The sequence below is a fragment of the Amphibalanus amphitrite genome, unplaced genomic scaffold (genome assembly GCF_019059575.1).
Source record: "Amphibalanus amphitrite isolate SeventyFive unplaced genomic scaffold, NRLGWU_Aamphi_draft 001449F_arrow, whole genome shotgun sequence".
NCBI lineage: Eukaryota > Metazoa > Arthropoda > Thecostraca > Balanomorpha > Balanidae > Amphibalanus > Amphibalanus amphitrite.
This window is the reverse complement of record NW_024882942.1, coordinates 5,957-78,045: the sequence shown is the minus strand read 5'-3', so window position 1 is coordinate 78,045 and position 72,089 is coordinate 5,957. Positions and strand designations below refer to the sequence as shown.

Sequence of the window (72,089 nt, the reverse complement as noted above, 5' to 3'; positions counted from 1 at the left end):
AATTACCAACAATCAAGAGCACCTTGTGATCTCAGTAACTCCGCAGATCCATCTTCTGTTTTCCATTTTCAGTTTTAAATTGAAATATAAGTTCCATCTGGGAGACACATGTTGCATCATTATGTTTAAACAATTATTATGCTTGAACTTTTGATTTTTCATGTTAACTTCACTTCAAAAGTTGATTCAATTTGATATAATTTGTATAATGCTACGATCACGGCGCACCAAATCACAGATAACTTGAAAATAACCAAGCAAAAGCCACACTCTTCAGCAAACTATGAGAGCTATCTGATCCATGCTGCGTTAAAATAATTGAAAATCGCCAAAATCAGTCAAAATATGACAATTAAATTAATATAAACCTCACAAAACTCTGATTTGTGAGGCAATGCGCAACAGAAATGCGAGGGAATATGGTAGTAATCTGGTAGCAATTATGAAGTATTTCCCCTGTCGCTGATGAAAAAACACTTGAAACAAATTTTTCAACGCAGAGGAAATCCTTCATTATGAGTTGGAGGGACCATTTGATTGGCCCATTTTAGATAAATATAGGCCGAATGTTTCGATTTCAACCCCATTTATCGTAATGAGACGAGTCCATTGGCTTAGTGGTACGTCTTTTGAACACATGTAGGCCTTAGATTTCTCCTTAGCCCGCCTGAAACACACCATGCTTTGCATGCATTTCTATGGGTGAAGGAAAATGCATGCGCCGTGATGACGTCACGGTAAAGGAATTCTGAAGCTCGTGAACGGGGGCTGGTGAGAGGTACACTACTCAAAAGTGCTGCTGCTTCATGCTTGCAGTTTGATTGCAGTGATCAACTTTTCAAGACTTTGGTATACACAACATGGCGGAAACCGTTAGACATTCTGGCGTTCTGGCCCATATACGGCCAAGGCGAGTGCCTCCCCCTGGGCCCAAGTCATCCTCTTGAAGCCATTTGGAAAAAAGATGACTTTGGTTTAAAAAGATGACAAAATCATTCTTTGTGGGTGACAGTATCGTCATATTTTCAAATTTCGATTGAACATAAATAGGAAATAGGCCGAGGAATCAGGATACAGCTCATTTACTTGTTATACATAACCCTGTTGAAAGATATTAAAACTAGGTACCGCTGTTGAAGTCTAAATGTCTCAGTGGTAGGGTAGACCGGGGCAAGTCGCCCCGCCGAGGTAAAACGCCTCACCGATGTTTCTCGGAACTGGGAAGGTTCTGGAGAAACATCATCTCTTCTATAAAACGTGCACTATATGATCATTATATGAGCAGACTGGAAAGAAATTGTTATGGCTCTTTAGGGAGATATAGCCAAAAATGTGTTTTTGGAGTGATTTTTATGTTTTGTTGTCAGCTTATGCATCATGGCGTTCTTTTATGGTCCACATCAGGTTAACGACTTTTATGTATTTTGAACAACTTTATCTAACGCTTATAATGCCGGGTTGGTTCGTGTTAAATTATGCCTTGCTGGAGTGCAAGGCGTTGTTCTCTGACCGAACTACGTGATGGGGTAAAACGCCCCAGTAGGTCGCGGGGCAAAACGCCCCAAGGGGCGTTTTACCTCATGTGTTGTTCGGACTACCCACTACCTAATGTTCGGTAGCTGGCTAATAGTAAGTTTCTATGCATTTATATGTACTTTTCTCAGCAATCGGATGGCAAAGGAAGTATTTTGTTAACATTTCCATTGCAATAATTTATTATTTTGCCTTATGAGGCAGGTGAAAAACCTGCTCATACAATAGTGTCGTAGCTGAACACCTGATAGGATGGAAGGAGCTAACTTCAGTGCCGTGCTTCCCAAGGTCTAACAGACCTCTCATATAAGATTTAGGTCAACTAGCATGTTAAATCTTTAATCTAGAGTATGGGGCTTCTTGCCCCAGGCCGTGGGGCGTTTTGCCCTGGGGTTGGGGCAAAATGCCCCATTTGCAGTTGCTTCACAAATCACTTGCTAGCTAGGAGTCCGATCATAAGTGAATGAATTTTAGGGGTGGAATTTAAAGTTAAATGTCCAAAGAACGCATTGAGCACAAATTTGGCCTTCCAGGTGATGTGGGACAAAAGTTATGTAGCAAAATAAATTATCTGGGGCGTCTTGCCCCAGGCAAGACTTACTTTTAACTACAATGAGACATCCTTACCTCAGAGGCATTAGAATGGCATTTCCGCTTTTAAATCTTTGTCTTAATAAATAAGATTGTGTTCGTTGCCCACCTGTTCAGTGCAAAATAAAAATTGTTGATGTTAGCAGTCATCATAATACACACCGAACATATTGGGTCCGGGGTCTTCTTATATCTTCTTGTGCTTTGTTTCATTGACTGTACGCATTGCGGAATGGGGCTATAGCGGGAAGATGTGAAACGTTCTCAAAATATAGGATCTGTTTTGTTATTGACTTGTTAACTTAATTCCGCACCATGAGGTCGTCACAATGATGATTGGACAGCGCACCTACAGCAATCAGATGCTGCAGTGAAGCTCATCGTCTCCGTCAGGCTGCATCTTAAGCCTCTACGACATGCTGGTAGGATATGCAACACAACATACACATACATGCATGTATTTGATTTTGGTTCAACACACCGCTGAGAAAGGAACTGCAGTGCCTATAACTAATACGAAATGTGCTGTACGAGAAGATAAGGCAGTGTGCAGTGCACTGTGCAATGTGCTAGGTTAGAAGGGATCGTTATCGCTAAGACCACATTCCACCCGGGTTAGAAACTGAAAGCATTGGCTATATTCTTTATAGTGATGTCATTTTCCAAAAAATGTCTGACTGATACCGACCGAAACCAAAATTTTGGGAAAATTTCCGACCGAATACCGACCGATAACATCCCAAGCCAAAATTTGACCGAAATTTGACCGAAATTCTATTTGCTATTACTCTACCCAAAATTAAAATATTTGGTAAATTCTGATGGAAAATAATGGGAAATGGCATTTCAGTTCAAGTTTAGTCAATTCTTAGCCACTGCAAAATACATTTTGTGGTAGAAATTACATTGCTAAGGGTAGGAACACATGAACCTCTGTATTTCACAGATTTCAATTTGGTTAATTAGAATTGTCAAGAATCTACTGTGGTATATGTGAGGAAGAATACTCATTCATGTTGCAAAAGCACGATCAATTAGTGAGTCTAATGGTTGGTAATAGGTATGTTCATGACAAAATTCCCTAAGAGAAAAGGCAGAATCAAAACACCACAAAACACATCAACACTGCTTGGAAACTGGCCTTGAGTCTTGAGATGTGGTCTGAGATACTCTACAAAGAATTTGACACTGTAAATCCAGCTGAAAAGGCAGGTATTAGATAGCTCTGAGCCTGAATTTCTTCCCAAAAATGAAATGAAAATTCATTAAACTGGCACTTTGTCTTATCTTTACAAGAAAACACAATATGTAGACAAAGTTAGTACAAAGTTGCGCAAAATAATAGAAGAACCAAGGATTGACTTTTAATATCCTCTCAGTCTCTTCCCTGGCCCTGTTTCACCGGTGATAGCAGCACGCCGATTTTACGACTTGTCAAATTGGGTTTCCATGGAGACATCAACAGGCCCATTGCTCCAACACTACCACAAGTGTGACGTCAGCTCGCGCAATTTGATAGCAGCGTGGTAGCAGCAGCCCGTGAAACACCGCCGAAAGGATGTAAGATGATGACGTAATATTTAATTTATCTATATGCCCTTTTGGGTGAATTATTGAAGGGAAATTAATTTTCTTGTAGTGAATTACACTCACAATGTTGATTTCATTAGAATTCAATATCGTGTTGGATCATTTACATCAATAAAATCATTCACGAGGCAGCATGTAACAATCCAAAACCTTTTTTGCAGCAGCTTAATCAGCTGGTTTAAAGTCTCTGTTATGGCGCATCTGTTTCGAAATCCTTTGTAAGCTGTGTTTGGAGATGATGTGGAAGATTCCAGAAAGCGGACATGGGCGAATCTAATTTTTATCAAGATTCTTATGTTTTTATGTTGTGGTCATCTAGATTTCAAACATTTGGTTGGTAGCTGCAATGTTTAAGGAGAATGTGGAATAGTAGAACATCTGTGAAATGTAAATGTGCTCACTGTTAAGTGCTAGGTAAGTGCTAACTGTCCAGCCTTCAGAAACACATTTCAGTAATTCAAGTTATTTTTGTCCTTGCATTTTTGATGACTGTATAATGACTTTTGTAGGCAATACTTCTTTGATTACAGGTGATATTTTAACAGTAAGACTGGAATTGAGTTTCAAAATTGTGTGTACTTGTGGGGCCAACTGAGTCAAAATCAGCCTGCTTGTCGTTGTGGTTGGACAATGGGTGGCTGCTGCCTGCTGGGTGGGATGACTACTGAAGTTGCCAAAATGTGGCATCTCTTGTAGCCTTTGGGGGAAATTTTGCAACTCTTTATCATTAACATCCCAATAAATTTCATTTTAACTAGGGAAAAATGGAATACTTTCTCTTTTTGAAAATGGTTTCACTGGCAGGGTGACCGAAAGTGTCCGATTTTTGGGAGGCCTGACCGACCGATTACCGAATCGGTCAGCATATCTTTTCGGTAACCGAAATTTTCGGTAACCGATTGACACCACTAAATTTCTTTATAATAATTTATCATTTACTGAATGTATGGCTTTGAAATGAATTATTGAGCGCCCTTACTCATCTTGTCATCCCGATATCATAACATCAAAGACAACATAAACACATCACTGCAATCGTGTCCACTCCGACGCCCCAGAGTCACAACACGCCGAGCCTATCTCGGCAGTATCGTCTCAGCTCAGCTGTGCTCTCTGCACGACTAATCCACAAACGCGTGTAACATATCAGACTCGCATCTCTCTGTCAGAGTGGCAGAACGGCTCCACGCAGCGGTGACGAGCCGCCATCGACCGGCATCCAATAAACTAAAACGTCTCGTCTGGGCCGGACCGCCGCCGCGGGCCACTCACGCCGGGCCGCCGCGCCGGCCGGGTCGCGGTCGCTCCCGGGCCGAGACGGGGGAGGGGGGGGGGGGGCGGGTCACGTGTTGTCTGGATGTTACGCCGTCTGGCAAAAGTGCTGTCTGGAGCGGTCGGATCGCCGTGGCGATGGCGCTCGGTGACGGGATGCCAGACGATGAGAATGTTTGCAACTTTTCGCAATGTGATTAGTTGTTTTGTTGACTTTGGTGGAGAAGAAATGGCCGTGATGGAACGCTGGTGCTGTCTTGAACAAATTTTGTTCCCGAATATTCAGTTGTTCATTTCGTCGTCCTTTTTACTTCTTATTTAACAGCACTTAAATTTGTTGTATGTGGAGAAGTCGTTCGCATTACCTATAGTTAATTGCATTGATATCAAAGTGAAACACACATATTGTATAATGTATATTGCAAGCGTGCGACGGCCTGTAGTTACCGAGATATTGCAATTGTTACAAAACTGACACCTCCTCGTTTTGCACGTGGCACGTGCATAAGGCGTCACCCACATGCATCGGGAGTAGTCCAATACTTGGTAGAAGGAATGAAGCTACCCTACAAAAATTACCGCATGTAAATCGGTCAAGTGGCTGCTGAGATATAAGCCTCGCAAAAGCGTTACAGGCCGGGTCGGGCCGGGTCGCGGGCCGCTCATACTGATATTTTTTCCGTTTGGGAAAGACTCCGCTCGCTTCGCTCGTTCCGTAATTAAGTGAGTACGTTGCATGAAGAGTAGATTTGTAGGATATGGAACAAATTATAATATATACATGCAGCGTTCGAAATTTCTATCATCGAGTTATACCTACTGGAAACAAAAATAATTGGTTGGATAGTGGATACCCGAATTTACGAGTATATCATTTTCAGGTGACCGTCAGACGGAGCGAGTTGAAATAACGCCTATTAGCAATAAAAATGTACCGCCTCCCATAGAAAAATTGTGTGAAAAGCTTATTGATTGAGAGTGTTGTTCCAAGTCTCTTATAGTCCTCACTCAAGATGCATAAGCAAAGCATATGGATGAATAATACCTAATCAGCCAAATGTTTTCAATGCACTGGTTAGCGGCGTTCGGTATGTGAGGAGCCGAAATCAAAGCTGCCAAACTTAGTACCTACATTTTGTCAGTTGATGCAGATGCCTCGTGGACATTTTGTTCGGAGCGGAAGCTGAGGCTGTGAAAAAATGTTCCACATCCCTGATCATATAATGGACATATGCTGTCGTTTAAGGTATTGTGAGCTATTATTATAAGGTATATTTTTAGAACAACATCGTGACTTTGGAGGGATAGTATGAATTTTGAACGGCATTATCAGAAGCCCGACATGCGACATGATGTTGTGAGGGACCACAGTGAGGGACGCTTAGGATCGTGAAGGACCACGAAGCAAGACCATGAACCTTGTTGACTGTTGAGTTTCGTTTCTGGTGTGGTCACGCTATTGTTGCTGTCATTCCCTGGCAACCATGCCGATTCATAGCCTGGCAGCTAAGTATGTTTCCAAGTCTTCTGCTGTGTGTCAAAACTTATGAGCAACTCGTCTGTATTGAAATACACTAATAGACACCTTCGGAGAATGCTGGGATCTTTCTCACGGATGCTTAGTAGGGAACTCCACAGTTTTCCGAACACTTCTTCACGATGGAGCACCTTTTGACAGTGTTGATCCTCCGACCTCTACTTTGCTCTGAGAACTCCTAAAAAAACTAGTTAGGCGCGGCTGGATTTCCCCGCAGCGCTGACTCAGTTCCACTGTGTCCTCCAGCTTGTCCTCGTTTGGGTCTGGTGCGTTTGTCATATGTTACTGTCCTGATGAGAGCGCGGCGTTCTGTAACTCGGAGCCTGCCCGGTGACTGCGATGCCAGCGGTGGCGCAAACGGTGAGGTTGGGTCGGAGTGTGGCAGTTAGAGATGTCATCGGATACCAACTTTTTGGTATACCGATACCAAACCGATACCAACTTGGTATTTGGTATTTAAATCCCAATATTCTTAGTATTTTGTTGTTATTATGAATCCTCACTAATACATAAGAGGCTGAGAAATTGGTAAAAAGTTGGTATTTCCCTCATGTTTCCAAGTTGGTTCGGTTTTGGTATTTCCCCATGGTTTTGGTTGGTATTTGGTTTGGTATCGTTATTCCGATTTTCCGTAATTGACATCACTAGTGGTAGTGTGGTCGAGCGGTGTTTCCGTGTTGCTAACCAAGTGGCAATGTTTTGGTGTGATGGTAATTTTTTGATGAATTATAGAAATGTTTTACACTGTTGGCTGTTGTATTGTGTTTTGGTACTGTATGATGGGGTGTGTGTGCGTGTGTGCTTAATATTGTCCAGTGCTGAAAAAAATCACTAATTCGGTGTTCGATGTTAAAACATTGTCGTTAACGTGATAGTTTTATAGCATGCTTTATGACGCAGCAGGCGCGAAATTGACCTGAGGTCTGTGTATTGTATTGTATTGTGTTGTATTGAACAATCATGAGCTGTGTATCCAGCGTGGATCTGTAGCATGTTGTATCCCATTTTTTTGTGTAGCATTGGGGCACGTTACTGTCAGCCATATCGTCGTTTATCGCTCATTGTCATTTCTGTCAGGCTCAGATCTGTCCTTCGTCTCTCACTGTCAGCCCTGCTGTTCGTCTCTCATCGTCAGCTCTGTCTCGTTTGCCTCCTACTGTCAGCTATGTCGTCTGTCGGACTGTCACTGTCGGTTATCTCTCACTGTCACTGTCATTCGTCTCACACTGTCAGCTATGTCTCATTGTCTCACACTGTCAGCTATGTCTCGTCCGTCTCCCAGGCTGTCAGCCCTGCCGTCCGTCTCTCAGACCGTCAGCCCTGCCGTCCGTCTCTCAGACCGTCAGCCCTGCCGTCTGTCTCTCACTGTCAGTTGTCTCGTCCGTCCGTCTCTCAGACCGTCAGCGCTGCCGTCCGTCTCTCACTGTCAGTTGTCTCGTCCGTCTCTCACTGTCAATTCTGTCGTCTGTCTCTCACTGTCAGCCCCGCCGTCCGTCTCTCACTGTCAGTTGTCTTGTCCGTCTCTCAGGCCGTCAGCCCTGCCGTCTGTCTCTCACTGTCAACTCAGTCGTCCGTCTCTCACTGTCAGTTGTCTCGTCCGTCTCTCACTGTCAATTCTGTCGTCTGTCTCTCACTGTCAGCTCAGTCGTCCGTCTCTCACTGTCAGTTGTCCCGTCCGTCTCTCACTGTCAGCTCAGTCGTCCGTCTCTCACTGTCAGTTGTCTCGTCCGTCTCTCAGCCCGTCAGCGCTGCCGTCCGTCTCTCAGACCGTCAGCCCTGCCGTCTGTCTCTCACTGTCAGTTGTCTCGTCCGTCCGTCTCTCAGACCGTCAGCGCTGCCGTCCGTCTCTCACTGTCAGTTGTCTCGTCCGTCTCTCACTGTCAATTCTGTCGTCTGTCTCTCACTGTCAGCCCCGCCGTCCGTCTCTCACTGTCAGTTGTCTCGTCCGTCTCTCACTGTCAATTCTGTCGTCTGTCTCTCACTGTCAGCTCAGTCGTCCGTCTCTCACTGTCAGTTGTCCCGTCCGTCTCTCACTGTCAGCTCAGTCGTCCGTCTCTCACTGTCAGTTGTCTCGTCCGTCTCTCAGCCCGTCAGCGCTGCCGGGTCGTCTGAGCAGCTGTCGGCGGCCGGGACGAGCCGCTCGCCGTACTACCCCCCATAGATCGGCGGTGACGCGGCCGGCCGGCCGGCTGGTGCGGACAGTTATTCAGCCAGGAGGGCCGTCGGGTGGCCCGGGCGCTGCAGCCACCCCGGGCCCGGGCCACTGCTGACCGACACTCACTGCAGCTGGGCACGTGCCGCCCGGGCCGGCCGCCGACCCGCCCGCCCCCGGCGGCACTGACCTCTGAGGACCGCGGTACTGATTTTTAGGAGCCTCGGCACTGACCTCTGAGGACCGCGGTACTGATTTTTGAGGAGCCTCGGCACTGACCTCTGAGGACAATGGTGCTTATTTTTAGGAGCCCTGGCACTGACCTATGAGGACCCTCTGTATTGACATCTGATGGTCCTCGGTATTGACTTCTGCAAGAATATTCGATGTGTATCACTGAGTTCACTTGGTATAGACCTCTGAATCCCCTGGTAGTTGGTACCGATTTTTGGGATTGTTATGACCTTTGAGGGCCATGTCACTGACCTCTGAGAACTCTCTGCAGTTTGCACTGCCCCAAACCCTCTGCACTGACCTCTGATGACGTCCGGTATTGACCTCCCGCGGCCCTCGATGTTGATAGTCTTAGGATCCTCTGATCTGACTTCGGAGGACCCTCGGTATTGACATGTGGGACATCCCAACATATTCTTGTGACGATACTGGTACTTATTCCACGGCAATAACGGCATTTTCTTTAAAAAAAGAAACTTGACACTGATCTTTCAGGACCAACAACACTAGCCTATGAGAAGCGCTCGCAGTGAAGACCCTCGGGATGATATCTAAAGACCCCTTGACCCTGGAACTGACATCTGAACTTTACTTGCACTAACTTATGTTTTCTTATGTTGTCACTTGTCAGGGCGCTACTGAGCTACCAACGCAAGAAGTTTTGTCAGGCTTTCTGCTTCTCTGTTAGTGTTTGATGTCTTTACCATCACCTGCACCAACAAATTGCAAATAAATTATACCTTCAGGCTTATTGAAAATCGGCCTCACATTTCAAAACATGCCCTCAAACTGATTTCATGGTTTAGTTTCCTGCTTTGCAGCGACTGAATTTCAGAGACTCTGCCCGGGACCGGCCAGCTCCGACCTCTGGCTTTGTGGCCCGACCACAAGGCTGTGTCGCTCGGTGTCAGGAAGCGTCCCTGGCACCGACCGCAGTAGCCACCCCGGGTGCACTCGCCCGCCGCCAGCCGTTCTAACGCGTGGTGCAAAGTTGTCCACCGCAGGACGCAGCGAGTCGCCTCGGTTCGAGCCCGGACACGCGTGAGTGCATGCCGTATAGTTCTGTGTCTTTGCGGGCGGGCTGGCCTCCCCGGGGCTGGCCGCTGCAGTGCAGTGGAGAGTTAGTCCTCTCAGCGCACACGAGTAGGACTGGCCCACCCGGCGCAAATGAATCTGGGCCTGGCCCACCCGGCGCACACGATTCTGTACCGGGCTCATCCAGCGCACACGAGTCTGGACCACCCAGCGAACACCGACTTTGGCATAACCCACCATGGCATCTGTGGTTGGCCCACTCCGGCATCTGGGCGTATGGTATACCGTGAGCCACAAAAAAATGGCGTGCGCTACCCATTTGATCTTTTGAATAATCATTTCTGCATTATATTAAAATCAGCATGGGCATCGATAATGGCGTTAGTATGACGCATAGACAGTTGGTATTGTTCATTCCAGTCTGTATATTCCAGAATCCACCAGGTATTTTTACTGGGAATAAGTAACAAGGACTCATAATGCTCTCAGCTGCGGGCCGGGAAAGAATATCCATACTTCAAGAGTGTGACTTATTACGCTTGGAATGAGATTTGATCTCAACTGATACCCACTTATCTAGCTGGAACACCGACATAAGCAGATCAACGCTTTCCGAAGGAAAAAGCCTGCACATGAAGTGGGCTGGTGGTAAGCAAAATGGAAATTGTGTCGCCACAAAAGAAGTAAAGTCATGCAAAACAGTATCCGGCACCGATACCTTCAATTATTCTTGTAACAAAGATTGGATTAGGTCAGAGGTAGCGAGCGATAGCACTTCAAGGCAATATCGCATCGTTTATTTCCGTCAAAGCTCGTTACATGAAGGACTTTTGAGTTTACATAAGCCTTTTACTCGACGGAACATAAGGCACCTATTTCTGCTTTCAAATTTAATCAAATAGGCGCCAATGCTCTGTCGTTAAAAGGGAATATTGAGGTAGGAAAAGGTGCCTCGATGCTTCGCTTTATTACAAAAGGGTAGTGCAAGTTGTTCCTAGCCTGTCTTATTTGCGTTTTACTTCGAATATTTTAATATTTCTTATTTGGTTTGATATAATTGTGCCTATGTGTTTCCATTTATGTGTTGACTGTTGACAGTTTTTCACAAATTTGGAGACGTGACATCTTTTCCCAACAACAATGAAACCAAGCTCGGGAACAATGCTCTTTTTATCGAAGTGAATGTTTGAGTAATCTTATGCATATAACAAAGAATATCTGAATTGTACTGCCATTGCCTTATCTAAATGTCATCGACAAAATCTTCTTCAAGTTCACCGTTCTTGTGTAGGGAGTTTTCACTTTCTGGGAAGCTGCGACCAACTGCCTGGTCGGTACCCGAGTTCTTGACCCCGACTCCAGTGAAGGTCATCGTACTTGTGCCGTCGCTAAAGGACCGTGCAGCTGACAGACATTGCCGACTGGAGAGGGCCACGGTGACCTCACGAGCCGCCTCAGGCCCCTGCAGTTGACGACGGTAAACAAAAAACGCTCACGTGAATCCCATGTCTCGTGACATATCTATGATACTCGGCAAGTCGAATTCGTTAGACTGGTATCGTGCTTTTATGTAACGGAGTGGACTCAATATAATTATGATGTTGAAAGATGCCAAAATATCGAATGCTAATTCATTGGGTCTTTTCTTTGTATTGGCGATTTGACGATGTCCATAAAACATTTATAACAGTAGGTATACACTATAGTTTGTTTTCATTGGGATACCTTCAATGCTGAAATATTTTCATTAAAAAAAAATCCTTGCTTCATTTTAAGTTTATTCTCTGGCGACGGTGGGTGAGAGGGTATAATATTGCATAAGTTTGAAAAGCAAGCATACAAATATGCATAAATGTTCCAACCCCATTCCTACACCACCATGCTGAGCCCGACAGTGACCTCATGTGATTTATTTCGTGTAATATTGGCTATGTTCCTTCCCACCACAGCACACAATACACAGTGCAATGAAAATCGATCGATGCAGTATAAATAAAGTACTAGGCACTCACGCTCACAATACCTATGTCGGTCCACCGCAGATACATAGGTAAACACAACATTCGTCCATCCCTCAGCCACTTATTTGACCTCTGAGTCACCGCGCTGTCAACGCTCGCAGGCTTGAGGTAGTGTTCGCCGGTCCGTCACACGGCTCTGGGAATCGGAGCCTCTTTCCTTCTTATCGCCTGAGTTGGTTTCCAGTGGTTGGTGCGCGTTCGAGGGCTGTCGCTGCCACACACGCCACATCTTGTGGGGCGACTGCCCCGCTCGAGTGGGGAAGGCCGGGCTTTCGGCACCAGTGGGCAAGTAGCTGCTGATTTGTGATCTGATGGAAGGAAGTTAATGTTCGTTTCTGTGAACGTGCTCAAGTGGAAATGCGTGCCATTTATTTTATTCAGGGTTTTTCACAAAATGTTGTACAACTCTTGCTAGAGTATGCTTACAATTAGAAAATTATAGTTTTCAACCATTTATGAGGATATCTATTTACCTAGAAGATGTTGATTGTATTTGGTATCACCTTCGTACTCAAATAGTTTACCTTATTGTACGCTGGTGAACATCTTTTGACACGCATATGTAATATCAGGAATAAGTCGCTGCCACGCATTTGAAATATGCCGCTACACTTTTCTTGTTTACTTCACTACAGAAGCTTCGGTTGCTATACGTTTCTTTGAGGTCTGTGTAAATTGCTCGGCATGGTGCGTATCTAGCTATCTACCCACCGTATGCTACGCCGACCGCGCCGGTCAATTAGTATTGTTTGCTTTGCGCAGGAGCGTAGGACTACCTATACGTCATCACTGGCTTTGACGTCACTGAGAATCTTTCACTGGCGTCAGCTGTCAAACATGCGGTAAAGGTGAACCTGTGGAAATCAGCTACGTCACTGTTGTACTCTGACTTCTGACGTCATACCCACGTTCAAACAACTCTTGTCAGAGCGTTGCTGCAAAGTACAAGCCTTGGACTACGTCGCGTCGATGCTTGCCGATATGTGATAGTACACTTTCGCCAATATCTCTGCGAAGTATATCTAGTATCTACAGAGCATTGAGGGCTAGATGTTACAAATCCAGCGCAGCCTGAATACTGTGCCGGCCACATGGCTGCGCTGCGGTGCAGCCTACAGAGTAAGGCGTCGGTACCGCCGGCGTTGCAGTCTCCTGCGGTTCTCCCCGTGTGCTACGGGCTGAGTTTGACACGAGAGGCTTTAGGCACCACTTGCGGCAGTATCTCCTGAGAGAGCGAAATGGTTGTGGGTAGAGTAAGTAGATTTTGTGAGTCTGTGGCCCGTCAATACTGCCTATAAGCCTATACCATTCTTATTTTATCAAGATGACGAGTGGCAATGAAAACCCATGCTTTATGGATTTGTCGTAAATAAAGAATCTGACTCCGAATCTGAATGTGTTTTGTGTAGATCATGAGTATCGGCTTTGCTTTTCATGAGTTTCGTTTGTTGTTACCAACAGGTATGCATTGATTGATGAAAAATCTTCGAATTTTAATCATTGTAAATGGGGCACAGCATTGATCCGTTCAATTGTTGAAAACCTTGGAATGTGTATAGTGGGAATGCTTGTTACGACGCAGAACATCGCTTACTTGGACTTAATACAAAGGCATATATGCGCATGTATTTACAGACATTATTCATACATTATTTGACCAAGTCAACGCCACATCTGCGCAACAGGATATGCTGAACAGTGAACACATCTAGCTTCTTCGACAGAACTATGCCTTATTTAAACAAACAAAAACCAGGATACGATGATGAATATAAATAAAAACGAATCGGGTCAAAGCGCTCCCACAACTCTGGCCACGTCTGCGGTATCATTCGGTCGTTATCCGGCTGTAGTGGGTGCCGTCAGGGGGCTCATTAATCACAGCGCGGCTGTCGGCGGCCCACGCGCGCTCCGCAGACGTTCGGCGAGACCGAGCGCCGATTCCCGGTATATCGTCCGGATTTCGGCTCTGGATGATCGGGGTAGGCTGCAGCGGCGGTGATGATTGCAGACAGGTCTTGGGTGAGAACAAGAGCTTTCCTCAAAATGCGATAGGTGTGGCGGCATGTAGCCTCCATTAAGTAGCAGATGTGTAGTTTCGGTAAACGGTGTGGAGAGCCATCCGTGGTCCATAAAAATGAGTTATATTTCTGGGTCTTCTGGGTTTATTTAAGATTTTGATTCCAACCGCATGCTTTTTGTAAACGTATTGTAGCTTATACCTACTAGTAATTTCTCTGTACAACAGCGTCCTTTATGGACGAAATATTTTGTTCCATGCGTGCAGAGACTCCAAATACGTATACTAAACACAGCACAACAGACAACTTGCTGAGTGTTTTTCATTCTATCTCCCCACTCATATTCCGATCGCGCGCGCGTGTTGTGATGTTTAATGTCTAAAAAAGGGGACACGGTTGTCGCTGGTCTTCTGTAACGCTACCTTCCTGAGCACGAGGTCGGCGGGAGCGCCAGACAGGGTGGCCGCCGCGAACACCACGCATTCCGCGGCGCTCATACAGAACTGGAAACAAGGTAGGTGCACCTGCAGGATCCAGTTGGCCGCCGCGCTGTTGACGGAGGAATGTTCGCGGCCGAGAACATTTCCGGCCTTTGTTTGGAGAGTATTGGGATAAGCATGAGTCGCCAGACATGGCTCTGTAGAGCGCTAATTTAACCGTTGGGTAGCAAAAAGTGTGCACTTGTACTTACACACAAATAAACACGCGAACATACAGGTATTTGGTTCTAGCCGAATCAGCTAACGCCTGGAGTTCATTCTGTACTCACTGTAGGCATACGTTTTTGTAGTTATCACCAACATGTGACTATAAAATAGAGCGACGAGCGGAAATGATTTTGATAATGAGTAATGACGTCAGTGCAAATCACTCCAAATAAATACCCTCGTCCCTCGTCTAAAAATTTTAACGCAGTCACATTTCGCTGCAGGGCTGCATGAAGCCGCCTTTCTTTGTTGATATTTGCTAATGACTTGATCACGACATAATTTTTTTGTCATTTCTAATTCCAAATTTATTACTAAATACTAAGCAATATTACTCATTTGCTAACAAGCATTGATTTCCACTTTGTTTCCTCCTTTCCTCTCTTTTCGCACTAATGTTATGCTACCTTCGCTTCGGTGTACCCATTACCCATACCCGACCTGTCCCTCTCGTTCCACGTTGGGGTACCCACGTTGGATCCCTATCACCAGACCTCCCGACGCTCGCCTCTCTGACGTCTGACGCGGATGACGTCTTCCCCTCTCTGCCCCCCCCCCCTCTGCCGGGCGCTTTGTCACACCAGCGGTGGCTGATGGCTCGACGGGGCCGACATCACATTTCTTCAGATAAATTATCTTGTAATTTGGATTTATTGGCGAGCGGGCCGTTCCCTGTGACCGTCTGCGAGTCCCAGAAGCTCCGAGCGACCGGGCCCGGGTCGGACTCGGAGACAGCACATCACTCTGTCATCGACAAGGAGGTCAATAGGCGATATAGGCCACCGGCATGTGGCCAGACTCGGTCAAGTATCCAGTATTCAGCATGCATCCTGTTGGCACTTAAGCGATGTGGTTTCATACTTGTAACTGCTATTTGGATCTTTAGTTTCATACGTATTAGGCACTGTCGTTTATCTTATTTTGATGTATTCTCGTCATTCCTATCGAACGATAACTGGTTGGTTTTTGATGATATACAATAGCAGTGTAGCTGTGTTGCCTATACAGTCTTGGTACTCCAGTAGATAATTTGTCAGCAAACTGTGTTCAATTTCCTTCACTTTATAAATCCGATTATTTTTGGCGTCTTTTGACAATTGCTGCAGTTGTGTGGTGAACAACAAATGCACACAGCAGGCGTCCACGAAAACGTATCTTACCTGAGTACTTGATGATAAGATAACACAGCTTTTGTTCAAGCCACATACCTCAAATATTAATAACGCATCTAACCAATAACCATCACTATACCAGCAGTACTCTCCCGCCCTGTTCTCAAACACAAAACTACAACAACCCGCCTGCTGGCAGCCGACTCCCATCTCCGCGCAGGGTCCGTGCCTGGCTGGGTGTGTGGGCGGACCTACCCCGCTACTATTGTGGCGCGGGGGCGGCCTGATCGGTGTTCATGGCCCCGAGCACCCGGTGACCCCTGGTGACCTGCGTGCCCTGGGACGACGGTCGATCGGGGGCCTCACGAGTCAGCTGACGCCCCTCTCGGCTCCAGGCGCCGAGTCACAGGCCTATCGGGAGAGCAACAAATTGTTGACGCCATCTCTTTCCTTGGAGCCGAGCGGCGCTCTTCGCCTGGGTCCGGGGCTCGCATCGGTCCCGACAGACTGACAGACCGACACACCGACAGACAGACAGACAGACAGACAGACAGACAGACAGACAGACAGACAGACAGACAGACAGACGGAGCCGGCAGGCCTGCAGCCGGGTCTGAGGCCGGGTCGCTAGGCCTGCTCGAGGCGACAGCAGACGTCAGCTCGGCAGCGTAGACAGAGCGACAGCTCCGCGTGATGTCGCCGAATACAATCAGTGTGCTCGGCGGGGACTGCAACGGCGCTCACCGCAGCCTGTGTAAATGTTAGGGCTCGCCAGTTAACCCTCGCATGTGTGCGGCGTTTGCCAGCTTCTAATGTGTAGGGGGGGGGGGGGTCGGTTGGACCCCCCCCCCTTGCCGTTTGGCCCCTGATCGAGCTAGAGCTTCGCGGAAAAAACGAGCGTGTTGCCCGTGACGAGAGGAAGCCGATGATACCCAATTTTAAGGTCCTAGGTCATTGGTTGACCTTCCAGGTCAGGTCAATGACCCAAAGTCGGGAAAATCGGGACCTGTTAGAAAGTCGTAAAGTGTGGCTGCTAAGGGGTTTTTCGGGGTGCTGATCACGAATATCGTGTTAGTTTTGATCACAGATGATGTCTTGAAGCATTTAGACCAGGTCGGGTCAGGTCAGGTCAGGTCAACCAGTAGGCGTCGTGACGGGTATTCGTAGTACGTGTCAACCGCCTCTGACAGCTTCGTAACATGTTACGAAGTCACCAAAACTACTTCGTAAATGTTCAAATGATTGCTAAATTCGAATTCAGCTCAAAAAACTAGCCTAGAAACATGTAAAACTCGAAAAAGTGACCCGAGGTCACCCGAGGTCACCAAAGGTCAATGACCTGACCTGACCTTCAGGTGACCTTGACACACACGGGAGTAACATCAAATCACATGTTTGAACGTTTGAAACCACGAAAAGCTTGCAAACAAGCGGCTAGTGCGAGCCGACATACGCGAAATCGCGATTCCGGCCAAACATGGTCTCGGAAAAGAGGTCACAGGTCAAAGGTCATTTGGGTCAGGGTCATGAAATTTTCAGGGTAGGTGTAAAATTGATCAATGCGAGGGTACTGAAAGTTTCGTTGCGATCGGCCGCTTTTTACGCGAGTTATTCGCGAAAAACCATGGGGGGGTCCATCCGACCCCCCCCCCCCCTACACATGCGAGGGTTAACGTGCAGTGTAATATTTGATCGCATGTGCGTTGGTTAGCATTTTTGCTGTTATGAAATAATTATCAATGCCTGTTACTTGTACATATGGAAAGATCAGCAGCAGGAAAGAAGGGCATCTACTCTGAACAATTATTCACTCATTCCTCAAGTTTTTTTTTTTTTGCCTTCCAAAGTGTTAACCACAAACTACTTCTTCACAAACTCAAAAATTCATATCAAATTTCAGGCAAAGCTTTTGCATGGTTTGAGTCGTACCTTTCGGAAAGAGCAGCGCGTTGTTGTGAAGGGCAAGTGTTCGCAGTGCGCGTCGGCACCGTCAGGCACCCCGGAGGGCGGACTAATTTCCCCGTTACTGTTCGCCTGCTTCATTAACGACTTACCTGACTGCGTGAAAACTGATTGTGTGCTATTCGCCGACGATGTCAAGCTGTATGGCAAGGTAGACTGTCCTGCTGATGCGAACTTCTTACAGCGGCAGTTGGACAGTTTGCATAGTTGGTCTACACTATGGAGACTCACACTAAACCCGGCCAAGTGTAAAGTGTTAACGTTAACACTTCGGCATGCTCCAACTGTCGGTGTGTACACTGTGGGAGGCGAGCAGTTGGAGAGAGTTGGTGTGATGCGAGACCTGGGTGTGTACCTTGATGAGAAGCTAACATTTGGTGAACATGTAGATGTTACTGTTCGTAAGGCTAACAGGGCGCTAGGCGTGCTCATGCGATCATTCCAAACTGGCAAGCGTGGCAGGTCACTCCGTGAGTGCAATGTAAAGGCTGTGCTGGCTTCATACTGCGCAAATGTTCGTTCCATTCTCGAGTTCGCAGGCGTGGTGTGGGGAGGGGCGGCAGAGACGCACATGAAACGCACTGAGCGCGTTCAGCATAAGTTTTTGATGTGGCTGAGCGGTAGATGTCGAGACACAGACGTGTCCCTTGAGTACGACGCCCTGATGAAGCGCTTCCACATGGCCCCTCTCGCAGCGCGGCGTGAACAGCATGACATCATGTTCATCCGCAACATTCACCGTCATGCTGTGGACTCGTCATACCTGTTGGAACAGTTTCCGCTGGCAGTGCCTCCTCGCCCGCTCCGGAATAGGACGCTGTTCCATGTGCCGTATGCTCGGGTCAACACGGTCAGAAATAGTCCATTCTGTCGCTTGCCGAAGCTTTGTAACGCGTTTCTCGACCGAAACCGGGCCATTGACATATGGAACCACAGCGCTCTGAACTTCAAAAAGCATGTGATCACCTATGTGCGCGAGAAGTAGACCAGCAGAGGTGTGTTTGTGTCGATATTGTGTCTGTTTTGCATTGTTATTCACCTTGCTGCGTTTGTGTGTTTTTATTCTGATGACTTTGTCTATAAATGGGTCATCTTACCCGTGGATGATATGCTAAATAAACTAAACTAAACTAAACTAAACTTTTTGGGAGGGGGCTGATTCGCTAGACAGTGAATATCTGCTCTATTTTACTAAGCACTCAGCCACAACATCGAGAGGTTTGACACACTGTAAATACAATAAATTAGCATGGATACAGGTAGTAGCTGGTGGCGTGTTTCTCTTTTCCTGGCATGTCGATAAAAACTTGGCTTGCTTCATAGAGCTCAGATGATGTTCCAGCCGGGTAAAGACTGGTATCATTTAATGTAACTATGCACCTGTGCAACGTGAAAGCTGGTACCAAATGATGAAACGTGTTTTTAATCTTTTTTGTAATGTAACTTGATTATTCTGGAGTGAGGTGGGTTTTATTTGTTTCCTTGGTAACAGGAAAAATGAATTATAAACTTATTTGTTCTAACTATCGAAGCTCGCTCGTTCACTGAAAGCAAGCATCTAACTATCCGGCTGGCGAAACCTGATGAAGTTACCAATGAAAAGACCCCTTTGGGGTAAATAAACTAAATTGTCGGTATGTTCTATTAGCCATAATAATCACCCCTGTTGAAGGTATGAAGTTGTATGCCCCATCTCCTTCCCCACACGGTATGAGAACTAACAAAACAAAAAATGATGCCCCTCGGATCGTACTTTTCTGTTACTTTTTAAAACGCAGACGGTTTAGAAAGGTTTATTAAAGTTTTTTTCTACCTATGGTCTTTCCAATTATAACCTACATCATTCAGCCTTTTGAGAACAGATACATGAACAAGACTGAACATCAAAGACTTTCTTTGTTTCGGATAGCTCGTTTCATTTTTACAAAATTTTGAACGTTTATAGTTATTTCAAAGGGTTTGAAGTTTTCCTTTAATTTTGTTTGGCTAGCTCGCACGTCATGATTCAGTTGGTATTTTTAAGTATGATAGGGACTTCTTGAGCCTTCATCCCTGGAACAAGTGAAAATTTGATTGCTTCACTGAGAATGTTCGGTTGAGCTTGCTGATAGAAGTGCACCAACAGGAATTATTGGCTCACAAAGAACATTGTGGCGTTCAAAATTATTCGAATTCCATAACATTATTTTTTTTCATTCCGAATCTTGTTACGACAGAGCAATCCTAGAATTGTTAGGATTTTGCTATATAATAAACTTACTGTCTTGGAAAGTTGTAAATAATCAAAGACAACACCTAAGCCGTTGATTGCTTTGGTGTAAATGCTTCTGATTAGGTATGCCTCGAAAATAATGACTAATGCGCAGATCACGGAATCAGACAACAGCTTATGAGATGCGCTAGTGATATTGGGAATGTTTATTGATTTTTGAACTATATCTACATCTACATACATGTTTCTATGAACATAGGCTACATATAAGTTGATAATCATCAATTATCGATAAGCGATGAGCTATGAGCTAAGCTATTAGTTGATAATCAACATTAATAGTAAGGATAAACGCCTGAATCAGCAAATACACTATACATAGATTTCGTCGCCATCTTCATGTAACATCACACTTCGCGTTTCCAACAGCTAATTGCTTACCTGTGCTACTCACCACTCTTTGAACATACCGCCGCGCTCGATCTGCCGCGGCGCTGTTTGAAACCACGCGACGGCCACATGTCTCGGTCCTCAACCCTCGCTGGCCCGCCACCTGAGCACCCCTCTAATCCGGACTGGAATCCTCATTGAGTCCGCGGGCCCAGCTGCGACCTTCCCCTCTGTGAGCCGGTGATTCTATTGGCTGTTCTGGCCGAGCTATTGTGACCGGCCGGCGGCGCGGCGGCCAGTGTGTCCCGGTCGGCGGGGCGGGCGGCCGCGCGCGCGCACCGCTGCCGAGCAGGCCGGCCTATATAACGAGCGCGGCTGCCGGCGACGGCGACGTCCACAATCGCATCGGCCGGCTGACAACGTCATGACTCCGGCGGTTCTGCTCACCCTGACTGTGCTGCCGCTCACAGGTCAGTGCCGGGTCACCGGGGGTCAGTGACGGGTCAACATGGGGTCAGTGATGGGTCATCAAGGGTCAGTGATGGGTCAACATGGGTCAGTGACGGGTCAATATGGGTCAGTGACGGGTTAATATGGGTCAGTGACGGGTCATCATGGGCCAGTGATGGGTCAACATGGGCCAGTGACGGGTTACCGGGGTCAGTGTCGGTCACCAGTTAGGTGTTTGCTAACGCAGGTGAAAAGTAACCGACCACTTCGATTGCGAAATGTCAAAGAATGGAGGTAGAGATAACGGCATATCGAATTGATCAGTCAATTAAAGCAGGAGAAAGGTCAGCGTTGACTTTCGGGAGCAGGATAATTCACTGTGATAAAAAGAGCAACTTCTCGTATGAATCGCGGAAACTGTTTCCTATTCCGACAGTCCTGATAAGTGATATGGATAGGTATCAAAGCGAGTAAAGAAGTTCGGAATCTATCGCAATCTTTCACACAGGGTCCAGCAGTTTACTTTTATCAGCTTAAGTTTATTGGCGTACTTGTCAATTTAGATAAAAAACTCAGTGTCATCAATTGAAATTGGTAGTTTCATTAAGAATTAGTTATCGAAAGTAATAGATAGCGAGAAGCTATTGTACGTGAGTGAATCTGCATTGCTTGCACATTAGCAGGTCGAAGGATCATTAGTGAATGATAAGTGGCCGAGACATTCCGCAGACTCTTGAGTCGTTATTCCGTGGATTAAGGATTTTGCAAGGTGCCGGTTTTTATTTCAATAAGTCCTCCAGCTATGCCGCCGGAAGTGATAAATGCTGGCATCTTCGTTTCTCAGTGGTTTCAAGGCACGGTTCAATGAAAGTAGAGTTCGCCAATGTGGGAGCACCCAACTCTCCTCTGCTTTATAGAGCCCTGTTAGGCTCAGCTAGTAGGTTACAGCTAGTAGGTTACTAGACTGGGCTTAATGATGGGAATGTAGGTACATGACTTACAGCATACCTATCCAGTCTGCAATCAATTACGCAGCTTTCAGTCATCTTTTCTTTTTAAAATGTGAGACGATATAAAGCTTGTTCTGTGATTTCTGTTGTTTTGCAACTTAGCATTGTATTCAGAAACATTTAAAGATAAAATTTTCGCATCATCAATGCTTAAAAAAGAGTAAAAAATGATATCATTCACACATTTTTTGTTTCCCAATAATAGTTTTGTCCAACATTATTATATAGCTTATAAGGGACCACAGCATTTCCCTAACAATAGCCACTTTTTCTTGCTACTGTTACCAATAGATTACAGTGAGCCATTTGTTGCGTTACAACAACAACTACAGTGCAATGTTTTCCCAATAATGTTAAAATTCGAATTCAGCATGTGGTGCATCGTAAACGCCACAGCTTTTTTATTGTTTTCTCATCGTTTCGCATAATTATAACTTCTTTGATACACTAAATTACTCGGCCCTGGTAACGACTTGACTTGACACGTCATGTTCTTATCTCGCGCTTTCGTGACCTCGTGACTACTAGGGAGCAGACCCCCGACCCCTTTTCTGCAGACCTCACGTGACCGAATGACCTCCAAGGGAGGCGCCCCTCCCCCTCCCTAACCCGAGCAATCGATTCAACCCATTGGCGACTGGGTGCCTTCTGACGACCAATCGCTACATCTCTCCGGTGGGGAGCTGGTGGGGTCGACTCGGTCGGTCCTAGAGGGATCGGGCAGCTCGCTCCCAGCGCCCGAAACATGAACAAATGGTTCCCGTTCTCCTAGCCTGTCGGGCATACTAATCAATCATGCTTTCCGTATAGTTCACAACCGGTCAACGGGTTCAAGTGAAACGCGGTACGGCGATTGGGTATTGTGTCGTTCTTGTGACCCACTCGCTCGGTTACGTTATTTATTTTTGAAGAGTACCCTCGATGCCTATCTCGATCTATCCCAAGCTGAGCACGTGTCGCGGGCACGGGCGGGGCACGGCGTTCCGCACCTGTTTTCACGCCCTATTACGGCCATATCAAGCCCGTTATCATCACGCCCCCATTGATTAATGGTGCTGCAGGATCTCATCAGAGCCACGCCCACGAGCACGGCCGGTCGGGCCGCCGCCGCCGTAGCAGCCGCTCCTCGCGGCACGGGCACGGTGCGCACCCTCCTCCCTCCGCGCCGTCCGCTCCCCTGCTCTGTCTCTGTCTCTGTATCTGTCTCTTTCTCTCTCTCTCTCTCTCTCTCTCTCTCTCTCTCTCTCTCTCTCTCTCTCTCTCTCTCTCTCTCTCTCTCTCCTCATCTTTCTCTCTCCCCTCTCCCTCTCTCTCACTCACTCACTCACTCACTCACTCACTCACTCTTCCCTCATCTCTTTCTCTTCTCTATCCCTCCTCTCTCCTCTTTTTCCTCTCTCCCCCTCTCTCCGATCTCCCTTTCTCCACACCCTGTCATCCAAGTCACTTTGCCCTGCCACTTTCCGATTTCCTATACCGGATGAGTGCTACGTGCCTTTCCTACAATTCAGGTCAAGGGCGGCCTAATTTCCCCTAGTCCTGAGTCACCCACATCTGGGACGAAGTTCGGCTTTTATTATAGGGTAGGACGACATGTCCAGTCCCGAATCTCGACGCTACGCTATCATGAATTCAACGTGGCAGGCCGGTGTTGAATTAGACCGTCGAGATCTCTGCGTCGGTTGTAGCTTGTTTTCTTGCCCTAGTATCGGGCAGCAGTCGTCTGTGAAGACACGTGGTGCAAACACAATCTATTTGCGCTCAACGAGAGACGGCGCTCGCGGGGTGGCGATGCGCTCGCGGCCCGATATAGCCCCAGGACAGGTCGCTCGACAGGCCCGAGACCCATGTGTCTGTCGTCACTTCCGTGTGCAGGGAGACTGGCGTGCTGCGAACCGCATCGGGCTACCTACAGAGCAGCGTATAGGCGGTAAATAGACCGAGGCAAGGGCTTTTGACCTGAGAAAATACTGCACCTCCACTGTTCAACTAAGTAGATATGTTTTGTTATCTATTTGCACGCACAGGCATGGACGTGAATGTTCAGTGCTGATTGTCATGATGAGGTGTATTTTATAAATATTGTCAGGGCTTCTAAATTATAATGCTGTCTGATAAGCTAGATGGAGTTTTCATATTTTACGAAAGCTTTTGATCATCTTAAGAATTATATATTCAAATGTCAAAACCACTGCGCTGCTAAATCACTCTTCTGATAAACGATCCTATAACCAGTTTCCGCTTTCAACTAAAAAGGACTAATTAGTTGACATATTTGGGCTACTTCTTGATTTTATCTGGGTGGCTGTTTGAGTTATGAGACTGAGACATGCATTCTCCTGGCATTATGCTCGACAGCCAGTTTCGCCCCCGCACATTGCAGTGTTCCACCCACGCCAAGTGCATCGTCATGAAGGCTAAATCGCTGCTCGTCTAGACGTCTTAACAACGAATCAATGAAGCCATTTTATTCTGAATGGACCGCCGGATGCCTGTCGAACAAGTCTCAAGTCTGTTTGCTTTATGCGCAGTCAAGGGCGGTGATTCTCTTTGGCTGAAAAATTCCGCAAAGAGCTTTTGACTACGGCTCAGGCCTCGGGCAACTTTGAAACCGGCGGCTCCTGAGTGGCCTGGGGCGATATGAACAGTGCTGGGCGGGTTTCGGTACCCACCCGGGAGATGTCGGCACCGGTCATTGGGGGTCGTGACGTCACTGGCCGCTCGGCGCTGCCAACTGGGCCTGAGGGATGGCCCGCGATGACGTCACCCGATGGCTCTCGGCCGGCGCGGACGGCCGTCTGGGCGGCGGCACGAGACAGGGGCGGGGCTGTCCGGGGGAGGGGGAGGGGGCCACCCGGGCCACCACCGCCGCCGGCCCGACCGACCCAGCCCCGATCGGACCGGCTCCGGGCTCCGGGAGACGAGCCCGCGTCCGGGAGATCGCTGTCGCTGCCGAAAAAGATTCACTGGCCGCCGGCTCTATAATAACTATCTGAAACATGAGATAAGATAGAAAATGACATACCTCGTGCAGGGATGCTATTAATAGGTTCAGTTGGCTGATTGGATCGCACATAAATGTAACCACATAAACTCAGTCATATATCATTTAAGGTTCTGAATGTGCGATAGCATTTTATTGTCGCGTGGGCCTAATAATGGGATGACATCACGCACGGGATAATTGACAGTCATTACAACCGTACGCTGGAGTATTGGTATGCCTCGATCGTCGGACTGTAGTTTCAGGCCCAGCTGGCGAGTCACATTGGCGAACTACGTTGGGCGAACTAGGGGCGCCAGTCAGTCTGGGCAAGCCTACTGTGACAACTCAAATGTCGTAAAATAACGTATGTTGTTTCGCGCTCTTCAGGAGCGTTTGAATTCAGATTCTTGTTACTGGACACAAGCGTGACATTGCGAGTCTCATTCGGCGCATGGAGTTGGCCCTGTGCACTTTATTCCAGTGGTTCACCCAAAATCAGATGAAAATTAACTCTAGCAAAACTCAACTTATCGTTTTTGGCACACGTCATATGCTCCAGGGTCTTCCCAAGATTTCCATTAAAGTAAATGGTGTGACTGTGCAGGAGGTTGAGCGAGTAAAGAATTTGGGGCTGGTTATGGACCGACACTTATCTTTTGAACCGCATGTCAGCCAACTGGTTGCAAAGTGCACCGGGCTACTTATAGCTTTGAGCCATGCGAGGCATCGTTTACCTGAAGGTGTGCTACCAGTGATCGTGAGTGGTTATTTCTCTGATTCGATACTGCATTGTTGTATACGGAAACTCAACTACACACTCAGTGACGCGCATTCAGAAACTGTTAAACTTTTGCGCAAGAGTGGTGTCAGGGCGGAAAAAGCGGGAACATGTGCGTGATGTGTTGAGCGAGTTGAACTGGTTGCCTGCCGAGGACCTCGTGATGTATCGTACACTGTGTCTGCTGAAAGCCATCCTCACCTACGAACAACCGGCTGACTTGGCGAGTCACTTTCGAACGGCGATGAGTGTGAGGCAGAGATCGACCAGGCAGGACGACCATCTTGTTTTACCACGCATCAGAACAGAGTCAGGGAGGAGAATGTTCATCTACCGGGGGGCCCGAGCATATAATGCCCTACCACCCTCCGTACGGGACGGACGCACCGCGGCTTTCAAAAACGCTTTGCGGATACACATGGGTCAGGCGCGGCAGATGCAGGTGTGAGCGTGCTCGTGTGTACTTACTGTGGTACCTTTTAGCATTCTTTCATTGGGTTAGTTGCCTTTTGCATTGTTTTATGTCGTATTAGTGTCGTGTGTGTATGCCTTTTATCCCACAACTGACGTAAGCACATGAAAAGCCGGTGTATGTTTACCTGGATGAGCTTGAAATACATTCTGAATTCTGAATTCTGAATCACATTTTAAAGTGATTCGTGTATCCTATATGAAGGTATGCATTATGCAGGCACGAATGCGCCGAATCGTGTTAATAAGCTGTCTGACTGCCTAATGTGAAATAAATACCTATAACATTTGGTAGAAAGCTCACAACTTATTCGTATAATATTTGTCGAGCATCCTGTGAATTCGTTACGAAATCTACAACGATTTGCTCTCCTTGCACAAAAGCACCTTGTCTTCTTGAGCAGTGGTGAGTCACCTCATGCCTTCAGCTTCCCTCGACTCAGATCACTCTCTTCTTGACTCTATCCCTCGAGTCAAAAGGTCGCGAGTCAAAAGGTCACCAGACTCCACTCTCAACAGCTCGGTGCAGATTAGCTTCCAGTGGGGGCGCTATCCACCGGCTCTAGCGGAGCTCTGCACGGCGGCGGCGGGGGCGGCGGCGCGGCACATGGCTTGTTCGGCGAACGGGCCCATAATCCAGAGAAACTGTTTACCTGACATTAGCGCGCCGCTAACTGGAAAGGCGGCCTGATGGTTGTGCACACAGCCGGCCGGCGCGTCAGTGTATACGGCGGCCACTTAGTTGACGGCCGAACGCGGATGTTTATGCTAATGAAAACGGCGTGGTCTAAGCAGTGTCTGTGACGGAATGCTGCGGTGCCCACGCTCCGTTTGCGTCCCTTGTGTTACTCTCGCTTTCGATCCATGTTTCATGAGAGATCTAGAGGATTACATATATGCTGTGCAGTATGCTCATTGCTAAAAAGAAGTGACAACTTGTTGAATGACATCACACTAAGCGCTTATCGTACTATGATATGATCATTGCTATTTTTATACAAAAGGAAGAAATTGGTTTTCCAGACAAAATGTTCATTTTAATTGCATCAACCAGAGAATAAGAGACAAAAAATCTGATTTCGTAAACTGCTTTTTTCATTTGCCTGGTGCATCATCTTTGGCTGACTACAGTGATTACGATGGCGACCAAGCGCTGTGGCAAGCTATAGCTCCGATACACAGCCTGACTAGAGTGAAGGAAATTTCCAGTTCGCCGTGGGTGTGTTTCCACTGTCGCCGTGCCAGTACCCGATAGAAAGACGAACACCGCCGCAGCGGTCTTCTCGGAGCGACGAACTCGGCGCGCGATAAATTGGCGCAGATCCGGCGCGGCTCCGCGTGGCATATCCGGCGCACACGGGCCGCAGTGTGGCGTGCGTGACGCCCTACTGGGAAGGGCGGCACACTTGGCGGCGGTTTTGTGTGATGCAACGATTTGCAGATGAGCTATTTTCACAAGTTGCATTCGACAGTTTGGCTGATTGGCTGTGCCCATATTAATGACACCACAGTCGTCACGTTATGCCAATAGTATTGCGTCAGCCAAGAAAGTGGGCCATGTCTGATGCTAGCGACTTCACAATCAGCAGTGGGCTCTTCTAATTGTGTTCTTTTTAATTGCTGAAAAAAGCAATAAAATGCTTCTTGCCATGCTTGAATTGCATTTATCTTTTGGGTCATGCAGACTGCATGTAAGTACGGCCTGTAGAATAAAATCAAGGCACATGACAACATTTAGCTATTTTTTGGAAAGGGAAGCTATTTTTTGGAAAAGCTGCTTAAAAGCAGCTTTCCTTTTACAGGTTGGTCACAGATGCCTATTGGTGAAGGAGCTTGCATACGTGACGAAACGGTTGGTGTACAGCTTCGATGTCAAACTTCATTGAATTTCGCGTGGGTTCTACAGAAGTATCTCAGTATGTGTAGTATCTGCATCACAGTCACTCTATAGTACTCTATCTATAGTATAAGGCGTGGCCAGACGGCGGGGTCTCACCCCCAGACAGGACGGCGCCGCCGTATCGGGGCCTCTCTGCAGAGATGATGGATGACCGACCGCGTGACAAGGTATAATGGGACGGCTAATTCGCCTCGTCATTGTTTGGCCGGGGCTATAAGCGGACGGCTTTGCCGTGAGGCGTGGCTTAAGTCGGCGGGTCCGTCTTTACAGCGGTATGGCCACTGGCTAGCCAAGACAGGGACCAGAGACGCCACTAGCTGAAACGCTGCTTTAGACAGCAAAACAATGTTAGGGGAACCCAGACCAAGTGCATCTTTTGGATCTCTACCCAGGAAAATAAACTGCTTGTGAATAATTAATGGCCATAAATTAGTCGCTGAGGCATTGTTTTGTGCAGGTGATATGGCGGTCGGGGCACCTTTTTACTACCTTTTTTTTTGCATTTTTCAAAAGCTCAAAATGATATAAAGGTTTTTATCTTCATAATTTCTTGATTAGGCACTAGGCTATCATGGGAGATTGCATCTTGGCAAATCGAATGTGTTTTCATCAAAAGTCTTTGTATCTCGAGATGTATAATGTTTCAGCTCAAAGTCTGTCTTCAACTTCTTCTATTTATCTGTTTTCTATTCCCTTTCCTCGCTCCTCATCTCTTCTTCCTAATTTCTATTTTCATTAGTTCATGTGTTCCCTCCCACCGCGTGTTTCTGCACTTCCTCTCCTGCTCTGGCTTCCGGTTGGGGTTGTGTTCGATTCGGCCGGGGCGAGTACACCAATCAGTCAGCGCCCGGCTGCGGACGGCTGGCGGGCGTTTTTCGCGCCAGGCTCGCGACGCTCATCCGTTTCCGCCCACGTCGTCGTTTTGCGCCATGTTCACCACTCCTCCCACGCCCGTCTGACGGTCCGACCCCCCCCCCCCCCTGCCGCCGCCCCCGCCACCCTCGCCCGCCACTCCCGCCCCAGATATCCACCCTAGCAGACGGATACGTAAGCGATGAGAGCAGTCGCTATTGTACGGAGATGGAGAGGGAGTGGCAAGAGGAGGGTGTGGTTACGTTATCTCATGGTTAGAGATGGAAGGAGCCGCTGCCCTGCTCACAGGAGCAGAGGATTCCTCCAGAGGAGACTCTAGCTGGGGTTGGGGAAGGGGTGGATCTCAGCTGGAATGGTCGAGTGTGGGCGCGTGTTTGTTGAGCGCTGAGAGACTTCCAAGAGGTGGCAGTGAGTAACGGCTCGTTACCTAGTCGGCATCCGCCAATAGCCTGTTGAAGAGTGCAGTTTTGGAGACTTGGAATGGGCTGAAACGGATTTATTTTGTTTGGTGAAGCACTTTAAATTACAGAAATGGTCTGTGCGCACATTGGAAACAAAACTTGTCAGGCAGAATCACTATCTTGTGAGCATATTTATTGGTATATCAGGTTCTTGGAAAATAAACAGCAAATAACTGTAACTCCAGGCTGGGTTCCATCTTATTGGCACCTTGCGAAGGGGTAGGTGTTTAAACAACCCGATTGACGGCTTTTGGTACTCTTTTTCGACTTAACTTTCGCACAAACACATGGCGACTAATCACCTGATGACAAGTCAACAGGTCATGCCAGGCGACGCTACTTTTCGAAATGAGACTGGCGCAATAATTTACGTTATAAATATAACGTATTTATTTACGCGCAATAATTTACGCAATAAATTTACGTTACTCAGGTTGAATTCATGACACGTTTTTGTAAATGTACGGGATTCTCGTCAAAACCAAGCGAATAACATCGAAAATTATCTGCCCAAATCACATTGGACTTTTCGAATCTCGTCTGCCCCCTGTCGCTACGTGGACGACAGGGGGCACTTGAATTGTACTTGAAGGCTACCCAGACTTCAAGTAGGCAAACACGAGGCGGACCTCACTGGAGTATGTTTGAAGAAAAGACCTCGTTCTCGTGGTGTGAATCCGGGGCCGCCTGGCAGTGACGGGTTGACTCCAGCCTGGGTGGGGGTCGGTGACGACACAGGACGTCTCGACCGGCACTGGCTCTTTCCAGGATGAAAGTTTGGCCCAGCAACAGTGCAACACTCTCCGCCACCAAGGCGGGCCTCTGGAAACCAACGGGATCCGATATCCCGCAGAGAATCCCCGTGGACTTGGAGCTGGCCCGAAAATACGAACAGAAGTTCAGAGATCACGACCTATGCTTCTGCTTTCTTGAGCTGGGTATTATGTGGTTTTCACCCATGGTGGTGCTAAGAGATCCGTTGGGGTGACCGACAGGTATTCTGACAAGTTCAGACCTCCACCTCAACGCCACTTATCACCTCCGAGGTCTCGCAGAACGCCTCTGAAGGGCCGACCAGACGGGCTGGTTCCAGAAGGTCAGACGGGCCGGGTGCCCCCCCCCCCCCCTCCCCCTCAGCTGGGCCACCGAATCTGCGGCCGGGGTGGTGGTCTGCAGACGCCCCTCCCGGCCCGGCCCGGGCGCCCTCCGACCCGGCGGCTGCAGCTCGACTCGTCTGCCACATGACAACGCATCGTGGCCGGGAGCTGTGGCAGCTCAGCCTCTCCGCCGACAGCCAGACACCCGTCGTCGCCCGCTGCAGGCCGGCCCGGACCGCGCCGCCGAGTCGTCGCCAATTTGCCAGATTACTGGCGCGGCCGCCTGATGCAACTGGCAGCCGGGACTGCAGGCGTAAACAGATACAATGGCCGAAAGATATCCGCACGGCCGCTCAGAATGCATACAGCTGAGCAATGCAAGTCCGTTTTGAAGAACGATTGCTGTGATAAATTAGAAATATTCACCGTTTGTTTCCAGGAAGAGACTGTTTGAAGATATCTGAAACAAATGACTCGGTCCGAATTTGCTGGAAGAAAATGACAACGTCATGAGAAGTTATTGGGCCTTTGCATTAAGTAGACACTCTAATTTACACAGCAATCGAATTTTTATTTAAGTAATATAAGTGTGTTTTGTGGAATGAAGGAAGTCGCTCAGAGCGAATTGGATGAAAGTTCGCTGGTTGAGTATTGATTATCCAGCGATATAGTTTCGGAACCAGTATTTAAAGTAAAAAGTATGCTTTATCGTTTAACATAAGAACAAAATAGCTGCATTTCATCCTACCTTATAAAACATTTTGTGAGAAAAGAAGGATGAGATGAATTTCTAGTAAATACATTTTCCTCATCGTAAAACGTTAAAAACGCCTCACACCGCTATTTAAATATTTGACTTTTGATTTGCGTGTATGGAAGAGCTTGATTGCTCGTCTAGTGCCCTTAGTCACAATTTTTATCACGATCGTCTACAGATTGAATCGGACGATCAACAATCCCGCAAAACACGCGAACACTGTGAGCACAGTTTCCCAGCCTGTGTTTGTGTGTGGACGCATCAGTCTCGCCTCGATCACGCCCGTCGGCGCGTCGTTGCCGTCACTGACGCCCGTTCGACGTTATCAATGGCGCGGTATCTGTCGATTGTGTCTCGGACGGGGTCAGACTGGCGGTCTAGCTCCGACTGACTCATCGTTCCACTAGGTCCGCACTGACCCCGGGGATAGAGGGAATCGTTGAACTCGGCAGAGCTGGTGGCGTCATACAGAGATTATGTTATGATAGTTTGTGATGGGGGCCCTAGCGTGTATTATTTGGGTTATCGTTGCATTGGTATGTGCGGTCAATGTCTGGCAGAATAATTGCAAGTCTTCAGAAAGTATATTCCTTTCGCAAACTTGGGCCTATCCCAAGCTATTCCTCACTAACCCACGACTCTATGTGTCCAGACCACGCCTCTGGTGCACACCCAGTCGGCCGCCGCGCCGTCCGCCGCGCCGGGTCAGGTCAGTGACCCGGCGACCCGGCGGCAGCGGCCCGCCCTCTCCGGCCGCCGGGTGCAGGCCGTGGCCCGCCGGCTGGCCCGGGCCGAGACAAACCCAATCGATCCTGTCGCCGCCGCCGCCGCCGCCGCCGCCGCCGCCGCCGCTAGTGCTACAGTCCTCTCGCTCCATAGTGTTTGTCAACATTGCCGATAGCCTTACATGACGTCATGTGTGACGTCATAGGCGTGTGGTGACGTCATAGGCTAGCAATGACGTCACCGGATGTCGGAAGAAGATGATAGAGGATGTGGGTAAATGATCAGCCAGGCGCCATCAAATAACCGGCGATACTCAATCGGCGGGCAAATAGCGGGCTGTATCAACACGCTGTTTTTCGAGGAAATGACAAGCGTTAATAGAAAAAGAAGTGTTTGCTCCGATTGCATTTGTCCCTCAGTGTGGCTATCCAGTGCTCTAGAAGTTATATATCTGTTACAGGCAAAGTGAAAACTCGGGCATTTTGCAAAATGTCTAGGCAATTTGCAAAATGCCTGACCGGCTGGGCATTTTGCAAAATGCCCAGGCAATTTGCAAAATGCCTGACCGGCCAGGCATTTTGCAAAATGCCTAGGCAGTTTGCAAACTGCCTGGCCCACCAGGCATTTTGCAAACTGCCTGAAATTATTTTCTCAGGCAGTTTGCAAAATGCCTGACATCGAACTCACACCAGCGACGATGCGTAAGCATTATTGTAAGCGCCGCTTACAGGGGTTAATCACAAGCGATACGCACCAAGTGGGAGGACACACAGTGAGACATTCTCCGGGTAGCGCTGCCGAGTTCAGGGTCACTGAGCCCCAGGCAGCGGCCCGACTACCGCGCCGGCTGCCGGGCGCCCGGCGCGGTTTTATCGGTAAACACGCGTTAACCCTATTCCTGGCGGGCTCCGCCGGGACAAGAAACTGGCGGGGGGGGGGGGGCGATTCCCCCCCTGAGATCTCGAGAACGAAGCAAGATAGCGACAAACGGTAAACGGCATCGGATACGCACGGTCAAGATCTACAATTTTTACTAAAGTCATTTTCAGGTCAGGTCAAAGATGACGTCACAGGGGTCGAAAAAGTCAAAATGGCGGCGCTAGATATGGAGAGAGTTTTTCCCGAATAACTTTCGAATTAGTCAAGATAGGAACAAACTAAGGGCATCATCGTGATTCTCTCGTCAATCCGCATCGAATGATATATATGTTGACCTCGCAAGGTCAAGGTCAAAGGTTGACCTCAGGTCACGTGACCTCGAGGTCATCATGTATATCATTCGATGCGTCTTGACGAGCTGAACACAATGAGACCATCCACGCGTCTGTATCTTGTTCCTGTACGGAGTTATTGGCCAAAAACCTTTGGTGACCTTTGATGACGTCACATGACCTCACAGCTGCCCAACAGCAAAACAGACCTCAAGGTAGTAAAGGTTGATCGTATATGAAGTCATGTATGGTATATGGGGCCATTCCGACCCGTTTTAGTGGTAAAAACAGGGAGTTGATTTTCCCCCATTGACTTATAATGGGGAGGTCGCGAAACTGACCTGACCTTAGGTCACCGATATCAAAATTCCGAGATATACAAATTGCACATACTGGTACCCTAACTAAAGCCTGAAGAGAAGAAATTGATCGGTCAAAAACTCTAGCTCTGGCGTGATTGCAAACTTTTCTGAGGTAGGGTCACCAAACCGCCTCTGGTGACCTGACCTGAGGTCAGATCAACTCAAAATTTTCAGACATGTTGCGTTGAAGCCTTTTAGGAAAAGTCAGAAAATTTGAGCTTCCTAGCTCAACGCGTTTGGGAGAAATAACCAAAAAACCTCAGGGGGGGCTCCTGAGGCCCCCCCCCCCGCCAGGAATAGGGTTAAACATGGTAATGTTTCTAAGAGCCTTGCTGACTCTGGAAATACTTTGGGTAGATCTGATCAGAAAAGAATGTTCTTTCGATGTATGGTAGTTTGATTGGCGGGCCACACGCCTACATTATCAATGCATTGTGACTGTGTAAAGATGAACATGTCCGTTGAATGTAAAACTTGTTATTTCTAAGCGTCTTTTTATTAGAAAGGTGTGCACGTGGGTCGTGGATGACCAAAAACCTGCTTTTCTGGAAAAGCCACACATGTTCTTTTAGTCTATGGAATGTATCTCATCGCATTCCAATGCATTGTTTATAAATGCTGTTTTTCCTGAAATGTACCAAAAATGGCTGATTTCTCAAGATATAGACTATTTCTTTCCACGTGACACGTGTTAACAAAAATGCTTATTGGATACGATGTCTCTGTTCTATCGATCGAGCTGGCAAGTGGCAACCCCGTGTCACTGCGGCCCTCTGTTGCCGTGATGTAAGTAAGCACGGGAAGCGAAGAATGTCGGGTCAATATTCGGCCGGTCGCCGCGTTTTTCCGCGCCCATGTTTTTTTTTTTCTGTGCCCTGCTCCGCGCCCCATCACAGCATTCGTACACACGCACGGCTACAACTCCGTATACGAAAAGTATAGGGAGACGTTGGCTCAATCTACACAGTCCATTCAGTAGTGGCTCCATCTCGACGGAAGTGGCCGAAGACGTGGATATATTCGTAAATATTGAATGTGCTTGGGGCTCAGGCACATGGGAACGACGTGGTCAACGCCTGTGGTAAACAAAAACGGTAAAATAAATCAATCACAACTCAGGCATTTTGCAAAATGCCTGACCCGCCAGGCATTTTGTAAACTGCCTAGGCAGTTTGCAAAATGCCTGGTGGGTCAGGCAGTTTGCAAATTGCCTAGGCATTTCGCAAAATGCCTGGCCGGTCAGGCATTTTGCAAATTGCCTGGGCATTTTGCAAAATGCCTAGCCGGTCAGGCATTTTGCAAATTGCCTAGGCATTTTGCAAAATGCCCGAGTTTTCACTTTGCCTGTAACATATCCCTTCTATGGATCTATCAGCATGTCTTTTTTGCTACAATTCAGCCTCCGGTGAACGCTGAAGGAATATGGTCAGGATGAGTGATTAGTTAGCATGCTTCTCACTAGATGGCACTAGTGATATACGCCTGAGAGTATGCTGTGCCGCACGGCACGAGCCAGCCGTGGGCGGCACTGCCGGTCCGCGCCACAGTGCAGTGGGGCTAAAGAGGTGGAATTGCGTGCTATATTTTCACATATAGACCAAATCCATCAATAATGGCATCAACACCAGACGAAGAGCGCCTCTCCCTCTCGGAGGGCGGTGTGGCCAGCTCGGCGCGCGACATCGGTACACGGCCCTGACGGCCGGTGGCCGGCTGTCGGGGCGGCGGTGGGCTGGACATCCGGACCGTGATCCCGGCGCCCATTGTGGCTCCAGTTCACAGTCAAGTGACCACGGTGCCGGCGCTGTCGAGCAGTATATAGTTAGCAGCACTAAGCCGCGCCGCCGTCTCGCCGGAAACCGCACCGCGGTGGAGATAGATCGCCGGTCTTAGCGGTCCGCATGGTGTCTGGCCGAGCAGCCACTCGCCGACGGTCGACATACGGCCCGACATATCCCCTGTCTGGATAGGGTCACTCTGTTCGCAGAACTGGCTCGGCATTGTTGATGGCTTGATGAGAGATAGTCGTGGCTTTATTTGTTGTATGCCTTGATACCGGCTTAGCCAAAGCACACCAGAGAAAAGGAAGATTACTGCGCCATCTACTCGGTGTTTCTTCATCTGTGATCAGTAACAACTTTGTGCGGCCCATGTCTGACGCAACGCCCGTTTTTTTTTTTGCGTTTCAGTGAGCGGTATGCCGACCAACGACAGGACATGTCGATTTGGTAACACCACTTACCAAACGGGAGACACCTGGTACCCACGGGTCTCGGATAACGGAAGCAATGAACGCACCTGCCTAGTCTGCAAATGTCACCAGGTGAGGACGCAAAAATACCCTCTACGTCGATAGGATTAGGCAGTACTCAACGGCGGTTCGAGTGGAAATGTTGTTATCCTGCCACGTTGTATAAAATGTCCAACATGCAGTCAACTACACTCATAGGCCTATTCTTACCGATATAATACACGGAAACAATACAATTGAGATTGAAACAATAAAAAGTTTTAACTTCAGAGAGGAGGTAAATATGACCTTTCTGGTCTTTCTCGTTTTCCTGGCCTCCACTGCAGAGTGACCACTGAACTGTGATCTTTGCTTGTTCACCGTCTTTACATATACATAGTCTCTGCCGTTAGTTAATTGCTCCCCACGGCTGTTCAGTGGTCTGCGGACTCTGTTTAGTAGTCTGCTGCGTCGCTGTTCAGTTGGCTACAGCACCCCGCACGGACACCCATGCTCTGGCCATTTCCGGTGAAGTGGAGTCGCCACCCCCGCGTCCACGCGCCGCTACTGTCAAATTAGGCTGCGGCTAACTCGATTTGGACGACATCTGTCGCGGACCAGCGTTTCGGAGAGTCGGGTCTCTCGGGTCAGCTCGCTAGGGAGAGGCTGGACACTCCATGAATGGCTCTACAGGCCATTGATTCCAACATGAAAGCTGAGAGAGCCTGTGATGGTATGCTATCTGAAAAATTTTGGGACGATCTCGCTCTCTCTCCGGAGCAGAGTGAGAGTGTAATAGGCATTAGCGCGCTGACCATACTCAATAGTTGTCTGCGGCTAATAGAGCTATACACAACGCAGCAGGCCACGCGACGCTGACAGTTGCCAGATGCAGAACTGTGCTTAATTGTGGCCAGACAGTGAGACCGAATTATGAACTTTTCAGTATGTATTAGCTGCTCTTACGAGGGAATATTATGTTGTGATTACGGCATTATTCTATGAAGTAGGTAATAAACAGGAAGCCAAAAGTTCATTTCTCTTTGCTCAGTGTCTGACTAAGTAGAACTTGTGCGTACGGATGGACCACGGAAGTCTGTCGGAAAACTTGTCAACTGCCCTCCCTCTGCCCTCCCCTTCTCGGCCCAACTAGGTCCCCCGATGCATGACATTGCCAAATTGTCAGAGCTGTAAACTTTGGCCGATCTGGCATGTGATAATGTAACAGATACCATAAAACAAATGTTATAATAACATAACGCAGAAGGCCGGAGCGGGAAGTGGAAAGTAAAACTTTACTGGCGGAACGAAATTTACTTTTTCATGGTCGTGGTTTTACGATTGGAGACGGAAGGCGGGGTTCGTCACTGTGGCTGCCTGTGTGCGACTCCTACATAACATTGAAAGTTGGGGCCGGAGCACGGCCGGGTGGGATCGCATCATAACCAGGCCGACGCGACGGTCCGACCGCCTGGCCGGTCGGCGGCCCGAGCTGCTCGGAGCGGCTGCCAGCGAGGCGCTCGTCGCTCGGCGCTCGGTCAGTGGCGCTGCCCCGTTCCTTCCGCCATCCCGACGGCCACGCAGACGACACACTCTGTGGCAATACATGCGCGTCAGCGAGGAAAACTGACGGCAGACTGTGATATGACATTATTTAATCGTACAAAGTGCGTCCTTTTTAATCGAGCAGTTTCAAAGCAAAAACTGCTTCGGACAAAAACGATAATTTGTGCTCAGTTCCCTTTAACGTTTTTTTTTTAGGGGAGAGAGAAAACAATTTTAACTGCACCAGCACTGACTGGTCTCTCGTGTTTCAGGGTAACAGTTTCAACTGCACCAACACTGACTGCGCCTCGGCATGTCGGGGATCGTCCCGGGAAGACCTGGAGTGCTGTAACATCTGTAGCGGTGAGTTGATCGCCCGGTCATGGAGTATCGCGCCTGTTGACCAGGGCTGAGGAACGTTTACCGATGGTTCAGTAGTGGTAAACAGGTCGCTTTAAGAATTCTGCAGCCTAGTCGCTGTTGGAGGAATGTTCTTGAAAGTAGTCTTCTCTTTACCCGCAAGAGCTGCCAACTATTGCAAAATCATGGCACAGTTGTACACTGGGGTGTCTAGACTGTACTCGAAGCAGCTATCGGCATTTACCAGGCGGTTGGTATGCATGGCTATTGACCCACGGCTTTTGAACTCCCAAAGATATACGACAAATAGCGCTCCGAGCTCTTGTCGGTCCGGGCGAAGCAGACGCTGGCGCCGGCTAGGTTAACCTGTCATGTCAGTACTGGAGTGGGGCCAAACCGACCTTTGATCTTTGGGCTGTTGTTGTTTTTGTTATTGTAGAGGCGATGTCAGCACGGAACAGTCATATGCTCTCGGGAACGATTGGCCGCCAGGCTGGCCAGACGGTCTAGACGTCTGACCAGAGCGACCTCGTAAATAAATAAACTAGCCAGCTGGCAGCCACTAAGCTATTCCGTGCAAGCAGCCTTGACCCTGCGCCCATAGGATACAGCATCGCTTTTAGGATTCCATTCCTAATTAACAAAATTTTACTTACCTGACTTAGCTTAAACAAAAATTACTACAACATGACTTTAACACGCTGTTTCCAAGTGACGCTCTCATCTCTGACCTAATAACCCTGACCCGGTAGTGGCAGACGTGAGATGGCCAGAGGCTCGTCTCATCTTTAACCCATGTCTCGACCCGGCAGAGGCGGACGTGGGCGGTCCGCCGTTCCGGACCCAGGCACGGGACGTGCGCGTTAGCTCAGCCTCATCCACTCCGTGCATCAGAAACGGCCACCGCTACCGACAGGGAGAGAAGTTCACCTCCAACGACACCGGCCTCGAGCCCACCAAGACCTCGCAGTGCGTCCAGTGCATCTGTGAGGTGAGTGCTGGAGAAATGGTGTGTATCGCCACGGATAAATGGTATATTACAACGGTACAGCCTCCAGGTCAGTCATGCTGAGATTGCCGATCCCATTGAAAAAAGATTTAACCAAGAGATATTAAACAAAGCGTCCGAAATCATCATCTTTCTACATACATTTGCCTCGTGTCTAAGTACAAAAAAAAAATTCCCTTCAATGATGTCAGCAACGCGTTTTGCGTAGTTTCTTAAGTTCTCCACAATACACGGTAGAATTCCACAAAGTCTGAATCAGATTGCGCCTCGTTCTGTTCCGGTTGCCATTGTTTTGTCTGCGGTGCGCCGCTAAGTGTCTCCGCTCGGCTGCTCACGTCCGGAGCGCTCGTTAACCCGGTGACGTCACCGCCAGCCGTTACCGAATCGAGTGGCCGGCCCACAGGAAGGAAGTATGGTTATCTAACGAAGCGTTTAACTGGCCCCGAGCTCGGCTGGTGGCCAGTCCGCGGGACCTCATGGGGGCCCGTGACGTCACCGGGTCGGGGCGCGGTCATAACAACGACGCCACACGTCGGCTGATGAAGCCGTCGGCACAGCCACGCGGGAACGGTCTCATGACGCGCTGCCAGCTGGGAGAGCTGCCAAAGCGGCAAAAACGCCGCCTTCCGGCCAGCGGGCCACTCGGAGTCGTTGTGCCAAGATGTCACGTGTACGCTCTAATGGACGAGAGCGCAGGTTACCGGTGCTGGTCCCCTTGTATATCGCTGAGAAACTGTTTCTGTCGCTTCAGTCTGACAGCACGGTGCGCTGTGCGTTGGAGGAGTGTCCGCGCGCCTACTGCGACAAACCGATCGAGAAGCCCGGTCACTGCTGCCCCGTCTGTCCCGGTGAGTACACACAGCCCGTCCTTACTGTCCTATCCAGGGTCCGGGCCAGCACTGTCCCGTCTTGAATCTACCCACGGTCCGCCCTCCCTAGTCCCTACTCTTGTACCAGTCACTACTGTCCCGTCTGTTTCGGATGAGTAGCTACTTCTGGTTCTGTCCCTCCGCTCTATTCCGGTCATTTCTGTCATGTGGCCTGTCCCGTCCTGTCCTGTCGACCTACGGCCCGCTCTCCCTGCTTTGTTACGACCAATGTTGTCTTGTCTGCCCGTATAAGTATCCATGGCCCTTACTCCCCGCTTTTCTTTTTTCGTTGACTGAAAACCCGCAGCCACTGATACGCTGTGAGTGGATACTAAATTCAGAGAAATATCCATGCTTGATACGACTCGCAAGACTCAGATTCTGTGCGTCGTATCGCCATTTTATTTGACGTTTCGCCTTGAAGTGTATTATTCAGCCTGTAAGGGTAGTTTGAGCGCATTACCCGATCCTCATATCCAAACGGAAAAGATCAAATTCTGGAACAGTTGTTTCCCTCGGTTTCGCCGATAAAACTCATCACGTTATTGTTTCAATACAACGCATTTTTGTATGCTCGATCATATTCAATCAAAGTATTTAACAACCAGAACCTATTTATTAAGGATCGCGATGTTATCGCGGTCGGCTCGCCGCGCGGATTAGGATGGGCCAGCGGAGACACGTCAGGACGCGCTGCCCGCTTCACTGGACTGCCGTCCGTCGTTACATAAGGGGCTATAGACGGTGGCGAGCGGGGTGCTGTGGCCGCCGACCGGCCCCGGTCCGACCGCCGCCTGTCTGGGCCGCGTCATTTACGTCCGAGCCGTTCTTAGCGCTGACAAAGTGGGCGAGTGAGCGACTTCATCGGTCGGAGAGAGCTCGGTACCGATACCAATCCGGTCCCGACGCGACTGATTGCCCCCGCTCCGCCCTCCCGGAGCTGCGGCCGCTGAGATCACCGGCGTGCCGTATGCACGGTGCGGGCGTCCAAACCTTTGGCTAGACTGTGCGCTGAAATCCAGCCTCAGGCTTTCAGCTGTTTTTCATGATGTCTCGTTGGTCGTGAATTATACTTTTACGCCCTATCTTTCCGTGCTCTGAACATTTTGTATTGATTAAAATGCTCTCATGCTTACTTGCTTTCTTTCATTCCTTACTCTTCTCTCCCTCTCCCTCTCCCTCTCCCTCTCCCCCTCTCTCTCTCTCTCTTCCCTCTCCCTCCTCTCTCATAACCCTCTCTTTCTTTCCCCTTCACTCTCCCCTATGTGGCTGGTCGGGTCTGTCTGTCTGTTTATCTGTCTGCCGCTCACTATCTGAGCATTAATAAAGCGACCCGATGACGTCACATATGGCCGGCGAGCAGTTCAGTAAATTCTGCTTTTATTCTTCGCCCACATTCCCGTCCACAATAACTGCATCCTAAACATTGCCATCATGGAATAAGCGGCACTTGTGAGACTTGGGCTTCATTCCGGCACATATTCAGTGTCTTTATGACGCCGAACAGTTGACGATAACTGAGAGTGGGCCTCTCTAGACACGTCGTCGGGCACATTACGTGGACGTGATTTGCACTCGGGGGCACGGCCCGCGGCTTAAAGTACAGGACTCTACGGTGAATGTGACCCAGAGTGACACGAGAACTTTATTTCAGGCAGCTTTGCCCGATAAAATGAGCCACTTGCTTCCTTCGTGGCTTGTCTACAACACTGTGTCGTCTCTTGCCAGTGGGAAAAGTAGCAAATAAGGTTTGATGAAATTAGCGTAGCCCATGAGCAGGACAGGTTAAAGCAACAAGTGAGACGGTGAATACTTTTTCAGCGATTTGTCCTATGTATGATTTCCTACTGCGTCTTACTAAAATTAAAAAATAAGCAATGTATTGAAAGCGGAAGATAAGCAGAGCTAGAGGGTGATGCAATGTTTGCTAAAAATGGCTGTATGAGTTTATATGAAATATAAGGAGATTGAGCAATGCATTGCGATTACTGCGGAGGTCGAGTCAATTTGATTTAATGGCTTGTTAGCCGGAACTTCCTGAAGCGTAGTTAAAGACATGCGGCTTTTCAGAAGCAAGAAAAAATCTGAAGATGCCGGCGCAAATGATAAATATTGTAAATGACAAAAAAAAAAATAGTGGGATGATAAGCGTTAGGCTGATAAGCAGATCGGCTTTCATGGCGGCAGCCTGCTGCGAATGGCAGTGTATTGGCCAACACAATGTCTCCTTACCACTTACCAGCGGTCTGCTGCTGCGTCGACTTGGATTAGTACTGCGGGATGGTAATTACCCCGCTCAGTGACCAGCTGAATCATAAACGGCCAATTAGGCAATGCTGCAGGTGCCAATAATGCCTGCAGTGCCATTTGTGATGTGTCGAACATCCTAACACAAGCTCAATATCGGTGCATTAGTACTTGAAGAATGAAGGTGTATTGACCCTCGGCATCAATTTTTTATTTTGTGTTCTTTGCTCATTTTCTTCAGTTTCATATGTTTTCTGGTACATAAACGATAGTTTATTTTGTTTATTTTTCTTGCTTTCCTTGGACTTCTTGTTTTCCTGGTAAGTTAATGAGCGTCGGTTGGTCAGCTAAAGGTTAGCCGTGGATGAGCCGGCGACAATTATGCGTTTTACTTACGATGTTTCAATAACGTCTGGCACGGCTGTTAGAATTCAATTTTAATTTATTTTGCTTGGAATAAAGATAGTTCATTTAGACGTCCAGTGCTAATAAAGTGGCACTTTATTATAGCGATCATCATGGTGCAGTATCAAGTTGGTTCCTATCATGAAATATTGGGCTGTCCATCAAAACGTTATAGTTTGCTTATTTACTCAGATAAATATAATTATTGTTAGCCGCTAGACAGTTGTTGACAGATTGAGTGCTTCAGAAAACCATGGGGTGTCCCAGTGCAGCAAGCTAAATTTATTTGTTTAGGTACCCTTCGTGTGAATAGAGTAGGATCGTTCAAGAAGCCGCTTGCAATCTGAAAAAAGACTTACAATCCATATAAATTTGTTGATGAAGCGATTTATTCAAAGATATGTGTGAGGAAAGTGCTTTTTTCAGCTGACTCCCCGGAAATGTATCCAGAAACACGAATATTCCACTGCAAATAATGCCTCCTTTTGATCCGTTTTTGCCTGACCGGCTTGAAAATCATGAGTTGACAAACTCATAGAGGCACTTTGATTTCGGCTAATAATCTGCCGAGTATTTTCTGGCTTTGTCGACCCGGACTGAACACAACGGATTCGGAACCTAAATCCGGATCGGAACTGGAATGAATGAATGGCCAACGATCGCGTGCCATAGGCCGGCCTGCTGAATGGCGGCTCTGGCGTGCAGACGGATGCCATTAAGGCTGCTTTGCGTCATTCATAGTTTGCATTTGCATGCTTGATTGATGGAAACGTCCTGAAAAGTCATCAGCACGGTCATTCTTTGATGGCCAGTACCACCGACCAAACTACTCAACCGTCGTGCCATCTTTCCCAGTCATTCACCCAGCTCAGAGTCAGTGTGCCCACCTACATGCCGTGGCTTCGCCGTCTCTCGCCTACAGTCGCTCAGCAGCGCCTCGGGTGGTGAGCTCCCCAACTACTCTGACGAGAGCACCCGATCTGTTTCCAGAGGAGAGCCACAGTTTCCTGAATGACCGGCTGCATGCGGCGACCAACGTCTTGGACAAGCCCTCCATCGATTCGCTGGAGATTATCGGCATGGGCAGGAGTACCTTCACGGTGCAGAGTCCTTCGCCACGTACCGGAAACGACTGCGTCTCGGGAGTCAAGTGAGTGTCGATCGCGGTGGAATAAAGACGGGATTAGACTATTCTAACTACATAGAACAACACTTACATACTAGCCAGACCCGTGGTCCAAGGCTCACGCCGCACGACCAAAACGTGAGTAACATTTCAAACGTGAGTGACTATTGAATGGACCAAGAATGGACATTCATTCAAGTTAACACGAAAGAAGGGTGCATTGAAAAAAAAAAAACTTAACATTCACTTGACCTGGGAACACCATTACATATGCACTACAAAAAAAAAAGAAAAATACCAGCTAACTTGGTCACCCGTCGTCGTGCCCAACATTCCAATTCAGCATCTATGTATTCTTGGCCGCATCAATCAATATCTATCACCTCCTGAATCCGTCCCCGGTGTCGTAATCGAGACGTCATTGTGTGATGACTTAATTATGTACCACCAATATACTGTCCCGTTTTAGAAACGCTAGACACTTTATTGCCGATATTCTCCCGAAAACGCCGCTGTAAACACTAAAATAACACCAACCATGAGCCTTGCTATTCTATTTTATAAATCAGAGTTTAACGAAAACTGATTCAAGGGCGACGAGTCAGCAGTGATAAATCAAGACGGTATGTCCATTTCAATTATAATCACTGCGCCACGGACTGATAATACAAAGTGTCACGTTAAATCAGTCGCAGCTGCAGGCAGCGCTCGGTGGGCCGCGGTACTGGACATTCCGTGTCCGCAGCCGGGCGCAACATGTCCAGTTCCACTCTGGGACATTATCAGCGTGTGCTGACCGCTAGTCGGTGCAGTATTCAGGGTGCGGTACACTGCTGACCTTATAGGACAGGCCATGAATAGCCCAGCGCAGTGGTGTGTTAGTGCGGTCAAATCGGTACATGTGACCGACGGTCGGACTCAGGATGATAAAATATGACGTGTCATTTTGTCATCGTGTTGGTTTTGTTCATAATTGTTTCAAATGCTTAACCCTCGCCGGCCGAGGGGGGGGGGCGGGTGCCGCCCCCCCCCCCCCATAGGGTTTTTTCGCGATAGCTCCGAACACGCGATAGAGAGAGCTGGCGATAGAGAGCTGAAACTTGGCATACCTGACCTTTGATCCAAGCCGGATCTTTTGACACCAACCGCATTTTTGGGTCAGGTCAGGTCACTGACCTATGACGTCATAAGTGAACCTCTGCACGGTCTTCAGATGTCGCAACTTCGCAACGCCCTCACTGCCAGAGGAGATGTCACAGGGAAATGAAACTTGCAGGATCTAGTATCCATTATGAGTCCCACAACTTGTATATCTCGGATTTTTCCTAAAGGTCATATGAGGTCAGGTCATTTTCGTGACCTCACCATTATAAGTCAATGGGGAAAAATTCAAACTGCTATTCTGGCGCCGGGAACGATCTCCAACTATCTCAAGCACACAGAATCGTGATTTCATGCACTCCTTGCAAGGTTAGATGCGTCACTTTTGCAATGTTGACCTTGCGTGACGTCATTTATGACGTCATCAAGGTCATATTAGTTTTTCGTCAATAACTCTTGATCAAATTGAGCTAGCGAGTCGGGAAAGCCACCAATGGACTCAGGAAGACCTGCCGAATCGAATGATATGCGACATGACCTCTTTCGACCAACTTCGTGACCTGGGGGTGCTGACCTGACCTTGACCTGAGGTCAACACCCCAAGTTGACCTGACCCGGACAAAAAGTATATCATTCGACGCGCCTGAGCGAGACGAACACGATGCTGCCAAAATCGGCGCTCTGCGGCCGTTTTTTGCGAAGTTATTCACCAAAAACTGAACCGTACCTTGGGACACTTGACCTGACCTCAGAGGTCACCGGTTGACCTAGGACCTTAAAATCGGGTACCAATCTCTGCGTCTCGTAACGGCGCACACGCTCGTTTTTTCCGCGACGCGCTAGCTCCACCAGGGGCGAAACGGCGACGGGGGTCGTACCCGCCCCCCCCCCCCTCCCCCCCTCGGCCGGCGCGTATGTAGAAAACCAATAGGTCCGGCGAGGGTTAATAGCTGTACCCACCCTTACTTTTATGTGCAGCAATGCTTACTTCTTTAGCGTCTATGGCAGGACCAGACGTGCGACTATACTTAGACATTCCTCAAGGAGGTGGTCGTTTCAGATTTCACGCTCGACGAGCGTGCTACCTCAATGCAGATCCCATAATGCTCATGCTCCAGACACTTGCTGGAACTTTGAGTCCTGTTTAGTATGGGTTATAATTAGCTCGATTCTGAAAGGCCATCAGCTGACTGGCCGTCTGAGAGTCGGCGGTGTCCGATTCCCCTCTCCCTGGTCCCTCCCCCCTCTGATCGGCTCTCAAAGGGAGCGCGGCAGCCGTTCCGCTCTCGGCTTGTTGAATGCGTTCAGCCAAAATGCCGGCGTGTTTGACAGTTAGACACTCGCTGGATCGCTCCCGTGACAGCCGGCCAAAATAGACTGAAAAAGTTCCGCGGGCTGCTTCCATCGGCCCAAAACAGAATGAGGAAGACTTCGGAGAAAATGTGACCGAATTTGGCGAACGGGTTTTTCGCTGTTCGTCACTAGTGTCCCATCGATTGATAATTGATGGTAGCTCATTCATCCCTTTCATGCAGCTTTTGATCATTCTTATCCAAAATAGAACACACACACGCTTTTACGTCGGCTAACTTCAATTTAATGCTTGCATGCATTGTTGTTTCGTGAATCGTGATTCATCTCCCGCGTACATTCTGTTCACCGCAAACAGGAGAACCGTGGCCTTCTGAGCATCTACTATATTCGTGAGAGACTTAATCGAATACCGCGAAGTCCCTCGCAATCCATCTGCCATTGTGGAAGGACTCATTATCACCAACTGACAATGCCGAACAGTATCTCGATCCTGTTCGCTGGAGGAGGGGGAGGCGGCGACGACCCAGACAAGGATTCGGTCGATGCCCGCAGCGCCGCCGGCCTCCGCCGTCAAATTCCGACTACCCCAATCATGACGAATGGAGCCTGGACGGCCTAGCCGGACGTCGGCCCTCCTTTTTGTCGTCCTTCTTCGCCACCGCCCTCCGCTACCGCCCTGAACCGCCCGGCTGGACCGCCTAACATCGGCGCCTCGTCTCGATGACGGCGACGGCGGCGGCGGAGGACCGGGCGGCGGCGGGCGGTGGTATAGTCGGGAAAGTTACCGACGCCGTCGCCGCCACTCTGTCAGCCTCACTGGGGCATGTACTGCGGCTGGAGGTTCGCCGAACTGGACCCGGAGCTGAGTTGCCAGGATTCGGCGGCTGTTACACTCAACTCGTCCGGGCCCTCCCCGGCCCGCCGGGCGCGGAGCTGAGGCGCCGTGCATCGTGCGCTCGCTCCATCATTATATAAGGGTTCAGGGTAGCTGCTGCTTCGAGATCCCTCGTTTTTTGATAGCCGTCCTCGTTTTCTGGATGGTTTCTAGATTGGCGTGGTTCTAGAAAACCACTAGTTCTTAGGGCTGGTAGACGAATGGTTACATAGCAAGGTGTAAATAAAATCACCGATAGGCATTTTGTTGCGAGCTTGACTCGAAAGTGAAGGGTTGGGATGATTTTATTTTTGTCTTTGTTTTTCCTAGACCTTCTTTTGCTTCTTCAGAACTTAAACGTTCGAAGGAAAGGCAAAGAAAAGCTTTGTATATAAAAAAAACAGGGGTGGAGATCTGTCAAAATTCCAGGCCGGGCAGATGGAGGCGGGCTGGATGCAGTACCATTGACTTGCATAGCAGTAATTCGTTTTCAGGGGGTTCTGACCCCCCCCCCCCCCCGACTCCCCAAGATCTCCACCTCTGATAGAAAATGAAGTTACCAATAAATAACATTTTTATGCGAAACAAACCTGCGGACCTCAGGCTGTCGGCCTCTGTCGCTGGCGCAGGGCATATTTTAACATACTGACTGCGTCCCATTTTGGGACGCAGCCCCCTGCCTTTGGGACGTAGCCCTCGCGAAATTTGGACCACTGCGTCCCACACTGAAATGCCACGGTTTCAGCCGAAAAGTGCGAGCAAAAATAAGTAACATGCCTCGGTCGTTTACTGTGTAAAAGATGTTGGCTTTCCGATTGCTTTGTACCCTGATTTACTATGTGCCTAAGCACATACATGCCCTCTCCAGTCCTTGTGCCCTGCCCTACCCTTGGTCATACACCTTATTATGTTCTTCCCTACTATACCCCTAGGATATGTGCCCTGCCCAGTGCCCTGTCCTTAGGTCTTGTACCTTGCCCTGCCCTTTCTTCAGGCCCTGTGCCCTGCTCTGCATTCAGGCCCTGTGCCCCGCTCTGCCCTGCCCTCAAACACGATACTTTATATATTCTGCCTGGAAATTTGATGCGCTGCCTTCCCGTCTTTTGGCCCCGTGCCCTGCCCTACCCTAGTTTGGGGCCCCTGCCCTTCTCTGCCCTCAAGCCTTGTGACACGTCCTGCCATCAGACCCCGTGCCGCTGCCTTGTCTTCAGGTACTGTGCCCTGCCCTGCCATCAGGCCTTGTGCCTTCCCATGTCCTCATGCCCCGGCCCCGCGCCCATCCTCGAGCCTAATGCCTTGCCCTGCCTCAGGCCCTGTCCTGTCATGTTCTGCTTCCAGGCCTCATGTGCATTGCCCTGCCCTTAGACCCTGTGCCCTATTCTGCCACTAAGCCTTATGCGTTGTATCGCCCTCAGGCCCGTGCCCTGCCTCGCCCTAAGTTGCTGTGCTCTGCCCTGTCGTCAGGCCTTGTGCCGTCCCATGCCATCAGACCCTGTGTCCTACTCTGCCCTCAAGCCCTGTATTCTGCATTGCCCTAAGGTCTCGTGTCCCATGCCCGCTCTCAGGCGCTGTGCCCTGCCCTGTCATCAGGCCCTTTGGTGTCTCCCGCCCTCAGGTCCCGTGCCGTTTCCCGTCCTCATGCCCCGTGCCCTTACCTGTCCTCAGAACCCGTGCTTTGTTCTGCCTTCATGCCCTGAGCCTTGCCCTGCCCTCAGGCCCCATACCCTGGCCCTGTTTCACCGGTGATAGCAGCACTCTGTTATTACACGTGTCAAATTGGGTTTCCATGGAGACATCAACAGGCCCATTGCTCAAACACTACCACAAGTACCTATGACGTCAGCTCGCGGAATTTGATAGCAGCGTCCGTGAAACACCGCCCACGTCTTGTCATACCTTCGGGGCCCGAAGGTATGACAAGACGTGGGCGGTGTTTCGGGCCTTGTGCCATACCTGTGTAGTGTGTCTTATGTCTTGCTCTACCTTTAGGTACTATTTCTTGCCCTGCTCTAAGATCCTGCGTGTTGCCCTGCCATCAGGTGTGTTGATCATCAGGTGTTCTAAGGCCCTGTGTCTTGCACTACTCTCCGGCCTTGTGTAATGATAGCCTCAGACCCGCGCCTTGCCTTGCCCTCGGACCCTGCATCCTACCCAGCCCTCAAGTATCCGTCTTATCTTAGCTTCATGGCCTGTGCCTGCCCTGTCCTTAGGGCTCAGACTCTGTGTCCTGCCCTTCCCTAAAGTCCTGTTTAGAGATGTCAAGTTGGAGCCCGCAGGCCCGGAGTCTGGCCCAAAATCCGGCCCTACAGGGCTTTTGCATGCACAGTGGATTGTATCATTGTTTTGAGGTACCTCATCGAAACACATCGACTGATATGCGACTTGATCTATCTTGGTCACGAAATGACCTTAATGTGAGGTCAAGTTCTGACCTTGACATTTCGAGGTAAAAATGAGAGAAGAACGATCGTGCAAACGAAAATTCTCTACCTTTCTTTAGTTCAAAAGCTTTTCATGAAACCTATATTGACAAAAATTGTAATTTTACCCGTTTTTGGCTATGGAGCCTTAACCGTTGATCTGAACTCAATTCTGACGAAATATTGACGAAAGAGCTGTTCAAGATATATCGATTGCTTTTCTCCTATCGATTGCGCCCTCCTAGCTATCATAGTTTTTTTTAGATACCGGCACGTTTTCCGAAAAAAATATCGCATCATTGCGAAGTTTGACATTTGATGGCATACGGTCAGATCAGGGCCGTCATGGCCGTCTGGCCATAGGAGGATATAGAGGGGGCCACGGGGCCATGCTCCCCCCCCCCAAAGCGTCCGGAAATGGCACAAAATCGACACATTTCTGGGCATAATAATTAAACAAAGGAACTTCCATTGGGAAAAGCTTAGGTTAACTTACATGATAGGCAGTAAGGAAGCGAAATCCGAATAATCCAAAGCATCCGTTCATCCAAAGCATTAATCTATGATGGATTTTCTATGTAGCTTTAAAATCCGATGATTTCTTGTCACAACTTAGGTGGGTACTGTTTGACCTTACGTCATCTAATTATTTCAAACACATAGTAGGTATCTTCAATGCAAATTGGCAATGTTTCACACGTCAACCTCTATTTTGAATCGATTGATAAGGGTGAGAAACGCATGAGGAGACGTATGTATTACATTGTAACATTTTAATCATGTGCATATTCATTTTTATTCTCTAAGCATAGCTTCAATTTGGTGCGTCAAGGGAGGTCAAACAAGCCCAACGCCGTTCAGGAAAACGAATGACTAACAACAATGTAAATGTCATTAACCCTCGCCCGTATGGGGGGGGGGGGTCGAACGGACCCCCCATGGTTTTTCGCGAATAACTCGCGTAAAAAGCGGCCGATCGCGACGAAACTTTCAGTACCCTCGCGTTAATCAATTTTACACCTACTCTAAAAATTTCATGACCCTGACCCCAATGACCTTTGACCTGTGACCTACTTTTCGAGACCATGTTTTGCCGGAATCGCGATTCGGCGTATGTCGGCTCGCATTAGCCGCGCGTTTGCAGTCTTTTCGTGGTTTCAAGCGTTCAAACATGTGATATGATGCTGCCCCCATGCGTTAGGGTGTGTGTCAAGGTCACCTGAAGGTCAAGTCAGGTCATTGACCTTTGATGATCTCGGTTCACTTTTTCGAGTTTCACATGTTTCTAGGCCAGTTTTTGCAGCTGAATTCAAATTTAGCAACCATTTGAACATTTACGTAGTAGTTTTGGTGCCTTCGTAACATGTTACGTAGCTGTCAGAGGCGGTTGACACCTACTAGGAATACCCGGCAGGACCCCTACTGGTTGACCTGACCTGACCTGACCCGACCTGGACTAAATACATGAAGACATCATCTATGATCAAAACTAACATGATATTCGTGATCAGCACCCCGAAAAACCCCGTAGCAGCCACACTTTACGACGTTCTAACAGGTCCCGATTTTCCCGACTTTTGGGTCATTGACCTGACCTGCAAGGTCAACCAATGACCTAGGACCTTAAAATTAGGTATCATCGGCTTCTTCTCGTCACGGGCAGCACGCTCGTTTTTTCCGCGAAGCTCTAGCTCGATCAGGGGCGAAACGGCAAGGGGGGTCCAGCGGACCCCCCCCCCCTTATACGTTCGCGGCTGGAAAAAAAAAAACACCAATACGGGCGAGGGTTAAATCGCCGGTCCGCCCTTTGAATGCGGATAAAAAACGCACTACGACTGGGCGAATTTCGAGACTGGCCAAAAGCAATCACAGCCCGCTCCCAATATCCCGCTTGCAGTGCCCCTCCACCAGCACAGTACACAATGTAGGTATCTGTACATTATCTCACTTAAATTATATACTATTTCGCTTGCAATGTGCCCTTTCCGATCAAAGCGTGTGCCCTATGCCACCTTTGGGACGCAGTGAAAAATCCTTAAAATATGCCCTGCGCTGGCGCCACCCAATCGCGTCTCGTCGGCCTCTGGTGTCTCCAGGCGCTCTTGGCTGAGGTCAGAGGTCAGCATGCAGCAACTGACCACGCTGACCCCTGCTCCCGACTGTCGCGTGCCCGTCGTTGTCGCCGAGAAAGCGCAGCCGACTCTGCTGTCGTTGACATTTGACGGGTAGACGGGCCTGGCGGGACTATACGATGGGCAGTGGTCCGGAGACTGTTCTTATCTCCAGAAGCGATGGACTCGTGAGCACATTGCCAACGAGCTGTATGATTCAATATGCTTTACTGATGGATATAAGAGGTTTTGGTGCAGGTTTGGTGATACAGAGTGTGAAGAAACAGTCAGGAATAGGATTCAAGTAGATTTACAGATAACTCGTATTAACCTGATAAACATAACACACAAAATCTTTCTGCGAAACGACACCATGCGGCATCATCTATAAGTTCACCGAACATCACTGAGACTCTATAGAGGTCTGGTCCACCAGACCCCGTCAATGACCAGCATCTCCTTCTGTTTCAGACTGTACCCGAACGGCGCCACGTGGCACCCGGTGATGGGGCCGTTCGGCCGGCTCACCTGCGACCTGTGCCGCTGCTCGGCCGGCACCGTCGAGTGTAGCCACGTGCAGTGCCCCAAGCCGACCTGCGCGCGGCCGCAGGTTGTGCTCGGACAATGCTGCCCTCTCTGCCCCAACTCCAAAGGTAAGAGCTGCTGCCTTCCCTTTTCCTAACTCCAAAGGCAGTGCTGTTGCGATTTGCACCAACATTTCCGGGCCTTCAACCTTCAGTGCTGCTTTTCGCTCGTAAAGTTAGGATGGCAAAGATGAAAGAAAGTTGCCCTGGATATTATGCGATGAACTAGGTAGTCTCTTGGACCTTTGAACGCTTATTTCAAGCAATCTTCTTTATCAACTGACGGCCCCTAATGTGTGGAAATCTCGTGACTGAGGTCCTGTTTCACCCTGTGTTCGGCAGCCTCAGAACAGGCGGCGCCCTCTCGCCCCGACATGCCCCTGGTCAAGTGTATCCCGGCCCAGAGGGCGCTGCTCGTGTGGAAGTCGCACGGCGGTGCCAACATCTCACAGTTCATCCAGGTGAGCCGACAAACTTCAGATAGATAGAACCGAAAAAAAATGTTTGACGGTAGTCAGACTTGAACTTTGAATAAGATACAGGCACTCTTTTATGATAATCTAGGTAGACTATCCTACACTCAGTGTTTACTAATTCAGTTTTCAATTGTTACGATAATGTCTTCATTTTTATACGTAATCGATTTTTATTTGCTACGTTCACTCTACCAAAATGAAATAATTGTGATCAAGCTTGCTTAGGTGGTCACATCTTTTATGTCGTCTTTTTCCATGAACATGCATCTTTCATCTGTCACATCTTTCTTTTCATGCCATGATATCGTTCTGACCACCGTATCTGTTTCAGTACATTTTCGAGCGGCCCACCCGGTACGGTCTTTCTGAGAAGCACGAGTGGATGTTCAGCCGCGGCGAGAAGCAGACGTTCAGGATGCTGAGGATCGACGACAGCAGCGTCAGCGATCTCAAGGAGGTGGCCAGCTTCAAGATGCTCGGCACCACGAATCAGAGTGAGTGTGCCAGGTTGGGAGGGGAGACATGGTCGAGAGCGAGCGGTTAGAGCAAACCGGAATGTAGACGCTACTGTTATCACGTTTGGCGTGGATGAGAATGGGTGAATCGGGCTCAGCATCTGGTAGTTCACAAGGTGATGGTGGGGTTACATTGCGTGACAATTTTATTTTTGCTCATTGTTACTGTGCTACAGCAACGGACAATGTTGCTGCACACATAGAGATATTATTTCATCCATTATTACCGCATTACCTAATGAATAAGTAAACTTAAGTCGATAATTTCTTTTCGGGCCACCCTAGCTTTTTGATCGCCCGACCCATGCGATCCTAATGGTGGATTCATATATTTCCTCTCTCTCTCTCTCTCTCTCTCTCTCTCTCTCTCTCTCTCTCTCTCTCTCTCTCTCTCTCTCTCTCTCTCTCTCTCTCTCTCTCTCTCTCTCTCTCTCTCTCTCTCTCTCTCTCTCTAAACTGTGCTATCCTTATTTTCAGACCGTCTCCGCCGATTCTTCAACCGCGAGCAGGCCGTGTCCCGTAAGTGCAAGGCCCGCTGCGGTGAGCGCGTGCTGCGCTTGGAACGCACCCTCCGCCTGCGTCAGCCGAAACAACGGCGCGGCTGCCGGCCAAATGAGCGTCAGATCGACCTCTAAACGCTGCACTCAGCTAGTGTAGAGTTCAGGGATGTCGGCTGAGGCGCACAGTGGCTCAATCTGCCCCCACATCGGACCACAATCATCATTCGGACAGTCCTATCCTGGCACTGTGGCGACGCGGACTTTGGTGGAGTCGCCTACCACTCTGTCCGTCGGTCGGGCGATTTTGGTATATGTGCCACGGCGGGCACAATACGGGGTCGTCTGGGGCGGGTGGCCGGTCCGGGGGCCGCGCGGGGACGGGCCGCTGTTCCGTTTTGGCCGCGGTGTAGACTCGCTGGACCAGAGTGCGCTGACAGGGCTGGTCCCGTCGCTTGTACTGCCGAGCGCTGGCGCCGGCCGATTGTGATACTGACGCGCGGTCGGGGGCCGGTCATGTTGTGGTCATTGTCATGTTGTTTATTTTTTCACGAGTGCAGAGAGTGGAAACTGCTAAGTGCGGCGCGGTGCCGCAGGCCCGAGGGTGTTGACAGGTGCTGTGTAGTGCGTAGCCGGCTGAGTGAGAGTACTCGGCTGCATCCGACATAACGTGCTCGTGTGCGCTTATCCGTTAGCGAGCGCTCGTGTCGTGGCTTTTAAATACTCATGGAAGCTAGTCACTTATTCTGCGTTTTGTGTCTGGTTGAATCCGCGGCATGTGAGCTGGGCGGACGGCAGTATTTTATGCTCAGGTTAGTTTGGTTGGACTTACTAGGATTGGTGATGTTTGAATATGGCAGTGATTCAAACCCTTTGCGGCCTAGGGTCCAAACGCGCTGCATTGCACGACAAGTAAGCGCGTCATCATTAATTTCATCTTTTAATGACGCACTTCTTGTATTTTCTACCATGTCCCTGTACCATCTTCGGTGTTCTGTGTCGTTCGGCTTTATTTAGCTGCAGGAAGGTGAGGGCGCCAAGCTTATTTCCCCTATGATCTCACACTGTGTGCTAGTCGAAACAATGCTAGTTATTTAACTCTGAGATATCGACGGCGACATTCACGTGTGGCGAAGCAACCCATTGGTACATCATCACTCTCCGCAGAGAATCGTTAGCTTGTGACATCGCATCAGTGTGTGCATTGTGGTCGGAGAACGAAAGAGGGAGAGAGAGAGATATTGTTGTTACGTGTGTCCATGCTTCGTTAGTGGAATGGTTTTTGCCACGTCTTCATTTGCCCATTCCATTTGTTAGTCGTGTGTTACATCTTTTAGACGTAATCGAATCTCATAATGTGAATCTCGATGATCTCAGAAGTGGTTGACATACTCAGATTTGTGAAGTTTTCATGTTGTGCTGGATGGTTCCTTCTTGTGAAAATGAGCACTGTCAAACTGATCTTGACTTTCACCGATGCTGAGTTTAACACACGACTTGGTCAATATATGAGCTGACGATAGTGTTTAAACATGTGTCTTATTCGTCATTGGCTGAAAATGTTAACGTTTGAAAATTAACAATTGATGACATGCTGAAAAATCCATACAGTATAAAGCTTATCGTCAGCTCTTAACCCTGCGCATTCACTTGTCCCATGATGATTGTTCCTAAGATTGGGAGTTACATCTCGCACTGTACACTATAGTCCCAGTTATGACAGCTTATGGCTGGCCAAGTCCCACACTTTTGCACTTTGGTCCTCCGAAACTGCAGTGCTGTGGAACCTTGGCACTCGGACACTCTGGAACTCCGTGTATGTTCTCCGGCACTAGCGTAAGAGTGCCCAACGGCGACCAGGGCAAATCGACGAATCGTGTCCGTACATTGCAAGTGGATGTATGTGCACACTGCGCAATGCGCATTGATGTATGTCCCCGCGCACATTGTACATGGCATTGGCATGTTTCTCATTGCACATACATATATAAACGGCCTTGGGCGTCGGTAAATCTTAAAAGCTGGCGGCTGAAGACTGCTTTCACCGCGTGTTTGTACGTAAACGTTGAGGTGCTGAGAGAAAGGGTGGCATTGTCATTTGTCAGTGATGAAATGTTCATGTTATCCCGATGGGTGTACAGGATGGACTGTGTTGTGACCTATGAATAAAATAGAGCAGAACCAGCCAACAGAGCGCTTTCGTGTATATGTTACGGGTCATATGCTTACTTGGGCAGTATGCATACCGCCCGGGTAGTATGCATACTACCCGACCCCTTGGGCAGTATGCATACCGCCCGGGAAGTTTGCATACTGCCCGGGTAGTATGCATACTACCCACCTTTCAGCTCACGGGCAAGATGTTTACTCGGGCAATATGCTGACCGTGGCACGTGAGAGTAGTTAATGCAATAGCTCGCATATGCATGTCAATGACAGACGCTTTAACCCGCGCTGGGGCGGTGCTCGGCGCCAGCCGTGCCGGGCTGGGGGGGGGGGGGATTGAACTCTCCTGCTCGGCTCCTGTGCCACTTAGCGGCACAGGAGTAAGCGGCATGTAAGATGCGGTAACCGGCATTCGAAATAGCGTAAAAATCATGACGAAATTACTCTAGTCATTTTTTTTAGGTCAGAGGCCAATTTTACCAACATAAAATAAACGCCTGCTGCAAATTTTCGCCTCAAGACGGCTTCACATACGGAGCGTTAACGGTAAAGCCCTATCCGCTTATGTGCCCATCGCGTTTACGTTCCGTATGTGAAGCGGTCTTCAGGCAAAAAATTCCGGCAGACGGCTATTTTTCTGTTGGTAAAACTGGCCTCAGGTCAAAGAATAGGGCACCAGAGGTCATCAAAGGTTAAATTTCGCCTTGTTCATTTTTTATATAAAAAAAAATTGCCCATAAATCACTGTATTCGATAGCTCTTTTAGCGGTTTCTGGAATAAGCACTCAAAGTTGATCTAAGCTCAAAATTTAACCTGAGGTCAAGGTCACCAGTTTTACCAACAGAAAAATAGCCGCCTGCCGGAATTTTTTGTCCAAAGACCGCTTCACATACGGCGCGTAACCGCGATGGCCACGTAAGCGGATAGGGCTTTACCGTTAATGCTCATATGTGAAGCGGTCTTTAGACAAAAAATTCTAGCAGGCGGCTATTTTTCTGTTGGTAAAACCGGCCTATGACCTGGTAACTTGACCATAATAATTTGTGACGTCTTACATGTAAATGGTTTCATGCAACATTAGCTATTTAAACTATATTACCGCCCTCTACAGATCCAGGTGCCAACTGCCAAACCAAATCGAGTGATGACACTATAGATCTGTCGTCATTTCAGATGAAAATGACTTGTTGGCCGCTGGCTAATTTACAATAAAATTCTGGGAAAATAATTTCAAGTCTTTATATTCCAACCAGCTTACTCCACCCTTCAATCGATAAATCACGTTTGACGGCAAAAGACTTCGCGGTTGAGCTACGTTACTTAAATAGTCATTAATATTTTGAAAATGGACATGGAATACACAACTTCAATACAAGAAGCGGGCAGTATGCAAACTGCCCAAGCTTTTGGGCGGTATGCATACTGCGGGTAGTATGCATACTACCCGGGTGGTATGCATACTGCCCGGGCTGTTGGGTAGTTTGCATACTGCCCGGGTAGTTTGCATACTGCCCAAGTTAGCATATGGCCCGTAACATATACAACTTACATAACGCTTACATAACTTCAATAATTTTCGTAAGGCACTTTTTCTTCAGATACCTACCTAACCTTTTAACCCGCGCACCGACGGGGGGGGGCGGATATCCGCCCCCCCCCCCCCCCTGAAGTTTTTCGCGAATAGTGCGCTGCGAAATTTGGTATGACTATAACCTCATCGTGTGCAAGTTTGAACCTCCTACCTTTTAAGGTCAGGTCACCAGGTCACTTTGAATGACCAAACCTTAAGTCACTTTTTTGCAACTTTGTCACCGTGCCAGAGCTACAGTAGATGTCGGAGGCCTTTGAAAGTCGCAGGATATTATTAGGTCATTAGTAGCTACAATTTGTACATCTCGGAATTTTGATATCGGTGACCTAAGGTCAGGTCAATTTCGCGACCTCCCCATTATAAGTCAATGGGGGAAAAATCAACTCCCTGTTTTTACCACTAAAACGGGTCGGAATGGCCCCATATACCATACATGACTTTATATACGATCAACCTTCACTACCTTGAGGTCTGTTTTGCTGTTGGGCAGCTGTGAGGTCATGTGACGTCATCAAAGGTCACCAAAGGTTTTTGGCCAATAACTCCGTACAGGAACAAGATACAGACGCGTGGATGGTCTCATTGTGTTCAGCTCGTCAAGACGCATCGAATGATATACATGATGACCTCGAGGTCACGTGACCTGAGGTCAACCTTTGACCTTGACCTTTCGAGGTCAACATATATATCATTCGATGCGGATTGACGAGAGGATCACGATGATGCCCTTAGTTTGTTCCTATCTTGACTAATTCGAAAGTTATTCGAGAAAAATTATCTCCATATCTAGCGCCGCCATTTTGACTTTTTCGACCCCTGTGACGTCATCTTTGACCTAACCTGAAAATGACCTTCGTAAAAATTGTAGATCTTGGCCGTGCGTATCCGATGCCGTTTACCGCTTGTCGCTAGCTTGCTTCATTCTCGAGATCTCAGGGGGGGGCGGTCACCTGCCCCCCCCCCCCGTCGGTGCGAAGTTGGCGCAGACCCCCGTCGGTTCGCGGGTTAAGAAACCTTTCGCGTGCAGTGTGCATTCCTGCACCCTGTTGGGCACCCCGGGCACCCCGGACACCCCGGACACCCCGGACACCCCGGACACCCCGGACACCCCGGACACCCCGGACACCCCGGGCACCCCGGGCACCCCGGACCCTGCTATCCGTTGGGGAGGAGGGGGGATCCGGCTCCCTAAGATCTCTGAAAGTTAACGACTGATTTTCAAAGTTGCAACGGCGTTGGATAGCCCCACCGGAGAAGTACCAGTCGCCAAATTTCATTGACCTGGATGTAACTGATAATGTCACCAGTCAGGTCAAAGGTCGCTATTTTGACCGTTTACAGGCCTTCTAAGAAATCTTTTATTACATCGAGTGAAAGGCAGAATATCGAAAATAATTGATTGAGTATTGTTTGTCTAATACGCATTTTGCTAAATGATGTCGCTGATACCAGGTCAGGCCACAGAGGTCAGGTCGCTATGGGTCACATGAACCCAATTATACTATGGTCGCGTGATGCATGTTTATGGTCAATTTCACGTTTCAAATTCAATGATGTGGGCTAGACGACCATTTAGGGCAGTTAAGGTTACGTTCTGGTGAAGGTCAGGTCAAGGTCAGGTAAAAACGTTAACTTTCAATATTTATATTATATACTTTACATAAAAAAGGAATTTACATTTGATGCAGCTCGTCACGGGGAATAGGACGGCGGTCTTACTTTTACGCTGCGTGGTCTAGAACGAGTGATTGAGTTTCTAAGTTGAATCAAATTGAGTTTGAAATTTGACGTCATCACTTTGGGTTGTTTTTCGCCATGAGTTGGCTAAAACTAGAGTAATTTATATCCAATTTGGCATGTCGATGGACGAACTTATGTTCTATTACATTAACATATGTTCTGTTTTCTTAAAAAATTTTGGAAATGTTTGGTATTTATAAACATCATAAAAAAATTATTTGGCTTCAATCTTTTGAGGCCAGAATAATTTTTCTCTCAAAATTTCCAATATAAAAGTTTTGTTACCCTGTGAATTCTACCTACATCTTTTTTGTGCTACGAATTTTTAAATCTTCACAACTTAAGGCGTGTCAGCTCTTCCCGTAATACAGTTTTTTGTCGAAAATTGCGAAATATGATGTTACTCTGATGTCATTTGCGGCCGAACTACACTTTTTGCATTTGAATTCGACCATTCGCCATAACCGTTTGAGGAGCCATTTCGACAACCGGCATTGAGCACAACTATTCCGGCGTGGTGTGTTTCATTTCAGCCATTCAGCAAAACAGATAGAATACTGCAATGAGCGATCCGCAAAACAGTTTAACACTTCGCCAGAATTCGGCATTGAGCGAGCTAGCTCGGCATATGACGAATGGTTTCGACCATTGACGATTTGTTTTGCACAATGTTGAACCATTTGTTCAATGTCGAGTTATAGAGGAAGATCGCCGAATAGTTTTGCCCAATGGTGCTTGTTTGTGACCAACCGACCATTTGTAGCTCCACCTATATGGCGAGTGTGTACAAATGTTTTGCCCAATGGTCAAAAGCTAACGCAAAAAGGTGTATTAACCCTCGCCCGCACATGCCATTTTCCCATCCTAGAACGCACATGGGGGGGGGGGGTTGCCACCCCCCCCCCCGCGCCATTTCGTTCCTGTTGGAGATAGAGCTTAGCGGTAAAGACCAAAAAGATTCTTTGGGAAGAGACGAATCCAATGATACCCAGTTTTACCTTCTCAGGTCAGTCATGGACCTTCCAGGTCAGGTCAAACTAAAAAATGTTGCTGTTTTGGGTCACCGTTGGATATCAAGTGTGCTGCTTATCAAATACCGATGACGATGCTGTTTTCTGTTGCCAAGCCAGCTAGAACCTCTTTGTTACACTACCCGACCAGAATTTTGCTGCTGAGGTCATTTCAGGTCAAGTTAGGTCAAGGTCAATTATATGTGTTTGTATGTCTGTGTGTGTCTGTGTGTATACTGATGTGTGCACCGATTGTTTTTGGGTCCATATTACATGAAATCATGATCTGAGAAGCTTTTACCAAAAATGCAGTCAAAAAAACTTCAAAAAAGTAAATTCAGCTTGCCTAAAACGCAATTATCTTAGATGACCTAGGTTGACCTTGACCCTGACCTTGACCCCTGTACATCGTCGAACAACATGTTCCATGATAGGTGGGAGGTAAGACTGGCAAAAAAGGCCGAAGTCAGGGTGTCAAAAGCTCATAAGGCCCATGGCAAACGCAATATGTTGAGAATTGGCCATTTGGGTCATGACATGACCTGACAAACAAGGTCATATCTCCGAAACCAAAAATCACAGAAACTTGAAATTTTCAGTGCACATCAAGAAAGGATAGAGGAGCAGCTATACGAAAAATCAGCCTTCTAGCTCTAAAAATGTTGAGTGCAGAGCAGAAAGACTACCTGGGGGGGGGGGGGTGGCAACCACCCCCCCCCCATGTGCGGGCGAGGGTTAAGGCATCTTTAAAAAAAAAAATGTTCACAGTAGTAAAGATGATAAGGGGAGGGGTCCTGAATGTTTGGTGACGCTATCTGCAGCAGGTATGTATTACATATGTACTTGGACATACCGACAGAAAGGGAGAGGGGGGGGGGCCGTTTCACCCCTTTCCACCCCCAACGGGGCAAGGATTAAGCGTGTGTACTCTGTAGGACAAACTGTGTCTAAGGGATTCATAAAAATGCATGATTTATAGCACATCAATTTACCATTTCGTTAGAAACTCAAACTGTAGCCCATCCCAAAAATACGACCAGCATGTAACACTGCGTATGACAATTTTGCGACGTTTCCGTTGTAAGTGAGAAAATTGTGAGAAAATTGAGATGCGCTTCTTTTGAACGAACGTCTTTTTAAGCACTGTCAAGCAACGGGTAACAGGTAAACGAGACATACTAAATAGGAAGTGTATCAGTGGCTCCTCTCTACTCGCCAAGTCACTGAGGCCAGCTCAGGTCATAAAAGGTCTCCAGCAGCTATTTTACAACTTTTGATTGAGACAAACTAGAAAAAAAATAGCTCGGATGTGTTCAGCTCAAGGATCGACTGATATGCAGCATGATCCTTTTGGTTATGTCTTGTCCATCTCTCAACCCCACCTTGCACCAGTGTATTTGGGTGCCAGAGGAGGCTAGTCGGTCAGTAAAGTTGCATAACACTGCTCAATATGACGGATACCTCTGAGCCAGCGGTGGGTTTCGAATTACACCCTTGAAGTCCCGACACCAACGGTACTTCCCAGAAAAATAGTAACATCAAACCCCGCAATATTATCGCTTACGATCTTTTTCAGCCATACCGTTAGGATTCGGGTATTTTTAGCCCCACGTGGTCGGTTTTCTTTGCCAAAACGAAAGGACCTGCCACAGGTCACCGCCCCCCAACGAACGGTCAAGGGCAGCCATACAATGTTAATTGCTAGGTAGATCGTAGAAAAATAATTCATCAAAGGATGAGTAATCCCACCGCCAGTTCCAGGAACCGTTGGACGGGTCAGTACCCTCGTCCCCGGCCCTCCCGCACCCAAACCGCAAGGTCACACTAAAACTGAATGGCAGAAAAGATAGGTATGCGTGTCTGAAATATTCTGAAACGATCACTATTTTCGCTGTGCACTTGAATGTTTGCCCTTACCACTACATACACATAGATATTCAAGGTGTGGTCGTTTATGATGCATCAGTAAGAGAAGAGTTGTTCATCAAATGAATCATCCAAAGTCTCGACCATGATTGTTAATTAAAGACAAGGTTGCTCAGTGTACTTGATAAGAAAGTCATCATTACGCACTTCGGCACACAGCGAAAGAGACACGACAAACACAGGCGCCACCAGCGGCGAATTCCTGAACTAGCCCAAAAATGCTGAGCCGTCCCATCCGCAGATTGTAATTAAGATAGGATTTAGTCGCGGGCACGTGCCCCTGGTGTCCGGACGTGCTTCTGGCGTCTTAGAAGAGAACCAAAAACTACATTGAAGCGAGTTTTGGCATTGCTTCGCTTCTAGCTCCCCATTTGTGATAGTTATAAGTGACGTAACAAGATCTCGTCAAGAGCAACGCTGATCACTATGACGTAAGTAAAATGGGTCAAGCTTAAGTTGGCGCCACCCACACTCCTGTCTTTATCGATTGCTCGAAAAAAGTTGGGAGTAGGAAGCTGACACTTGACATACTGTATCGAGGATGCTGGAGGAGCCTTTGACGCCAACTGAAGCTTCAGAATTCAGATCAAATCACTAACCAGTAACCAATGACGTCATAAATGAACCACTAAAGCATACGTACGTCATGTACGTCATGGACCATGGAACCTTGGTGTACGTCATGGACCGGGCCAGCCCAACAGGCCATGCGCTGGGCTGGGCTACGGGCTGAGCTAGGCCCTCAAATATGAAGGATCAATGAGCTGTTGACGCCTGACGGGTGGTGCCAGGAATCTTAACCCTCGCCGGCAGTACAACGAGGCAGTACAAGCAGTACGGCAGTACATCCCCCTCGCAAAGGTTTTTCGAAAATAACTCGCGTAAAAAGCGGTCGGTCGTGACGAAACTTTAGGCACACTCGATTCATTCACCTAACCCACACCCCACTGGGGGGGGGGGGCTATTCATAGCCCCCCTCCCGTTTTTCTGCAATAACTTCCAAACCGCTTGACGTATCGACGCTAAACATTCAGTACCTTCGGCTGCATCAATTCGACACCTTGTGACAAAATATAAACTTCTTAGCTACCACAGGTCAGCCGGAGATGACGTCAGAGTGACGTTATGTTCGGCCGATTTCGACGCAAAACATTGAACCACGGCAATCGCTCCCAAGAGCTCAGTTTTTAAGCTAGATCCAATTGCTTTGCATGAAAAGACTCAGGATAGACTGCGCTATCAAACTGCATTCTCGGATTTCCAAAATTTTGAAAATTTCGAAAATTTTATATAATAAAATTCAAAATTTATATTTTTATATTTTTTCGAAAAGTTTTTGACTTTTCGAAAAAAACCGGAATACATGTGATAGAACGTATGCCTATGACTAACTCTAGCAAATTTTAGCTAAATATCCTCAAAAATGGCCAAGCATTATTGGAAAAAGTTCACAATTATTAATTTTTCAAATCAATTTTTCAGTACGTATTTGACATCGTACACCAATATAAATAGCACCATCGTGTTCCTGAGCTCGAACTGCATCCATTAGACACCTTTGATGTTGAAAAATTTTAACTTCAAAATTTGACCTTTTTTGACCTGAAAGTGACCTGACCTAAGCTAAATTCGACTCGAAATGACCTCGAATTACACAAACGACATCAAATTCGAAATCTATGGCCTAAATGGGTCATAAAACATGTGTCACGTGACCGACGCATGATGTAATATTTCCGTGACCTGTGATGACCTGACCCTGACCTGAAAATCAAAGTACAAATTTGGTACCCTCAGGGTATCTAGAGCATCTGTTCACGAGTGTGTAAACCAAACATGAGCCTGATTTGACTTGTAAGACGGCGGCCAGAGCCCAAAATGTGAACAAGCCAAAATGCTACTAATTTTTACTTTGACCTGACCTGTGACGTCATCGGTGACCTCGAAAAAACAGAGACACCAAATTTGCACAGAGGTGAGATTTCCTGTGGGCCCATATGCCCTGTAAATTTGGGATTTCTTAGTGCCATAGGAGCCAATCGCCAGGGGGTCGTACCCCTCCCCCTCTCTCAGCCGTCCGCGTTATGAAAAAGGCCCTCGCCTGGTGAGGGCTAATACCAATGCAAACTCCCAAATAAATAAATCATCGGATGAGCTGCTAAATTGATAGGTATTAGGTAAGTTATATCTGAATGTACTCGTAAAAGGGAAGCAAAAAGGAAACCATTAACCACCAAAAACACAGTTGTTTGCAAATAAAAATTGCTTTTAGCTTTAACCCTCGCCGGCACAGGCCATTTTGAGTCCCTCGATGGCACAAGGGGGGGGGGGTTGTTACGACCCCCCTCGCGTTTGGCCCCTGATGGAGCTAGAGCTTCGCGGAAAAAAGAGCGTGTTGCCCGTCACGAGAAGAAGCCAATGATACCCAATTTTAAGGTCCTAGGTCACCGGTTGACCTTCCAGGTCAGGTCAATGACCCAAAAATCGGAAATATCGGGACCTATTATAAAGTCGTAAAGCGTGGCTGCTAAGGGTTTTCCGGGGTGCTGATCACAAATATCGTGTTAGTTTTGATCACAGATGATGTCCTTAAAGGGAGATAATGAGTTTTTTTTTCTTAAATAGAAATTACTTGACATCTATACTATTTCTACTGTAGTTTCTATAAAATATGAAAATTTCCTAGCACATTTTCGTATGTGAAAAAGGTTTTTATTTTTGCAAAAAAGAAGCAGTACTTGCAGTACTTGTAACACCCACCGAAATGCGTTGTCCTTCTCTATAAAAAAGTCGCAGTATATGGCGCTTTTGTTTCAAACAGCGACGCTTGGGTTTTTGTTTATGTTATCGCCTTGTCGTTGCTTGGTTGTAAGGATTCTAATTTGAATTAGAGTTAATTCGGTTTAGAATTAATTAGATTCTAATTCGGGGGTACATAGTGCCTACTCTTCTTTGTTTCGGCATGCGGCATGCGGCACAAATGAACGGCATGCGCCAGAAACGCAGCCAAATCTTGCGATTGCGACTACGAAATTCATTATTTTGGCGTCAGAGCCTGAAGCGAAAAATACAAGCATATTTATTTCAAAAAGACTTCAGGTTTGTCGAACGGTGTTATGAGAATTTTGATAACAGTACTGCATAAGTTTTTCAGTGATGCCGCAAAAGTGTTGTATCTATCTTCTTTTATTGTGCAGTCGGCGGGACCGATTCAAAATTGAGTCGTTGCTACTAAAATAGCAGCATATGGCGACAGATGATGAACAGGAAAAATAGTTGCGTAAATTTAGACATAAACCACCCCCAAACCATGAATATCTTTTGAAGGCACTATAGACGACCATTAACTAACTAGATGTGATGAAGATCAAATGTAAGGAATACGCTCATTTTACAAAATTACATGCAAGTACCAAAAAGTGATGTAAGTACTTATTCAACGGTCATTTTCAGCGCTCCCCGCTAACGTGACTTCAAGTTGAGATATTTGCGGCAATGTACCGAATTGAGCAAAATGGTTTTAATTTACATTATAACTTGTTGTGTTTTGTCAGAAAATGGTCCTAACTCAGATTTTGTGGAAAAAGGTCATTATCTCCCTTTAAGCGTTTAGACCAGGTCGGGTCAGGTCAGGTCAGGTCAGGTCAGGTCAATCGGTAGGGGTCGTGACGGGTATTCGTTATACCTGTCATCCGCCTCTGCCAGCTTCGTAACATGTTACGAAGGCACAAAAACTACTTCGTAAATGTTCAAATGGTTGCTAAATTCGAATTCAGCTCCAAAAACTAGCCTAGAAACATGTAAAACTCGAAAAAGTGAACCGAGGTCACCAAAGGTCAATGACCTGACCTGACCTTCAGGTGACCTTGACACCCACCCTAATGCATGGGAGCAACATCAAATCACATGTTTTGAACGTTTGAAACCACGAAAAGCTTGCAAACGCCCGGCTAATGCGAGCCGACATATACGCCGAATAGCGATTTCGGCCAAACATGGTCACGGAAAAGAGGTCACAGGTCAAAGGTCATTGGGGTCAGGGTCATGAAATCTTCAGGGTAGGTGTAAAATTGATCAATGCGAGGGCACTGAAAGTTTCGTCGCGATCGGCCGCATTTTACGCGAGTTATTCGCGAAAAAACCTTAGGAGGGGTGCCGGCGAGGGTTTAATCGTTTAAGTGATACTACAGGTAATACATAGGTACAGGTCTCGCGGGTTTTAGCGGTAGGTTTTGCACCTAGAAAATTTAGTGTACTTCAGGGTATATCTTCGTCGTCTTAAGCTTTTAAGTGTTGAAGATGTGATCGACTTGTTGGTTCACAAGCCGGCCACGATCGTGTAAAATGGCTTCATCGTAGATCGATTAGTTTCTGAAATATAACCGGAAATTTAAAAGTGCAAAACCTACCGCTTAATCTCGCGAGAGCCGTACCTACCTATACAGATAGAAATATGATAGTTGCATTCAGTATTCAGGCCTTAGCTTGATTACCAATCATGATAATAGTGTTTTGCAAGTTTATATCATTGTTAAAGCAAATGCGCTTTTAAGCAATTTTTAGTAACTTCTGTGACGTTCAACGTTAATGCGAGAGAAATCCTTAAATGTTTTTTCAATGAATTTGCACGAAGGTGATTCATTTTGGATGATGCTGATCGTTGACGGTTGTTCAATAGCTCTAGCTATTGAATAACCACTCTATCTATTCCGTATGGCTTATCATCCATGATCATCTGAACTGAGCTAGTTCGGGAAACACTCCCGCAAAAATCGGTTACACTTGACTTTTTGAATGAGTAAATCCCCAACGAACTTCGCATTAAAGACACATTTAATCCTCTGAGGTCAACCTAGTAAAGTGTAGATCTTGGGGGTTTGTAGGGAGGGGATTTTCGGGAGGGGTGTCTGGGTCGCAACTGGGTCATGACCCCAATCCCGGGAGCCGTGGCCACTCTGTCCAATGTCCATCTTCCACGTCACTTCCGTTCGTTACGTGGTTGGCCACCTCCTGAGACACAATGCTACTATATTGCGAAATATCATCAGTTCCCAAAGTTCCAACGAGGCCCAGCGCCCCGGGCAATCAGTGCTTGAGGCTCTTTGTAGCGGAACGATAATTGAAGTTCCCATTCTATATAAAGACTTTGAAAATGATGACCATCGTCACTCAAAAAGTGAACAGAAAGGCAATCGCCCGCTCCAGACGAGCCAGGTCATCTCTTCCACCCTCGAAAGGTAGCTGTTTTCATATAACTTCAGTCAGTTTCTCTGATAACAGTCTGCTTTCTGTTGCTGCTTTGTATTCCCGTTGAATTTCCTTTAATCTGTTAAACTATTAATTCAGCGTAAAATTAAAAATGACTTTATTTTTGACAAAATATCCTTACGTTATATCAAAACGTAACAGGAAGAAAGATAGAAAAGGCAAAGTATTTTTTAGCTATCAGGTAAAGCACGGAATCACTCGCGAGCTGTTGAACTGAGAACTGAGAACTGCATGTAACTATAATCTTCGAGCATCTTGAACATGAACACTGAGCTGCTGTGCGCTCTTCCCATCACCTGACCTGCCGCCGGTGCCATGTTACCTGGCCACAGGCGACGAACACTGAGGCGACCTCCTCCTGTGATGGGACCCACCATGGCTGACTACACCGGCATCTTCGGACCCAAGAAACCAGTGGCCACCACCACCTCCCAGGGCGGCGGTGGCGGCGTCACCCGTCACCGGACCCCGGGGCGGCCGGCGGCGGCGGCGGCGGCGGGGGCGGCGGCGGGGGCGGCCGGCGCGCTCCCCTGGCTCCTGCTGGCGGCACTGGCGGTGCTGGGCCCGGCGCCGGCGGCCGGCCACTGCCAGTGCGGCCTGCTGGTGATGCTAGAGTCGGCTGGAAGTCGGCCCTGGACTCTGGGCGAGACGGTGATGGAGACGGGACCGCGACCGGCCGACTGCCGCCAGCCCTCCGCCGAGATCGACTGCCTCAACTCCTGCGCCAACACGGTAAATTCAAACGGGGAATATGTGAGCAATTACAATTAAAAATGACAGTTTTTTCAGATGTTGTATACCTACACATGATTTGTGATGGAGACACATGTAGCTCAACCGAACTGTACGGAGGTTCTGTAGTTAATCATTCTAGCTTTTCTTTTGATATCGGTATTTTTAAATACACATGTAATCGTTTTATAAAGCGTTGTGCTGAACAGCGTTTTAAACAAAAACCATAAAAAGAGCAATTGCCTATAGAGATTCGTCTCCACCAAGTGCCTGTTATTTCAATGATTATCTTTTTACCTAATATAATGAATCCGTACTTTTCCTACTTACACGCAAAATGCGGATGACAGTTCAGATAAGTCGTACGACCATCCTCCTGTTTAACTCCTTGGTTTCTTCACCAGATTGGGGCAATAATTGAAACTGACAGGTTAAGAATATCCTGCTAGGCTCTTTACAAGAACAAAGATAGATCGCCTGTTTTCCATTACCTGTTCACGGGTAGCCCACGCAGAACCATGAATGGATGAGCGCACTCCAGGAGCGTCCCCCACAGTGAGATAAGATCAGGGAGCCGGGGGACGGGCCCTTATTTCCGCCCGGCGCGGCGACGGCGCGGTGGCACGCGTGGAGAGACCACTCATTACCTGAGGACACTGCACTTTCGCTTTCCGTAGGCGAAAGTGAAAGTTAACGAGTTTCAGTTGACGTACCAGTACATGCTATTTTAGCAAATCTTCTCTTGTATAGCGTTAAATGTAATCGTCAAGGAGTGTTATCTTGTGTTTTGCTTCTTCTGTTTCACTCTACTACGTTGTAAGGGCAATGGAAATCGTTTGATTATAATCAATGTTAATGTTTTCAGACTGTGGTCCTGACTGGCGACATGAACCTTCGAATGCTGCCTGTTCGAATCTCCATTGAAACTCAACGTCACGTCTGTCTGACTCTTCGACCTCAAGAAACTCGGGTATGTTTTTCATTCCTTTTCTTCTTTGTTTTTGACGCGAAAGTCGTGTTGGCTAGGATTGCTGTTAACCTGATTGGAAGCAATGATAACTATATTTGGTTTGCCACTAGAATCATAAGAGCATTGAATGGAAAACGCTGTAATAGTCTTCTGCGAGGCTAAGACAAGAGCTGTAGGTAGCTTGTTTAGTTGGTTTTATCGTTGTACTATTTAAATCGTTTTAAACCTTAGGCATAGTCTCAGTAGTTTTATCACCGTTTGACTATCTGCCCTGCCATTCCAAGACCTCCGAGCCGAACACCATCGTGGAACGAACTGCTAGACGTCTGTCTGTGGGAGGATTCTACCGCTACTGCTCTCACGACTGGATGCATACCGGTGTCGTGTTTCCCGACAAAATCTGCTGCCTGGAAAACAAGGTGGTCGAGTGAGTACTGACGGTCGACTGTTTGATCATGCATTTTTATCATGCATTGCATGATCAAATGATTATAATTTTAGTCTTGTATCTATTCGTGCCTCAGAAAAATAAGCTGTTACGGCCAAGACGAAAACCTTTGCCAAAGTTGTATTTGCTTTCATTGTTTAAATCTTTTGAGCTATTTCTTATATTGCCATGTAAAGATGTGTCTAACCCATATTTTGATATTTTTCCATGCTCTAACAACAGGGTAACTTAACAATAGTGCTGCAGAAGCCGAATATTTACTTTAGTAAAAAGAGGAAACTATAGTTTAGGTATTTATGTAACCTTTTTATTCCAGCTGTAATGACATCAAGGAGCCTAAAGCGCTGCCATTTAGAACAATATTCCGGAAGAGACGTCAAATCCTCTACAGGAACGTTGCCAAGCACTCGATTAATCGGTCAACAGCCCAGTTCAGCGATGCTGCAGGGAAACCGCCTGTCAAGGTGGCGAATCCTCGAGCCCACCTATTTGGCCCGCGCACTGGTCGTGCGTTTTACGCCCCTTACCAGTACACTGATAAGGCTAAAACAGATGATTTCTAGAATTAGCTTCGCTCTGGTTTTAGCAAAGCGTGTATCGTAAGCGCATGACATGTTTCGCTGTGACATTTCCATGTTTATGTGTGGCTGTGAAGTAACCGGTTGCGGATTATTTCCATCGTAATTTGTGGTGTTTTGCTATGTCTGATTGAATGATGCGTACGCTTAAATATTTAAATGATGAAACCGCTGCAAAGTGCATTATGTTCGATTAACTACATGGTTGAAACATGTGATGTGGCTGTGAATCATACATGCTAGCAATCCACGAGCTTCCCATAAACCGTTTGGCTGAATACACATTTTGATCTCGGGCTTATTTTAATCTGACATTAGCAGGAGTTCCACCGACAGATTGTACGCAGAGTCGCTCAATCAAACAACCTCCGAGCGATCGTCACAACGCGGGCAGACTATGACGAAGCTGTATGTAGGGTGCAGAGGAAGCTAGTAGAACAGCTTCATGCTAGCTGTTCGTCTGATATAAGGACGACTAAAAATTCACCTCTAGTATGCGTAACGCGACCATCCCCTTGGCGCGTGTCTTTGCCGGGCCCGGGACCAGGCCCCTAGCTGGGTCTTATTGGCTCGCGGGACTCCACCTACATAGTGAAATGAGCCTGGGTCACACTTGGCGTTAAGAGACACAGTGGGCATTCAATGAGCACTGGACATGGTACGTACCAGGGCACTAAAGAGTCGTACGTACAATGTCGTCTGACCCTAGCTCAGGTCACCAGATGTCTCAATGGTCAAAATAACTCAAACACTAGATAACCATCGACAGTGGGGAGAAACTCTGGAGAATGGAAATGACATAGGGCGGAACACGATCATAAGTCGAGTGGCAAAAACCATCGCGGCAAAGTCGTCGTTGAAACGTGAACGGTCGCACAAAAATCGGCAGAGTAGTGATATCCCGTCTCTAAGCAGGCCGTTCATCGCTATATGCGGCCCCGCGTGCAGCATGAGCGCGCTGTAACTGTGCAGGCGGTCCAGAGTGACAGCAGCATATGTAGAGGGAAACGATTGAACTTCCCGCGAGTTGGTTCAGCTGCATTCAACCAGGATATGAAGCTAGTACTCCTCTAAGAGCAGTCTCTGGTTGAGCTACACCAGCCATCGAACCTCCGATATGACTGCGTCCATTGGCTAGCTCAAAATCCCCTGTTCCCGAAATTGTGAAACAGCCATGTAAGATGATGGGATGGGACGTAATGACCCTTCATGGCTTCTCAGTCCACCACCATTGTGCACGCGGGACAAATCGCACTTGTCTCCGTGGAGGAAGCGTTGAATGAAAATGGGCAATTGGGCATCGGCGATAAGGTGACTGAGAGAGCAGAAGCCGAGGTAACAGCGGTCAAACTTCCTTCCGATTTAACGCTCTTTTTTTGTTCAGTAGGATTGCAGACTCAAGCCTACAGACCACTAAGGCCCAAAGTGGTGGTGCCAGGCCAGCTTCCTGGTTTTTTCATCTAGAAAGTGTGGCCAAACATTCCATTAAATTTCTTTGTGATCGTCAACGGCAAGGTCGAAGATATAGACTTGCAACTCTTATTTTAGCCTTCCTTTGGTCTGTTTAGTGTTTATAACCGTTCAGTATTTTGGTGGAGACGCTGGACAACCCGATATTTTGGATGCACGAGCATATGCACTGTGCAGGCATGTGTAAAGATGCGTGATGATCTCAACAAATAATTCCATAAATCAGTCTCTTTCTTGCCTTGCATGTGATGAAAGGGCCATCACTGCACTTACTTCATTCAGTTTGCGGTGTTCCCCGTCCGGCTCTTTTAACATTGCACATTGCTTTTACGTTTGGTTTCTAATTTCTATGCAGTCGAACGCATATACTGATATCGTAAAACGTACTAACACTTGAATTTATCTTGATTCGTAGGCCATGAACGACTTTTTGTTCCCAAGAATGTTAGGCATGCCGGATGGGTGGGTACTGGGTATGCCGCTGTTATCGATTTTTGAAAAGAATATGTGGTATAATATAGTTTGGTGAATTAACTGTTCACTTACTATGGCCATGCCACTTGCTAACTTAGTTTCTATCCACCTAGATACTGATGGGACATTCCAGCATTGTCTTACCACAGCACCTATGTACTTATGATACTGTCGACACTGAGAAGCGTTAATGAATTAATGAAACGACCAGTTCTGCTCAGTTCAATGCCTAACGTATAGCTTACAACAGGTGCAGAGCGGTAAGGTCAGAGCCTTCTGGTGATTCGGGTCTAACGGTCCACGATGATCACTAGTTTTTGGCAAAAAAGGGTGCCGCCTGTATCCCTCCCGATCGCTCTTACCGTCTATTTGACCCCTCATATCTAACGGTACCTGCCCGCTCGACCGGTTAAGGGGGTTTGACTTTCGGTACCAGTGGTACACCACGGTGTTTCATCATCCACACTGGCATGTTTTCGGGTTTGGTTTTGTGAAGGCGTTGGCTGTGACATGAAAAAAATGCGTACCTAACTATGTCGCTTTCAAAGAAATGGATGTTCGATAAATTATGTTATTAGCTT

The 72,089-nt window shown here is 47.8% G+C and overlaps 2 protein-coding genes across 2 annotated transcripts; both read left to right on the top strand.

Annotated features, from left to right (window-relative positions):
* The first annotated feature begins 20,587 nt into the window (after positions 1-20,587).
* Positions 20,588-55,323, top strand: LOC122373136 (chordin-like protein 2). Its single transcript, XM_043350933.1, has 10 exons — positions 20,588-20,839; positions 35,641-35,774; positions 37,499-37,589; positions 38,399-38,577; positions 39,347-39,443; positions 43,107-43,266; positions 51,534-51,715; positions 51,989-52,107; positions 52,454-52,616; positions 53,115-55,323. Exons 1-10 carry the CDS (start codon positions 20,794-20,796, stop codon positions 53,270-53,272), a joined length of 1,329 nt encoding a protein of 442 aa, XP_043206868.1. The 5' UTR covers positions 20,588-20,793; the 3' UTR covers positions 53,273-55,323.
* A 12,088-nt stretch (positions 55,324-67,411) lies between these two features.
* LOC122373135 lies at positions 67,412-69,854 on the top strand. The gene is made up of 4 exons (XM_043350932.1): positions 67,412-67,568; positions 68,434-68,538; positions 68,823-68,965; positions 69,303-69,854. Exons 1-4 carry the CDS (start codon positions 67,443-67,445, stop codon positions 69,547-69,549), a joined length of 621 nt encoding a protein of 206 aa, XP_043206867.1. The 5' UTR covers positions 67,412-67,442; the 3' UTR covers positions 69,550-69,854.
* The last annotated feature ends 2,235 nt before the right edge of the window (positions 69,855-72,089 follow it).

Coding starts and splice junctions, on each gene's coding strand:
- LOC122373136 (XM_043350933.1), top strand. CDS start 20,794: ATGACTCCGGCGGTTCTGCTCACCCTGACTGTGCTGCCGCTCACAG. Junction 39,444..43,106: donor CTGCTGCCCCGTCTGTCCCG/GTGAGTACACAC, acceptor ATCTGTTTCCAG/AGGAGAGCCACAGTTTCCTG. Junction 43,267..51,533: donor GACTGCGTCTCGGGAGTCAA/GTGAGTGTCGAT, acceptor CTTCTGTTTCAG/ACTGTACCCGAACGGCGCCA.
- LOC122373135 (XM_043350932.1), top strand. CDS start 67,443: ATGCTAGAGTCGGCTGGAAGTCGGCCCTGGACTCTGGGCGAGACGGTG. Junction 67,569..68,433: donor TCAACTCCTGCGCCAACACG/GTAAATTCAAAC, acceptor TAATGTTTTCAG/ACTGTGGTCCTGACTGGCGA. Junction 68,539..68,822: donor TTCGACCTCAAGAAACTCGG/GTATGTTTTTCA, acceptor TGCCATTCCAAG/ACCTCCGAGCCGAACACCAT.